Genomic DNA, 72089 nt, shown 5'->3' with positions numbered 1-72089 from the left:
TCAGGCAACTTGGGTTCAAATCTTGGCTTTATTGCTTTGTAACCATGTGACTTCAGACAAGGCATTTAACTTTTCCTCTGCTGGAAAGTGGGGGTGTGTTAATATTAGTACTTACCTATAGTGATCTTGCAAAAATCAAATGGCATTGTGTCTGTAACCACTTAGCATACCGCCTGGTATATGACAAGTGCTCGATGTAGAGTAGCTATCAAATTATTAGACCACCATGACAGATTGCCTCCAGACAGAGAAATAAGACTTCTAAATCAGTCACATCTGGTCTTTTCAACAAAATGCACCTGAAAAAATCTATAGACAGACAAGAAACCAACCTGTCAAAGTGACATGGAGCAGATCTGACCGATATACGTATGTGTTGGCTAAAACTTGGGGGAAATATGTATGTAATGAAAAAGGAGTATACCTTATGGTGCCTAGATATAGCAAATTGAAGAGAAAGCAGACACACTTTGGAGAGATGCATTTATTACCTTTGGGAGGCCAAGCTGAAGTACAGCTGAGCAACCGGTATTTTGACATTTATCTGTTTTCCTGATGCTTTATGGCCTCTATCTAAAACCAGTCTAATGACCTTCCTACCAAGGCTGAACAATTTGCTGATGGAGCTGCAGGTTGCTGTGGGCCTTTTGTGTGTGTGTGTTTGAGTGGCTTTAATTTCATTTCTGGAATAAAGGAAGTGCAAAGACATTAACTCTGAATCCATCAAAGAAAGAACTCTGTGTAATTGCAATTTGGCAGCAAATGTGCTTGTGCTGTGTGCACTCTGAAAGCCAGTGATGATTAATCCTGCATATTTATCAGAGCCCAAGAGCAGACACGCAATCATGATAACCACGGAAAGCAAGAGAAGATTGTGCTTGATCACTACAGCCTTGGGCTGGCTGTGATGGACACAAGTAGCAGCATCCACCAGATCTCAGCCAAGAAATCTAGACCTGCATGTCCACTGTGGTAGCCACCAGCCAGGTGAATTGAGATATGCCGGAAGTATAAAACAGGCACTGGATTTCAAAGACTTAGTATATAACAAAGAATGCAAATATCTTTGTATTGTATATGTTAAAGTAATCATATCTGAGGTATGTTGGGGTAAATCAAATATATTATTTAAATTAATCTCATCCGCTTCTTTGTACTTCTTTAATGTGTCTGCTAGAAATTTTAAATAGCATATGTGGTTTACATTTATGTCTGGCATTCTATTTCTCTTGGACAGTGAGTGCTGCTGTACAGATGAGGCAGACAGCTCTTGGGTTTGCCCCCTGACGCACAATGATCTCCCCTTTTCAGGTGACTACCTGTGTCTTGATCTCAGGATTGAGTGGCCTCCCAGGAGGCCTGGTGCTGTTTTTTGACCAAGGATAGACACCTGACTCAAGTCTGTCAATCAGAGAGCTTCCTGGGAAGCTGGGCTAGGAACTAATGGTTGGAACTGTACCACGTAACATGAGTGGTGGTGGTTTTCTGCCCCATGGGTCAGAAAAGCAGATGGAGCTGATCTTCCAAGAGGAAGATAAGAATGCAGCACATGTATGGGCTAGAGAGGTGGATGAAGCTTGAGGAGCCTGTTGGTGTTTGGGTCTCTGGTTGCAATGCAAGTTTAGCCCAGCTGGATGCTCATCCTTGGGTCCTGTCATCCTGGATTCTCATCACAAATGTCAACTTTTTTCACTCCATCTAACTCAGTGGGTTTCTGACTACCAAAAGAGTCTGAATAAGTTGTACTTCAAATCTACTTTTTCTTAAGATGTAATTTAATTTTATTATTTCTTATTGAAGTATAATTGATTAACAATGTTGTGTTAATTTCTGCTCCACAGCACAGTGATTCAGTTATACATATATATAATTCTTATTGTATATTCTTTTCCATTATGGTTTATTGCAGGATATTGAATATAGTTCCCTGTGCTCTACAGTAGGATTTTGTTGTCTATCTATTCTATATATAACAGTTTGTATCTGCTAATACCAACCCCCAACTCCATCCCCCCCCCCCGCCCCCGGCAACCACATGTCTGTTCTCTATGTGAGTCCATCTCCGTTTCATAGATCAGTTCATTTGTGTCGTATTTTAGATTCCACATGTGATATTATATATTTGTCTTTCTTTTTCTGACTTACTTCACGTAGTATGATAATCTCTAGGTCCATACATGTTGCTGCAAATGGCATTATTTCATTCTTTTTTATGACTGAGCAGTATTCCAGTGTGTATATGTGTCATACCTTCTTTATCCATTCATCTGTCGATGGACATTTTAGGTTGCTTCCATGTCTTTGCTATTGTGAACAGTGCTGCTATGAGCATAGGGCTGCATGTATCTTTTCTAATTAGAGTTTTGTCTGGGTGTTTGCCCAGGAGTGGGATTGCTGGATCATATGGTGACTCTATTTTTAGCTTTTTAAGGAACCTCCATACTGCTTTCCAGAGTGGCTGCACCAATTTACATTCCCACCAACAGTGTAGGAGGGCTCCCTTTTCTCCACACCCTCTCCAGCATTTGTTATTTGTAGCCTTTTTGGGGAGAGGGTGGGGGGCGTGAGGGGGGCGCTTTGCTGTGTGGCCTGCAGGATCTTAGTTCCCTGACCAGGTGTTGAACGCGGGCCACAGCAGTGAAAGAGCCGAATCCTAACCGCTGGACCGCCAGGGAATTCTGCAGATCTTTATTGGAGTACAATTGCTTTGTAGGCTTTTTTAGTGATGGCCATTCTGACTGGTGTGAGGTGGTACCTCATTGTAGTTTTGATTTGCATTTCTCTAATAATTAGCAATTATGAGCATCTTTTCATGTGCCTGTTGGTCATCTGTATGTCTGCTTTGGACAAATGTCTATTTATTTAAGTCTTCTGCCCACTTTTCAATTGAGTTGTTTGTTTTTTTGTTATCAAGTTATCTGAGCTGTTTGTATATTTTAGAAATTAAGACCTTGCCAGTCACATCATTTGCAAATATTTTCTCCCAGTCCATAGGTTGTCTTTTCATTTTGTTTATGGTTTCCTTTGCTGTGCAAAAGCTTGTAAGTTTGATTAGGTCCCATTTCTTTATTTTTGCTTTTATTTCTATTGCCTTGGGAGACTGACCTAAGAAAACATTGGTACAAAAATCTACTTTTCTTTATCACTTCAGGTTTAAACAGAAATAGATTTTCCATGAAGTTCATGAAGCTTAAGCTTTAGAGCCACTCACTTGCAAAGGCCCCATCCAAAGCCCTATTTTGTATTTGTACTTTTGTATTCTTTTTCTTAAAGAGGGGCCCCCAAGTTGTAAGCTTCAGACTGCATAAAATGTGGGTCTGCCCTGCGTTTTCATTCCTCTCTGTGGTTGTAAATGCAAACCTTGGGTGATTACAGGAAGACTCTTCCTCCATAATGTCAGACTCTTTACTACCTTAGGGCTTTTGACAAGCCTCCCTGTGTCTGTTTATGTCCCCCCCCAACCCCAGATCTTTACAGAGTTGGCTCCTTCTTACCCATCAGGTTTTACTTTCAAAATCTTCCTTGTGTACCCCACCCAAGAAGATCTCGTATCTCTGTCACACCATTCTCTTTTATTTTCAGGACAGTTTCTTGTTTGTTTACTGTTTCTCTCCTGCAGCTCCTTCTAAAATAAAGGTACCATAAGAGCAGGAACACGGTCCGTCTTCTTCATTTCTGTATTTCTAAGCATCTGGAACAGTGCCTGGCACATTGTAGGCATTCAGTAAACATTTGTTAGGATTGTATTTATTTATCAAATATTTATAAAATGCTTCTTGTGTGCCAGGCATCATTCTAAGGACTTTACAGATGAACAAATAGATTAAGTTCCTCACTTTCCATTAGGATATCATGTTCTGTGAAAGATTTCCAATTCCTGTTTCCCTCTCACTAGGAAGAAGATTGGAACTCATCAACAAATATTTATTAAGTTATGCCCATGTTTTGTTGCAGAAATCAATCCATCAAGAAACCAAGCACCACACTCGGAGGGTTGGAGAACTCAGGTTTATTAAGCCGGCAGCACCAGACGAGCTAACACTCCAAAGTTCTGGGTCCCGAACTCAGGGTGAGCTTTACTTTTACAGTGCACATGTTTACAGCGCATGGAAGTTTCCAAATAGAAACTTACAAGAGCAGGTGCAGAACATTCCATTTTTTAGCAAAACATCTTAAAGTTACATTGGATTGTTAAGTCATCCTGTTTTTCTGTTTTTCTTGGTGCAGCAAGCATATTTCACAAAAGCAAAACAAGTATGGAGTTATTTTTAGCTGAGTGTAAGTTTCTAACTTTCCTCTTCAGTTTCAGGCACTGGGCTAAGTACTTGACAAATATTATCTTATTTGACTTCTCATAGTAACCCTATAAGTATATTTGCTTGGCATTACATTTGGTTGCATGTAACTGAATCCTGACAACAGTGGCTTAACACACTAAAGATTTGTTTTTCTTATGCAACATGAAATCTGGAGTATGTCGTCCAGGATTTAGACAGCATCTCCATGAAGTCATCAAGGACCTGGTTTCTTCTGCTTTCCCACTCTGTCATTCTTAGTGTGTGGCTCTTATAGTTACAGAGATGACTGCTGCTCCTCTAAATGTCATTTTCTTGCTTCAGGAGGGAACAGGCAGAAGATTTAAGCGCAGAGAATATGTATCAGATGAGTGTCTCCCTTTTGATCAGGTATATGCCAATTTTCTTGGAAGCTCCTTGTAATATATAAGAAATATATAAGTACTGCTTATATCTCATTGATCAAACTGGGTCACGCAGCTACCCCTAACTGCAAGGAAGTCTGGGAAGTGAGCATTTTTGATTGGGCACTTTGCTGCCCTGCATAAAATCCAAGTTCTGTTGGTAAAGAGAAAGGGAAGTAGATATTATGCAGGGAGTTAGTTGTGTTGGCATGACTAGGTTCTATTATTGTATCCAGGGCCCTAGAGAGTGACAGAGTCACAAGTACTCTAGGTATTCTGTGCGTTCAAGGTTAACAGGAAACACCAAATGCTCTGAAGGTTACGTAGGATTTGGGTGATAGGATAAGGGGGAAAGCATTGTATTTTACAGATAGAGAAACTGAGGCTATAAGTGATGAAGTGTTTTGCTTAAGACATACCATCTAAAAAGAATGAGAGGGAAAAAAGAGACATAGAACTGAGATTTAAACCCAGGACTATCTGATTCCAAAGCCTAATTTCTTAAAAATTGGGCTTTCTGAGACTTAAATATAGTTAAATTGTGATTTTCTGGAATTGAATGAGCCATCTTTTCAAGACAGCTCTTCACAGTAATAACATCTACCATTGATTAAACACCTATTGTATGTGATTTTTTTATATGCATCATCTCATTTTGGATATGGCTTTATGTTTTTCATAAATATCATTCCTAATCATTGTTTAAAAAAATAAAACAAACAACAACAAAAACCCCCACCAAATCTTAAATCCCCACAACAAAGAAGCTGAAGCAATATGGAAAAAAATGAAGGAAAAAAATCTTAAGAAATCCCATCCCCAGAGAAAACCAAGGTTAGCATTTTGGTAAACACCTTCCCAGACATCTCTCTTTGCAGATTCACATATTAGATACGTGTTTAAATACACGAGTGGGAGCATACCATGTGTTTTCTTATAGACATAAATTGTCCCAGCTGATCATCCCAACAACCCTATGGGGTAGGTATTATTATCTCCATTTTGTAGACTTAGGATGGTTAGGTGACGCGCGCCAGGACACACAGTTAACAAGTGGTAAAATGATGCTAGTTTCAATTTTACTGGAACTGATCACCCCAAATCCCTGGCAGAATTAGAATTGGACAAAGCAAAGGTCTCTTTCCCTGGAGAATTTAAAAAATATATAGATAGATGATTGATAGATAGATCGATCGATCGATCGATCTACTATCAAGGCACCTTGGTGACAGGAAAGCACGGCTGGCTCGGTGTACTCAGCAGCTGTATTAAGTAACCCATTATGAATAAAATAAAGCATTTTCAGTGTCAGAAGGCTTCTGAGACATTGTGAATCTGAAGTCTGTGTGCAGCAATGCTGTATTGATGTCACCCAGAGCAGTACCACCTGTCCCCATCATGTGACCGAGTCTTCCAGGACTGTCAATGTTTACTGCTTATGATCTTTGCAAGTGATCTTCACTCTGGTGCATTACAAACAGCTTTTTTCATACCACTTCCCCACCCCCAATTCTGCTGATGCTTTGCTTTGTAGTTCTATTTGCCAGATGTTCTGTACCAAGCTGAATAATCTTTGGAGCTAAAGGAGTTTGAGTGAATAAATGAAGTAGGGGTCTCACCTCTCTTTTTAATGAATAGCATATCAACTGTCAAGGGGCCCACTGAAGTCTTTAAGAGATGTTTTGCCATTAATAGGGTACTGATTAAATTATGACACATCCGTATGTTGGAAAACCATATGCTAATAAAATGAATGAAATGAATCAGGAAAGAATGCCAAGATGTGTTATTTAGTAAGAAGGAAAGAACAAAACAAAACAAGGTACAGAACATAATGTAGAGCATTATCTCTCTCCCTTTTTTGGTACATTTTTTTTAATGTGTATATACATACATACACTTTTTCTGGAAAGACTCATAAAAATTATTAATAAATAATAGTCATTACTATTAGAAAGGGCAGGAACAGAAGTTATCACTTGTTATTCTATACTTTATTCTATATTTTCATACTTTTATATTATTTTATACTTTAATGTTTAAAATTTCAAATCTTATACATATATTACTATTCTAACATTATAATAATTATCTAATATCAACAGGAGTGATCTGGGCAGTGAGAACAGGGGCCATTAAATGTTTTCTCCCCTGTACTTCTCCATGCTTAAAAAATATTCAAACTTATTTTTTTAATCTCTTTTTTTATATAAATTTATTTATTTAATTTATTTATTGGCTGCGTTGGGTCTTCGTTGCTGCACACAGGCTTTCTCTAGTTGCTGTGGGCGGGGGCTACTCTTCATTGTGGTGCGCGGGCTCCTCATTGTAGTGGCTTCTCTTGTTTCAGAGCAGGGGCTCAATAGTTGTGGCTCATGGGCTTAGTTGCTCCATGACATGTGGAATTTTCCCAGAACAGGGATCGAACCCGTGTTCTCTGCACTGGCAGGCAGATTCTTAACAACTGCGCCACCTAGGAAGTCCAGAAACTTATTTTTAAAAGATGTTTTCAGAGAGATTTCCTTCTTCCTTGAAAGAACAAGGGGCCCCTCTCACCTTACAGACTTTGGTGATGGGAAAATATATGAAACAGTGCAAAAGAACACGATCTGAGCAACAGTGTAACCGAATTCAGTTTGGGAGACAGATTTATTTTTCCTTTTCCAATTATTGTAATAAATCAAGCAGGACTGCCAAACAGTGCCAATTAAGTTCAATGGTGGTGGCTGCCTCGAGTGCTATGGGAAAGAACCCAGAGGCTGTTTCTGGACTTGACTGTGATTGGTGAGCCGAGGATACCCTGGGGGGTGAGGATGGGAGTCAGAAAAGCAAGCTTCCCATGAGTGGGTGTCACGGAGGGACAAGGTCTCCTCAAGTTAGTTCCAGCCTCTTCCCAACCCCCAGCATGCCAGCCCATCACAGTGTGCTCCTCACAATGTGCCAACATCCCAGGGGGGGATTCTAGGTTTAATGGAAACATGAGAGAACACGAAACCTGATGGTGCATGAAATTAGCAGTGAACACTGGGAAGCATAAGTCACAGCTCTGTTTGTTCTGGGACAGGGGGAAAATCACTATTATTTCATCTGATAGGAGCTAAAGCCAAAGAAAAACTGAGTACCAACTAATCAAAAGGGCCACCACCCCTCTTTCAGATGGTGCCCCTGCTCCCCCTCACCCTTAGGGAGCTTCTGTGGCTGAGATGGAGACAGAACTAGGGTGCTGAGCGGGCTGATACCAGCGATTTCATCTCTAGGGTCTCAAGGTCTGTGTGAGGTACCAGGGTAGCCCTGTCTGAGGAGGTGACATCTGAACTGATTGCCAAGTAGTACAAAGGAGCCAGTCACTGGCACATTGTGACTGTTGTTTCAAGTCTGAGCACTGTGGGATTTTTCAGGCACTCCCAGATAGACATGTCACCTCTGGCCTGGCATGTCTGCCAGGGTTTCATTAACAAGGGGCAAAGAGTCATTTTCCCAAAAGGGACTTTTTGGGCTTCCCTGCAACTTGTCTTCAGTGTGTCTGACGGGGTACATGGCTGTCTGAGCCACGAATGTTCTTCTTGCACTGTCTGCTGCCGGCATTGACTAACCGGACTTGGTGCTGCGCTGCTTAAAATAGCATCATTGAACAGTCTGTTTATTCTGTTTCTCCCAGAGCTGCAATTAGCCGGCACTGAGGGGTCAGGGAGCTCTGGGAGGAGGGTTGGGGGCTTACAATGCTAGGTCTGTTCACCTCCACAGGCACCTTTGGGATTTGGTCAGATCGATTTGATTTAGTATTTGAAGTCTTTTTCGTTTGCTTTTGTTTTTGTTTTTCAGTACAAACTGCAAAGGATAAAAAAAAAATCCCTCTCCTTTCAAAACTGGCAGATAAAGGATATGACCGAACAGGACTGCTTGGTTTTCAGCTGTGGACGTCCCCTCCCTTCCCCCAAATCCTAAAGGCAGTCTTCCAAGTCCCCTGCCTCGGATAGACCATGACTTGTCCCTTAGAACTGGGTGAAACCAGGGTCTCCAGGGGAGCATAAACAACAGGGTAGGAGTAGCTGAGTGCGGCAAAGGCTAGAAATCTGATTCTGAACACACCTTCCCTCATTCTTTCATTTAACAAATACAGTACATTTAAGGTGCTCCCACCACAATGATGTAGGCCTTGTTTTTAAGAACTTAGAGTCTAGTGGGGGAGTTAAGTCTATTAAAAAACTGTGTCTGCCTTTGTCTTGCTTCTTTGATTTCTTTCACTGAACCTTTCTGTGGCAGTCCTGCTCACGGCAGGGTTAATGGGCAAAACCTATTAAATGTTTAAGCTAGTTTAAAATTTGAACCTCTAGTACATAAATAAATGAACGAAGTTACCTGGATCCTATGCCTGCAAAGAAGAGAACTTAAAAGGGGTAGTGTTAGTGAGTCTGTACACTGTATTTCAGCACCACCCCCATCTTTACCACCAGATCCTTTTGAACACCCACCTAGCTGTGTCCTTCACCAGACTGCAGTTTTCTTAATTAATTTTTTAATTTACTTTACTTAGTGATCATTCAAATTAGCATGGATGGACAGGATCAAGGCCTCCACAAATGAAAAAACATTTGGCTTTAAAGAACAAGTCTAGGGACTTCCCCGGCAGTCCAGTGGTTAAGACTCTGTGCTTCCACTGCAAGGGGCTCAGGTTTGATTTTGATCCCTGATCAGGGAACTAAGATCCTGCAAGCCACTCAGTGCAGAAGAAAGAAAGAAAGAGAGAGAGAGAGAAAGGAAAGAAAGGGAGAGAGAGAGGGGGAGGGAGGGATGAAGGAAGGAAGAAAGGAAGAGGGAAAGAAAAAAAGAAACAAGGCTAGGAGGAAATAAACTTTTTGATATCCTGAGAAGATGGCTCACAGGACTGGTATTGCAAGCAAGTATATGACTTTACACAAAAGATAATGCTCCTTTTAAAGGAACTGCAGAGTTTACACAAAAACATGAATGTTCATAGCAACATTATTCATAATAGCCAAAAAGTAGAGATGACCAGAATGTCCATCAACGGATGATTGGATAAGCCAAGTGTGATATATCCATACCATGGGATATTCAATAACAAGAAAAGAAGTATGGATACACATGCTATAATATGGATGAACTTTGAAAACATTATGCTAAGTGAAAGAAGCCAGTCACAAAAGGTCACATATCGTATGATTCTATTTCTATGAAATGTCCAGACTAGGCAAATCCAGAAAGTTGATCAGTGGTTGCCAGAGGCTGTGGGGGAAGGGGGAGAAGTGAGGAGTGACTGCTTAATGAGAGCAGAGTTTCCTTTTGGGGTGATGAAAATGTTTTGGAACTGGATAGAGGTGATGGTTGCACAACATAATGAAGTTACTAAATGTACATTTTAAAAGAGTTAATTTCATGTTATGTAAATCGTATCTCCATTTATGAGAAAGAAATCAAGTACAGACACGTGCTAAAATATGCATGAACTTTGTTTGTTTTTTTTTCTCTTTTGGCACACAGGCTTAGTTGCTCCGCAGCATGTGGGATCTTCCTGGAGCTGGGATTGAACCCATGACCTCTGCATTGGCAGGCAGATTCTTAACCACTGCACCACCTAGGAAGCCCTATATGGATGAACTTTGAAAACATAATACTAAGTGAAAGATACCAGACACAAAGGGCCACATATTGTATGATTCCATTTGTAATGAAATATCCAGAATAGGCAAATCCATAGAGACAGAAAATAGATAATGGTTGCATAGAACTGGAGGTCTGGGGGAATGGGGAGTGACTGCTAATGGATACAGGATTTCTTTGGGGGGTGGGGTGATGAAAATGTTCTGAAATTGCTCCACACTGCAAAAATACTGAAAACCACTGAATTGTACATATTAAAGGATGAATTTTATGGTATGAGAGTTGTATGTCAATAAAGCTGTTATTATACAAAAGAAGATATGTATACATTTAAGCTTTTAAAACATTAAATCATTTCAGGGGTGGTTAGGGTAGTTTGTTATCTGTAACCTGAAGAATCCTATCTCCTTAGTTTATCTAATTTGTATTCTGAGGAGTTTGTGAATTGAGTTTTCTAAAACCCAGGACTCACAATAAACATATGAACAGATGACTGAAAAAACAATCAGGGATTCAGAAGTAAATACATGTATATGAGGGGATTTTGTATATGATAAAGAAGACTGTTAAAATGATTTTTCAGTAAATAGTATGAGATCTAGCTAGCCATTAAAAAAAGAAACTGGATTCCTACCATAATTCTTGTCCCCAAATAAATTGAACTGGATCAAATATGTCCATGTAAAAAAGAAAAGCATAAAAGTACTGGAAGAAAATATAGGCGAATGTTTTCATGATGTTGGGTTAGAAAGATCTTCCTAAATTAAAGCAAGAAGTAAAAAAAAAAAAAAAGGAGGCATAGATTTGACTACATTTTTTTTTTAATGCAAAAAACTTCAATACAGCAAATAGCCTTCCTCTCTCTTCTTTTCTATTTACTCACTCAACTTGAATTTGCTCATTCCTTCAGGATAGAGCTAAAATTGCCCTTCCCTGTGGCATCTTTCCCAACCATTCCAGCACATATGATCATTTCTTCCTTTCCTGAACTTCTGTTGAACTTGGTCAAAAATACAGGGATGGAAAGAAGAGGTGGATGGATTGCATTTTACTTGCCAACTGCAGACAACTGGCAGTGGTGACTCAGAGCACTGTGTTGAGAAGGATTCTGAGCTGCATTGACCTCGGTGGGAGTGTTGTGATTTGTTATTGGTATCTGTCTGGGGCCTGGGATACGTGGCATGAGTCACATGCATTTCCTCTGCCCTTGGGCATCCCATTCTAAGTACCTAAAGCCCAGGGACCACAACTTACACTTCTTGTTCTTAATGATATATCTTTGTGTTGCTACTGTTATTATTGCTTTTATATTCCCTCAGAATCTCTCGTGGAGCAATGTACAAGAGTGCCCAATAAATACTGTAATAATGCTGTAAAAAATACTATAAAAAGAGTACGATGGCATTCTGAAACTAGTGCTTTCCAGGAGCCGAATGGTTCCCAAACACAGAAAATATCCCAAAGTGACCTCTAGTTTATGGTGTGGGGCCAGGAGGGTGGCAGGGACTGGGTGTACTGGAAAGATGCACATCTTTACTTTTTTATTTAAACAAAACCTGTTTACCTTCAAACTATATTCACTGCATGTAGGCTTTATATGTGGGCAGAAAATGGCAGGGTTTGTTGAAACAGAGAAAGCTGCCCATGGAGTAAGAATTAACAATCTATTTACTGAATGAATGAATACATGAATAAAATAAAAGAACTGAAAACAGCTCTAACATGACAAGGTGTTCCATGGAGCTGAAGCATCACATGCCCCTGACAAGAAGCTAGCAAACAGGTCTTTGTATTAAGACCAACTCCAGGTTAACATAGCAGCAGAGACTCAGTTGGGAGGTCCGCCCATGGCTAAACAAGGCTCTCTCCCTGTCTCCTCAATTCTGCTGGCTGCTGGAAATTCATTCCTGCTCATTCTAGCACTCTGCACCCCATTTTAGCTGGCATCAGCCCAGCCTCAGGACTGCTTTTTGCAGTGGTCCTAATCTCATCTCAGCACATAAGGAGTTACCCACGGAAAGCCCAGGCCACAAAAACTCCCTGAGTCTCTGTGGCTGGAAAATCTGTGTCACCAGAGGTATCGCTAAAGAAGTCATCCCTTCCGCTCGGTGAAATTGTGAAGATGCAGGGAACACAGGCAGAGGCACGTGATAGTTCCTGGTATTTGCAGTTTACAAAGTACTTTTACATCCATTAGCCGTTTTGGTTGATCTTCAGGAGGTAAAAGACTAAGCCAGAGATCCACACCTTTTTCCTTGAAATCTATCTGCTTTAGAAGAGCAGTTTTTTGCCAAAATTTATATGAAAGGTGTTTTTTTTCCTGCTGGCAAGAGACTCTTCCTTCCCCAATAAGGGAAGTCTAGACTCCAGGTGGGAGAAAGGCTTATCTTTAGGCACCTGCTGGGTTAGTTAGGAAGGGCTACACCCCGGGCAGTGATGTCTGTGTTTTAGAAGGGAGAAGGGGGTGACATTTTTAGGCTGCAAGCCTCTTCTGGGAGAGCTGAGGACAGATCTATTTTTGGAAGCATTCTCTGCCACCCACAAAGAACTCAAAAGGTAACCAAGCACCTGGCGGGTTTCCTGTGGGGAAAGTTGTTAAGGGCTGGAGAGCTTCTGCGTATTCTGAGTCATGTAGTTTGACTTCATCATCAGTCTGATGCAGAGAGAGCACAAAACGCCCCCACCCCCACCCCGCCCCCAGACTTGTTTTGAATCCTGTTTGAATCATGTTTGGTTGCATGATGACAGCACACTTGGGGATGGCATGAATCTTCAAATCATAAAATATTGGGTCTCAGACTCACAGAGACAAGGCCAGGGTGATGTGTGTTAACCCAAAATGGAAGATGGTATAGTTCCAAGATGGAAGGAAACTTGCATTGACTATCAGCTCTGCCACTTCCTGGCTGTGTGATTGTGGGCACATGACTTAACCTCTCTGAGCTCACTTTCCTCATCTGTAAAGTGAAGGATCAAATCAAATGATTTCTAAAGTCCTTTTAGCCTCAATCTTCTATGACACACACACAGAGGCAACTTGTTTATGCAAATTTCATGCAACTTATTTCCTCATCAATAGAACAGAGCTAGAAATAGACTCTACCTCATGTATTTACTGTGAATGGTAAAAAAGATAATAAATGTAAACTGCTTGGCACAGTCCCCAGCATAAAGTAAGTGCTCAATATATGTGAGTTATTAAAACAATGTTCATGGGGCCAGTGACATCAGAGGCAGCTTTGTTAGGGGAGCAGACAATACAAAGTGTGCCTTAAGGGACTTCCCTGGTGGTCCAGTGGTTGACAGACCTCCTTCCAATACAGGGTATGTGGGTTTGATCCCCAGTCAGTGAACTAAGATCCCACATGCTGCGGGGCAATTAAACCTGTGTGCTCTAGAGCCCACCTGCCACAATAGAGAGCCTGCATGCTGTAATAACGGAGCCCATGGGCTCTGGAGTCCGTGTGCCACAACTAGAGAGAAGCCCACACACTGCAAGAAAGATCCCGTGTGCTGCAACTAAGACCAAATAAATAAATAAATATTAAATCAATATTTTAAAAAAATATGGCCCAGAAATTTTTTTTAAAAGTGTGCCTTAAAACTTTTTATTTTGATGAACATCAGTGGGAATTTAAGCTGGTATTCTGGGTGACCTACAGATGAGTATGCTGACGATGTTTACCTAAAGGAATGATGAGGCAAGAAGATGTCTGGTGTTTCAAGAGCCAACAGCACAGCTTCCATTCTATTACCAAGCAGGTAGCCAATTATACCATTTGAAATTGAAATCTGAGGTTTTGTGACCTGTTTTGTCACAATCAGCTCTGGAAATGCTGTGTTCCCGGGGTGCCATCCCACCTTGTACCACTACCCTATTAGAGCACTGCTGACTCAAGGCGAGGAATTTGGCATATAAGGGGTTTGCTTTCTTCCATCTATGGGCTTTAGTTACTGAAGATGTGGTGATGAGGGTGAGACCCACCCATGAATAATGTTAGAGAGGGGTTCCTGAATAATTTGGCCAGGATGTCAACACTGCTTAAAAACTAAAGTATTATTTCCAGGTCTGTATGTAATCTCAATTATTTTATTTATTTTTTTTATTTTTAAAATAAATTTATTTATTTAATTTATTTATTGGCTGTGTTGGGTCTTCATTGCTGCACACGGGCTTTCTCTAGATGCTGAGAGCGGAGGCTACTCTTCATTGTGGTGCGCGGGCTCCTCATTGTAGTGGCTTCTCTTGTTGTGGAGCCACGGGCTCTAGAGCACAGGCTCAATAGTTGTGGTGCACGGGCTTAGTTGCTCTGTGGCATGTGGAGTCTTCCCAGAGCAGGGCTCAAACCTGTGTCCCCTGCACTGGCAGGCAGTTTCTTAACCACCACACCACCTAGGAAGTCCTGTAATCTCATGTAGAACTCCAGTTCTCTCTTGTACTTTGCCTGCGGCCTCACCTGGGAAGAGTTCCCTGAAGACCTATAGGAACCAGTGTGCATGCCCACAAGCTGCTGCTGAGGTTAAGCTAACATCAGCTTCTTCCACTGGGGGCCCCCTGCGGGTCGATTCTCTTTTGTGTCATAATTAGCGCACATCGCTTCTCCCCTGGCACACCACAGGCATAAATATGAGCTTTAGTATTTCCCTTGTGTAATTGCGTTTCTTATGATACTCCCTAAACACAGTGAGAAAACTACCAGCCTGGGAAATGTGAGAAACCCTTTCCGTACCCTTCCAATCACCTGAGGGTTGGAGATTTAAGCATTTCCCTAATTGCCTTGTTCTTTTTTTTCAAGGAACTAGTTAATACAATTGGTTGGTACATTGTGTCCAAAGATGGGGATCAGTCACAATTCCTTGTGGATGCTTTGTTGTTCCTCATTCCTTTGCCACCCACAACGTCTATAAATAAATTGGAAGCCACTTGTCAGAGGAGGGATCACTCAAAGATTTTGTGGGGTCACCTCCTATGGTTGCACAGATTGTATATTGCCCAAATGCAGGGTGGGGGTGTCATTTGCATAGACTACAATGGGTTGGCCATTCCTGGAGTGGGGCAATGCACAATTTGCACAATCAAATATGGCAGTAAACACACGGACCAGCTGTGGCATCAGTCCTGGCAGGGAGGATTCCCAAAACTTAAAGCATATATTCTGTTCAGGACAGAGGGCCAGTTTAGCATCTTTATAATTAAATGTTAGTGAAGACCCTTGGAAGAAACTTCTCCATTGGTTTTGGTACCATTCTTGTTTTATTTAGCTCAGGTTCACTATCAATTGTATAACCAATGAAGTCTTCACTATAATTGGATGCCAAATTTATGGTGCACCTGTAATATGTATAACTTCATTTTTGTGTTAACCTCATTCCTGATGTTATTTCAACCTTATAAGGGCCTACTATGTGTCAGGCTTTGTTCAATAGAGAGACAACAGTGAACAAGAAAGCAAAGTCTATTTCATGTTGCTACTCTTGTTTTGCTTTTTCTCATCTACTCTAATCTATGATTTCTTGCTATGCTGTAACCACTTAAATCCTTTTTGGAGCAAGACAGTGTAAAAAAATAAGTAAACACTATAAATATATATGTACCTAACAATAAAGCACTAAAATATATGAAGCAAAACTGACACAACTGAAAAGAGAAATAAACAATTCAGCAATAATAGCTAGAGTCTTCAATGATCCACTTTCAATAACGGCTAGAACAGCTAGGCAGAAGGTTAACAGAGAAACAGAGGATCTGAATTAACTATAAGCCAAGTAGATCTAACAAGGCACCTGTAGAACACTCCAGCCAACAACAGCAGAATATACATTCTTTTCAAATAAACATGGATCATTCTCCAGGATATACCTTATGCTAGAGCATAAAGCAAACCTCAGTAAATTTAAAAGGATTGAAATAATGCAAAGTATGTTCTTCAACTGCAATGGAATGAAATAAGCAATCAGTAACAAAAAGAAATTTGGGAAATGCACATATATAAGAAAATTAAACCACACACTGCTAAATAACCAATGAGTCCAAGAAATCACAAAGGAAATTAGAAAATCCTTAGAGATGAATGAAAATAAAGCCATAATATACCAAAACTTATGATCCGTTAACTAAGTAAATAACCATTCAGCATGTCCTAATTTCATTTTGGAGAATAAATGAGAAACTATTCTTTTATGGTTTCAGGTTCTAGGCAGAAAGCCTCAGTACTTGCCCATATTGGTGCTAAATTAATCTTTGTTGAATGAACGAATCAGTTGCATTCCAGTGGCATGAAGGTAAACCAAGGAATCAGGAGTCTTATGTTGGATTCCTACTTGACTAATCCTTTTCCTCTTACTTTTTTGCACGAGCCATTTATGTTTTAAGAGCTTTTATAGATTCCCAATCTCTTCACTATTTCCCCTTCATCTCCATTAGGCCTTCTGCGTTACTCTGTGGTTTAACCTCAAGCTCTTAGCACGTAAATTTTTTTTGTTCCGCTGTGAAGCCAGGGGTTGGCAAACTACTGCCTGGGGGCCAAACCCAGCCTACTACCTGTTTTTGTATGACCTGCATTAAGAATAGTTTTTACATTTAAAAATAGGTGAAAAAAATCAAAAGAAGAATAATATTTTGTATTTCATGTGAAAATGATAGGAAATTCAAATTTCACTGTTCATAAATAAAGCTTTATTGGAGCACGGCCACACCAATTTGTCTAGTATTATCTATGGCCATGTTCATGATACAATGGCAAAGCAGAGTAGCTGTGACAGAAAGCTAGTCACAAAGCTTTTGTGGTCCACAAGCCCCAAATATTTACTATCTATCGCTTTATGTAAAAGTTTGTGGACTCTTGTTCTAAGCTTTTGTACAAGCATATTCACGACTTGCTCTTCCCATCATGACTAAGCCTTATTCTCCTTCAAAATCCTTTCTCCTTAATCCTTACCTGATTATCACACCTGGTCACCTAATTCTCTTCACCACCTCTTGCTGTTATTTAATATAGGCAAACACAAATATAATTAACTTGCAATTTTTATATTAAAAAATATGTCTTGAATATGTTTCCTATCTTCTCTATTTCATTGTGAAGACTCCATGGTCCTTCTATGTCCTGTATTTCCCTCCACACACACAGCAGTGCCCAAGTTTTGTTGTCAGACAGATTTGCATTGTGGTTCCACCACTCATTAGCTGAGCAAGTGATATACATTTCCTGAATCTCTTCATCTGCAGAAGGGTTTTGTTATGCAGAATAAGGAGATGATTATGAAAGAGTCCAAGATCCAGGAGGTGCTCCACAAACACTAGTAATTACCAGTGGATAATTTCTTTATTTGCAATAGCAAGACATTACCTTTGCCTTTGATGAGACTCACAGTGATGTAGTGAGAATTAAAAGAAGTAGTAAGTCAGTAGAAATGGAAATGCATGGTTTAGCTAGAGCCCTGTAAAGATTAGCTGGAGAGGGACTTCCCTGGCAGCACAATGGTTAAGAATCCACCTGCCAATGCAGGGGATACGGGTTCGAGCCCTGGTCTGGGAAGATCCCACATGCCACGGAGAAACTAAGCCTGTGTGCCACAACTACTGAGCCTGCACTCTAGAGCCTGTGAGCCACAAATACCAAGCCCACATGCCACAACTACTGAAGCCCATGCACCTAGAGTCCGTTCTCCGCAACAAGAGAAGCCACTGCAATGAGAAGCCCACGTACTGCAATAAAGAGTAGCCCCTGCTCGCCTCAACTAGAGAAAGCCCGCACGCAGCAACGAAGACCCAACACAACCAATAAATAAATTTATTAAAAGAACAAATAAAAAGAAACAGGTTAAGAAACTGATTACAAAAAAAAAAGATTAGCTGGAGACATTCAAGGCCTGAAATCAGATATTAGACCAATGAGACTTTGTTTAAAATTTAACAAACCCTTCTTGGTTACTTATTGAGCTCAGTACTGCCTCGGACAGGCCTCAGGTGATATGAAAGATGGAAGACCACACCTATCATGGAGGAGATTCTTGTTTAAATTGCGGTAGGGGTGAGGAAACAGACATGAGTTCTGTTCTTACTTGTCCATAATCTTTCTCTTCTCTCGCAGGATGGATGATTCAGAGCCAGCAGTTCACATAAAAAGTACTGCACATGGAAAGTATTACTGCTATTCTGTGGGGAAATAAGCTTCTAAGTGCAGCAATCTGAAATTAATAACTTTCTCTGTGGAAACTCTCTTGACAACATCTCAAGATGAAGCCAAAGAGTGCAATTTTTACAGCCTTGAATTATCTTCTCTGTCTGCTTGGCTTGCAGCAAGCATGGATACGTGAGTCAGAAATCCAGAGTTTTTCCCTTCACTGTACAGTTTGCTTGCCAACTGGAGACTTTATACAGCGGTGACTCAATTTCCCAATTCCCCAGTTCACCCAGCCATTGAATCAACACCGATCATCTCAATATACTTATAAAAAGCTTTTTCTTTTCTTGTTTTGTTTTTGTTTTTGTTTTTTTTGCCACACCTTGTGGCTAATGGGATTTTAGTTCGCCAACCAGGGATGAAACCCAGGTCCTTGGTAGTGAGAGTGTGGAGTCCTAACCACTGGACCGCGAGGGAATTCCCAATTTACTTACACAAGTCTTTGGGGGAACTCAGAGAGGAAAAACAAAAGGCTTCACCGTTAACACAAAACATATTGGTTCAGGACATCAGAAAATGAGTAGGAAAGGGAGATTAGAAGCTGGAGAGCAACTATTTTTTTTTTCCTTTTGAGAGAAAATATTCCTGTGAGGAAGCCCAGTATTTATATTATGATAGATATGTATGTCCACATGCAGGGAGTATATAGTTAATGAGGGAGAAAGTAATTTAGGAAAGAAGTAGATGGGAAGGAGAGCAACTTCTTTCCACAGAAGCCACAGAAGTGCTGCAGACATGCATGAAGATGGCAGCTGTTCCTCCAAAAGGCATATGTTTCAGCACAGACATCTTTTTTTATTCCTTTCTACACGTAAATTTAGAATATTTGGGCAAAGAAGTCTGGGTTTCTACTTTCCACTGATGAGTTTTTTTTTTTTAATTTCAAATTGGACTTTTTTCCCCTTATATAAGACCACAAGGTAGGATGTTTGGAATGACTCACTGTACATCATTACATTTGAAGTTTGTTTTTCCAGATTAAAAAGAACAATTGTGGGACAGACTTAGGAGCAGACCACTTAGAAACTCTCAGACTGGCATGTTGCTGGATTTGTTCACTCTCCCATGGTGGAAATATGTGAGGCCAGTGCTTGGAAATAGGGACAGACATGTTGGAGTTTGGATACTGGTAGAGAACTTGAAGTGAGGAAGAGATATAGAATTGGTATATTACAATTGATTACAATTGGCTCCTACATACAGAGACCTCAGGGTAGGTTCAAAACACACAGCTGAGCTTTAAAATATGTAGTTAACTAAACTTGAAAATTGGAAGATAAAGCAATAATGGTATTAGTGCCAACTCTAGACTACCAACTTGGAAAGGCAATCAAGAAGAAATGGGAATGGTAACAAGCTTCAGAGATCAAATGTTTTTCTGTGTTGGACATGTGGGTACAAGCAATTCCAGATGGCTGGGTATGATAGAAACAGCAGACCTCAAATGCCTGCTCCAGTATAGATAGCTATACTGTGGTAGATGCTATGGGAGATATCAAAATATTTAAAAGACAAATAGTTTCATCTTCATAGAGTTTCTGATTTAGTTGCATGACAATGGTTAAGTCAACTTGATGAGTTGACAGTTCATCAAGTTGACAGCCATTTGACTTTACCCCTTACCAGCTCTGTGTTCTTGGGCAAAATACTTAATCTCTTTAGGCATTTGTCCCTCATCTGTGAAACATCAATATGTGTATCTCTTATATGGCAGTTATGCTGCCTTCCTTCTGTTCGTCCACAAGGCAAACTTTCACTTCCTTCACCCTCTTTGCATATATGTTCCAGTTACCTGGAAAGCTCTTAGCATGGCTACATCTTTGAAGCCTTTCATGTCACCTCCTTAGAGAGCTTTGGTTCAGAAAATATCGGGTCTATATCCACGGATGAGGCTGTTAAAACACTAAAAGGACTACAGAAAAATGCGGTGCTATTATTATCACCCACCGAAACAGGCTTTGAGAATCAAGGAGTTCTCCGGGATTTAGGGTCAGCAAATTTTTCTCTAAAGGGCTAGATAGCAAGTCATTTAGGATTTGCAGGTCATACTAAACAAATGGGAGAGGTTGTGTTCCAAATAAAACAATTTATGGGCACAAAAAATTGAATTTCACATGCTTCCCACAGTCACTGAACCGGATTTGGCCTCTGCCATGTAGTGGATTGACTCCTAGTCTACGAGGATGGCAGACAAGAAGGAAGTGGATAAGAACCGAGATTCTGTGGCCAGATATTAGGGATCAGACGGCTGTGTGAGACTGTCAACCTCCCTGGGCGCCAACGACCTCTAAAAATGGGGCTGTGGCCCCTGTCTGGGGTGTGTGCTGAGGGTTAGAAGTGACACGCAGGGGAAGCTCGGTGCTTGGAACAAGGCGCCCATCACCAGCGTCGCCCTCTCTGCGGTGACCTGGGAGCAACCGGGTTTGGGGAGGTTTGCTCGGCCTCCGGGCGCGGGAGGAGGGGCGAGGCCCGGGCGGCTGCACCGCGGGGCGAGGCCGGGCCGGGCGGGCCGGGCGGCGCGAGTCGGGGGCGGGGCGGCGGCGCAGCGTCGTCGTCGTCGTCGTCGTCCCCGCCTCCTCCCCAGGGGCCGCGTCGGAACCTCCGCAGCGGCGGCGCTCACAGCCCGAGGAGAGCGGCTGGCCTGGCAGCGGCGGCGGCCACCGAGACCTACCCGAGGCGCGTCCCCGTCGGCCTCCCCGCGCCCACAGGCCGCAGCGTCCGCGCCCCTTCAGCTCGCTCGCTCGCCCTCCTTCCCTGCGGCCGGCTGCGCCATGGCGTTGGCGTTGGCGGCGCTGGCGGCGGTGGAGCCGGCCTGCGGCAGCCGGTACCAGCAGGTGAGCAGCGCCCAGTGTCTCCCCGCACCCCGGCCCTGCCCTCCCCGCTGGCCGCTTCCGTCCTTCTTTCCGGCCCCGCCTGTGGCCAACTCGACGCCGCGGCTTGGCAGGCCGCGCTGGGCCTGGGCCGGGAGGGCCCCGGGCTCGGATTCGAGGCGGCCGCGGGCCGGGCCAGTACCTCCGCGACCCCGGGGCGGGACTCGGGCGGTGGAAAAACCTCCGCCCCGCAGGGTTTCCCGCATTTCCCACGGCAGGCGGGTCCCCGGGTCCGAACCCGCGACCCTCCGGAGGCGTCGACCAGGAGGCATTCAGTTTTCCTTTTTCCACCTTGAATTTGATGTCATTGGAAATTGGAAAAACAAAAACAAAGAAAAAAAAAAAAACATGAAATGGAAGAGGAAAGTAGGTGGAGAGAAAAGATTAAAATCGTTGCTACTGCTGCCGGCAGCTCTCCGCAGCGAGATGCGATTACTCAGGGTTTCGGAGCCTGATCTGCCCGTCGAAACCCATCCCCCCGCTTGCGTTTTAAGACAAAAGTCAGATGAGACGAGGGACTAGTGCGCAGTTCGCCATAGATTTGGAAAAGGCGATTGTTTAACTGGTGATACTCCTGAAATGTCGAGCTCCGTTGCAGGCTGCAGGGCGTATGCCTGAGTGTGTGTTTTCAGAGCTTGAAAATGACGTTTAAAGAGATTGAAGAGCATAGCTGGGGAGAAAATGTATAGGGGATGATCGGATTATTATCTCGGGTATGATTTCTAAATTGAGGTCCTAGGTAAAAGCGCAGCTTGTTTTGCTCGCCTGTCTGTAGCTGGGTTTCCCTCGGAAATTGGGGAAGACATTTTGCAGGGTTTTTAGAGGTCTTTAATCTAAGACATTGTAGTTGTGGGAATTGAGCCAGGTGGTAACTGATGTTGATTGGAACCGCAGGTAACTGCTTGCATTTTGTTTCAAATACTTTCAGTATAATTTGCATACAAATGGCAATCGTGCTTTTATGACACTAAGGGTCCAGTCATAGATGATCTACAGTTTTATATTTTAGAAGTGAGGAAAACCAATATGATTAAAACATGTAGATTAACTCTGGTGGGGCCAGTTACTAGGTTATTTTGCTGTCGTCAGCCCTGTATTGTAATTTCCTCCCTCCTACAGCCCGACTCCTGATATGACTGATTTTAAGAATTTAGGTTTTTTGGTTTCATAAGCATGCCCAAATTGTGGCAAGGCAATCTAATCTAGTGCTTAGATCTCTCACAGCCTGGGATACATGGTTTTTTGTATGACCTTGGGCCAGGCCCTGGGTTCTACCTTGCTTTAGTAAAATACGATTGACAGGTGTCATTTAACTGTCACCAAGGTGTTCGCAAATCGCATGTACCCGTAGTGTGATTTAATTCATTCTTTTTATCCTGTCTTGGATAAGGCAAACAAGCAAAAAGCTGTGGCTTTTCTTTGTACTGCCATCTTCTTGCGCTATTAGGTAATGCTGACATACTGCTAGAATACAGAAAATTTGGTGGAGTATCAAAATTACGTATTTCTCAGTGCAGTATTTAATAGCTTTAAACATGCAGAATTGAGGTATGTTAAGGACAGGCCATCTTTTTTATTTTTAAAAATCATCATTATTTTGAAGAAATCTTTTTAAAAAATGAAAAAAAGAACTAGTCTTCCTAGAAAAATTGCAAAATATGAAAGCCAAAAAAAAAAAAAAAAAAGCCAACCTCCAAACCAAAACTCCACACCAAAAACCTATCACTGATAGATAGCCAAAGTCAATATTTTGTGTATCCTTGTGGACTTATAGCTGTGTAAATATACATGAGTGTAGATCAGCGTACATGTACAGATAAGGAAAGTTAATATTGATTGAGCATTTACTATGCGCCAGTCATGCTACTAAGTGCTTTACATCCATTATTTCACTTAATCCTCAGAAAACCCCTTTGAGGCAGGGTTTGGTATGGAATAGGTGAAGAAGTCAAGACTCCCTAGAGGCTCAGTAACTTTCTCAAGGTCACAGCTTCTAAGTAGTGATTACAAGGATAAATACACACTCACCTACTTAAAACACAGGCTTATGGCCCAAATATAAGCATATGCATTAGCAGATATATACATGTGCATATGTATTCTCTTATGCACCCATACATACATATACAGGCACATCTTTGTACATACATGCAGTGCCACAGGCCCCTGATTATACTTGCACACACTGTGCATATGTGCACATGTGCACATGTATGTTTACATACCCACATGTTCTCAAACACATGTGCATTCACAAATTTGCATGTGTGTAAGGTGCACATATGTGTACAAAGGCACACAGTATAGCTATATAATAAGATGGGTTCGTATTTTAATGTCTGCATAGCATGCAATTGTTTGGCTGAACCATAATTTAATCAGTTGCTTATTGTTGGTCTCTAAGGGTGTTTATAATTTTTTTCAGTCACTGAAGTTTCTTTTATATACCTCTTCAACTATTTCGTTAGTATAAATTTCTAGGTGTGGAAATACTTGGTCAGAGAAAATACATATTTAAAAGGCTTTTGAATTATGGAATGTTGGTGAATTGTCCAGGCAACTTGATAGGAGCGTGATACTCTTTGGTTGTCGCAGAGGGCTCTTCTGACTCCTATTTGATCTGATTAGTCAAATTGAGCTGGTCCTCTAGGGAGGTAAGTGTAATGGAAAACTGTATGATTCATTCAGAAATGCAAACAGTGGTTTTGCCTTTATGGTCTTTTGATTGGTAGAGCAGTATGTGCACAATTTAGCATCACCACAGACTATACAGATAGGCTGGGCTAATTTCCTATGCCTTTATTATTATTTTTCTCTCTTTTTGCATTTTGAAACTGAGATTGTGTGTCCAAACATTCTGAAGCACTGTTTCAGAAAGTTCTGGGTAGGCCCAGTGTTGAGAAACCTGTTGTGTGTTACTGTCTCTGAGGACGTTTACCCTGTTTGTCCATTCCACGTCTTCTTTGCCTCACCTTAATAGATCCTAGGCTGTATCGTGCATTTTGCCAGATACTTCCTGAAATGTTTTGAGATATTTGCATTTAAATTCAATGAAAGTAAGCAATGATGACACTGCCATATAGGCTTAAAACTTGACTGCAGAATATTTAGTTTTAGATCTGACTCCCTGCCTGCTAAAGAAGTTGATCGCTTTGGTGGTCATAACCAACAAGTTTCTGTTGTACTCTGATGACGTTGTAAAGCAGCTTTGGGTAAGTTCTTTCAGGATTGTGAAGGAAGGTTTTATAGATGAGGGAAAGAATTTCATCTCTGGCAGGCCAAACCTTTTTCATGTTCAAGTGTTAGGTGGCATCATGATCCTAGAGGAAGGAGCCAATGGTGCCCGTGTGGTTTTATATTTTAGTTTCAGAAGACATTATGATTATATCGTGGAATGTCTCTTAGGTTGTCGTGTCAAAATTTTGAGATTATTTGGTGTATTTGTGGCCTATATTGCCAATGATCAAAGAGAACTTTTATAAAAATATTGAGAAGATGGGTAGAATTATTTCTTAGAAGAATTTTTTTAGTTGTGGTAAAATATATATGAAGTTTACTATTTCAGTTTTTTTTAAATGTACAGTTAGTTCGGTGGTATTAAGTACATTCACATTGTTGGGCAGTCTTCCAGAAACTCCATACCCCTTAAACAATAACTCTCTATTTCCACCTCCCCAAGCCCCAGACAGCCACTATTCTGCTTTCTGTCAGTGAATTTGGTTACTCTAAGCACCTCATCTGAGTGGAATCATATAGCATTTGTTCCTTCTGACTGGTTTATGTCACTTAGCATAATGTCCTCAAGGTGCGTCCATGTTGTGGCATGTGTCAGAATTTCCTTCCATTTTAAGTCTGAATAATATTCCATTTTATGTGTGTACCATATTTTGTTTACCTACTTTTTGGCCATTGTGAATAATGCTGCTGTGAATATGGGTGAACAAGTATCAGAAAAGTTCCAGCTTTCAATTCTTTTGGATATATACCCAGAAGTGGAATTGTTGGTTCATATGGAATTGCTATTTTTAATTGTTTGAGAAGCTGCCATACTGTTTTCCATAGCAGTGCACCATTTTATATTCCCACCAGCAGTGCAGAAGGATTCCAGTTTTGTCACATCCTCATCAACACTTGTTATTTTCTGTTTGTGTTTTGTTTTTGTTTCTGATAATACCATCTTAGTGGGTATGAAGTGACATCTCATAATGGTTTTGGTTTCCATTTCCCTAATGATTAATGATATTGAGCATTTTTTTATGTTCTCGTTGGCCATTTGTATATTGTTGGAGAAATGTATTGGCAAGTTCAAAAATTGGGCAAATTCAAAATTTCAAATTTTTGAATTGTTTGCTTTTTATTGTTCAGTTGTAGGCATAATTTCTTTTTTTAATTGAAGTATAGTTGATTTACAATATTGTGTTTCAGGTGTACAGCATAGCGACTCAGTATTTTCATAGATTATATTCCATTATAGGTTATTACAAGATAATGGGTACAATTCCCTGTATATGTATATTCTTGTTGCTTATCTATTTTGTATTTGGTGGTTTGTATCTGTTAATCTCATACCTCTAGTTTGTCCCTCTCTCCTTCCCTCTCCCCTTTGGTAACCACAAGTTTGTTTTCTGTATCAGAGTCTTTTTGTTTTGCATATACATTCATTTGTATTATTTTTTAGATTCCACATGTAAGTGATATCATACAGTATTTGTCTTTGTCTGATTTCTATCACTAAGCATAATATTCTCTAGATCCACCCACTTGCTGCAGATGGCAATATTTCATTATTTTTTGTGGTTGAGTAATATTCCATTGTATGTATATATTAAGCAGGGGTGTGTGTGTGTGTGTGTGTGTGTGTGTGTATCTCACATCTTCTTAATCCAGCCATCTGTTGATGGGCACTTAGGTTACTTCTAGGAGTAATTTCTTAATATTTACTTACTTACATTCAGCTTTTAACTATGAAAATTTCAAACATATACAAAAATTTAGTGTAATAAGCCTTATGCACCTATGACTCATCTTCAACGATTATCAACAAATGGCTAATCTTTTTCATATATACTCTCTACTATTATTTTGGAGCAAATCCTACAAATCATGTCATTTCATCTATAAATATTTCTGTGTGTAACTCTAAAAGGTAATGGTATGAGGTTTTAGGCAGACATTATCACACAAGGAAATATGTCATGAAAGCACTTTTGTGATTTGTTATGAATGTGGAACCAGGATTTGTGAGTGTCAGGAGCTGCAGATCTGCAACTATACGTTGTATTTGACTTGTTCTCAGTGAGGTGCTCTAGGAAATCCTGGCATCACCTAAACTGATGCCACCCACTGGTTTGCCTGCACATAACTTGAAATTACTTTATCTTGGACACCAACTATATTACATTACTCTAATTAAAGTAGATTATAAAGTAAATCCTACCATGAGAGTAATTTTGTATTTTTTTAATTAAAAAAAAAAAAGAAAGACTTGAAGAAATTCAAGTGACATTCTCTGATTTACTTGTTCTTAGGGCTTTAAAATAATTACTTTGGTTTCTTAATAATTTATTCTTACGTTATCTTTGAAGAAGTACAACTGTTTAGGGGAACCATATTCTTGTAGTAGTGGATAATGCTCATTTAGATAAAGCAACTTTTAGCACTTTAATTAGAGATTAATGCTGTGAATCAACTTGGTGAGCTCATCTTTATTCTCAAGTCGTTTTTGCCAGTATGCCAGGCAGTTGGTGAATATCATGTATTGAATCATCTGAATTTTACACGCTCCAGTTGTAATTGCTTCTCATGGCTGTCTAGATAGAAGTACAGTGTATGTCGTTGCTTTCACCAAGTGTGGTAATAAAGTGAGTGTTATCAGACATCACTTTGCACATCCGGCTGTTACAATTAGGCTGACTTCATTTTTTCTGAATACCACAATTTATATTAAAAGTTCTAAATACCAGCTCTAAATATTGATCAAATTTAAGAATGTTTCTAGTGAAATATTTTTTTACTGATTAAAGCGGTTTCTTTCACATGTATTACATTTATTTCTTCTCCCCTAACAATTTAGTATAATCTTTTACAGTTTTTCTTTTAAATTCATGTATTGCAATAATATCAGTTAGTAGTTAATCAGAGGCTTGAATGATTTGGAAGTCTTTCTGGAGATTGGATAGTTTATGAATAGAAATACAAAGGGTTAGGGAGTGGTTTCTGTTTAATAACAGTTTCATTTTATTTGTCATTCAGTGCTTAAATGTGGCATTAAATGTTAAACATTTCTTGTTAGAAAATAGTACATAGATACATTCTTCATATACTAGAGTTAAACAGTAACTTGTAAAGGAAAACTTGACTTCCCTTCCCATCTCTCCCCAGGGGTGTAACTGCTTCTCAGATTTGGTGTGCATTCTTCAGGCTTTTTTCCTTTCTTAACAAAAAAAAAAAAAAAAGAAAAAGTTTAAAATGTTAAATATTTAAATATAAACTTTACTTTTTGTAGTGTTTTTCGATTTTTAGAAACACTGAAGTTAGTACAGTTTCTGTACAGCCCAGACCCAGTTTCCCCTTTAACATCTTATATTAGTATGGTACGTTTGTGACAATTAATGAACCAGTATTGATATATTATTATTAACTAGAGTCCATACTTTATTCAGATTTTCAGTTTTTATCTGTGTCTTTTTTTCTGTTCCAGGATCCTGTGCAGGTTCCACATTACATTTGGTCATCATATCTCCACGGGCTCCTCTTGGCTGTGACAGTTTCTCAAGTTTTCGGTGACCTTGACAGTTTTGAGGAATGTTAGTCAGTTATTTGTAGGATGTCCCTTAGTCGGGGTTTGTCGGATGCTTTTCTCATGACTAGACTGGGGTTGTGGGCTTGAGGGAGGAAGACCACAGAGGTAAAGTGCCATTTTCATCACATCATATCAAGAATGCATACTGTCAACATGACTTATCACTGTTGGTATTGACCTTGATCATCTGGCTGAAGTAGTGTTTGTCAGATCTCTCTACATAAAAAGACTGCTCCCCCCCCCCCACCCCCCGTACTGTGCTCTTTGGAAGGAAGTCACTGTGGTTACTGTACAGCCTATACATAAGGATTAGGGAGTTAAGTTCCACCACCTCATTGGGGGGCACTATGTCTATGTAAATTATTTGGAATTTTTCTGCATGGGACATTTGTCTCTTCTCCATTAATCTGTTTATTCAGTGATACTAGTATGAACTCATTAATTTTATAAGCCAGCACTGTTATGTTGCTCAGTGCCCAGCTTTGGCCATTGGGATCTCTTTCAGTTGGCATTTGTATCCCTTTGACAGAGCTCCATCTTTGTGGTTTTTTTAAAGCACTTCCTTACTTTTTGGCACTAGGCTCACCATGTAAATTCTCTGTGCCATCCTTGAATCAGCCATTTCTGCAAGGAACCCTGATTGTTTTTATTGGAGAACAATGTTAGAAACTAAGATCTGTACTCATTGCTGCTGGTGTGTCATTGCTTCCAGGCCTTCTAGACTGACATAGTAAAGAAACGTGTGTATGTCCGTCCTTAAACATTTCATATGTAACCATCTGTATCTGTGTTAAACTAGCTGACTCAAATCCATTACTACATGGATCGCTCTAGCTTCCTCTCCTCTCTTGTCTTTAAACGTCTACTCCAACAATGAGAGACCTGGCTCTTCCCACATGCTATCCATTTACTTAACTTCTGTTCTAATATACCTGTGTAGCAGTATCAGAATTGTTAATTCACATCCCTGTGGGAAACTTTTATCAGCCAGAGGACAGGGCATAATGTACAGTTTCTTTTGCCTTTAGTCTTACAGACAACTCATTTCCAAAGTTACTTAGGATGAAAATGGCACTTTACCTCTGTGGTCTTCCTCCCTCAAGCCCACAACCCCAGTCTAGTCATGAGAAAAGCATCCGACAAACCCCAACTAAGGGACATCCTACAAATAACTGACTAACATTCCTCAAAACTGTCAAGGTCACCGAAAACTTGAGAAACTGTCACAGCCAAGAGGAGCCCGTGGAGATATGATGACCAAATGTAATGTGGAACCTGCACAGGATCCTGGAACAGAAAAAAAGACACAGATAAAAACTGAAAATCTGAATAAAGTATGGACTCTAGTTAATAATAATATATCAATACTGGTTCATTAATTGTCACAAACGTACCATACTAATATAAGATGTTAAAGGGGAAACTGGGTCTGGGCTGTACAGAAACTGTACTAACTTCAGTGTTTCTAAAAATCGAAAAACACTACAAAAAGTAAAGTTTATATTTAAATATTTAACATTTTAAACTTTTTCTTTTTTTTTTTTTTTTTGTTAAGAAAGGAAAAAAGCCTGAAGAATGCACACCAAATCTGAGAAGCAGTTACACCCCTGGGGAGAGATGGGAAGGGAAGTCAAGTTTTCCTTTACAAGTTACTGTTTAACTCTAGTATATGAAGAATGTATCTATGTACTATTTTCTAACAAGAAATGTTTAACATTTAATGCCACATTTAAGCACTGAATGACAAATAAAATGAAACTGTTATTAAACAGAAACCACTCCCTAACCCTTTGTATTTCTATTCATAAACTATCCAATCTCCAGAAAGACTTCCAAATCACATTCAAGCCTCTGATTAATTACTAACTGAAAATGTCAGCACCTTTTCTTCTCACCCTTTTTAATGAGGTTATTTCATGAATTTATAATACAGTTAAATTGTTCTGTCATATTCTGCATACCATCCTGGAAACCACCAACCACCTAAATTTTTTTTTTATTAATTTCACGTACATTAAAGTTTACCCTTTGTGCTGTAAAGTTCTATAGATTTAGATAAATATAGGTTTTGACAAATGCATAGTGTTTTTGGTTTTTGTTTTTCTAACAGTACTTTTATTTTATTTTAAATTTAATTTTGACTCTGTTGGGTCTTCTTTGCTGCACGCGGGCTTCAGTAGTTGTGGCACACTGGTGCAGTAGTTGTGACTCGAGGGCTCTAGAATGCATGCTCAGTAGTTGTGGCCCATGGGCTTAAAGTTGCTCCATGGCATGTGGGATCTTCCCAGACCAGGGATGGAACTTGTGTCTCCCTCATTGGCAGGCAGATTCTTAACCACTGCGTAATAATATTTTAAAAGGAAGAAAATGTCAATTTAAAAAGCTTTTTTAAAAGAAATTGACTCAATTTCTAGTATTCTTATTCACTGCTTTTAGTAGTTGCATTTTCAGCAGTTTGGAAAATCTGTTCATGCTATTATAGAAACAGCATAAGAAGTATGATTTGAGGGTTATCTGCAGCCTTGAGGATCTTATATATGATTATTGGTTGATAGGAGATTCTTTTCAACACTTTTGTCCTTGTGAAGCTGAATTGCGTTTTCAGATATAATAGTATTTTAGAGTGTACATACTTAAAATTGGTTCTACTAAGTCATGCAGGTGAGGGTGTGCAGCATTAATGCTCTTAAACGTACTGGTCCAATTTCATTTTAGGTGAGAGAGTTAATTGAGGTGATCACAGTTATGTGATGGTGTAAGCTTTACAGCCATCTTGTCACCATTCAGCTCTGGCCAGAATGACTAGCTGAGTCGAGGGGCAGAAAAGGCAAGTTATGCTGGGCGTGAAAGGTAATCATTGGCTTATTATATTAGCTTCACCATTATTTGGAAGGTTGAAATATCTTTTATTTTCTATGTATCAGTTAGGTTTAATGTAATCCAAATGCCATTTTAAGTTTACTTCATATTTTAGTGAAAATATTTAGTGAGAATCTGTAATTGTGGTTGAAAGGATCTCAGCAATTTCCAGGGTATATCTTCTAACAGTGATTTTGCATTTCTCTTAGCAGATTGCTTTACTTATTATTTAGCTGTACTAGTTAATGCTGTAGTTATTTCTAAGAAGTGAACTTTTTTCCCCTGTAAAAAATATAGACTGACTTTCAAATACTACAGTGGTATTACAAAAGAATATTTAATAATGAAGGAAAATTCCACCATGTAGTGAGTGAAAAAGGTTATGATTTGTATTCCCCCAGAAGGCTGGAAGGATATCTGAGAGATGAGATTGTGGTGGTTTTTTTTTATTCTCTGTATTTTTGTCAAGTTTTCTGCTTGTGAACTTAGGAATTTTGAAATCAAGAAGAAAAAAATTAAAAAAAAAATCCCTCTATACTGTTTATTATCATGAAAATGTTACTTTTATGCTTGTCTTAGAATATGTATATAGAATACTTTTTTCCCTCAAAATTTGTATCTTGATTTTTAAAATGTCAAGTTTCCATCCATCAAAGACTTTTCATCTTATGAGCCATTTGCAATTTAATGAATGAGGCATTTATGAAGTGCTGACTTGTACATTTAAATATTATGGAATGCAGAAGAATGTACTACGGGTCTTCCTAATTAAAAGTTTACTAAGCACCTGTAGACTGCTGCTGTGTTTGTTCTCTTTCCTTCCATTTTCCCTTTCTTTTCTTTTTTCACTTACTTTTGGTACCCAGCACAATTTTATGCATATAGTAATTATTCACTAAATACCTGTTGAGTGACTTCAATCCATGAGAATGTATTATGGTATTGATATAATATTAATTATATTAATTCAGAGAATGAGATAGTAGGTAAAAGGCATCATTTTGAGATAGAAGGCATCACCTGCTTCCAGAGACTTCTAGGAAGCTTCTGAGAAGATGAAACTTGAGCCTGGCCTTGAAGGACAGGTAAGAGGTAGATGGGGGAGACCAGGGCTTGGAAGAAGGGGTGGAGATGAACTCTCATGGTTTGTTGTTTCCCAGGGGAACTTGTTTTGCTTCCTAGAATACATCACCTTCTCTGGCCAGGAGGCCTCCTCTTGGTCTACTTCCTCTACCTGCAATGGAGCCTTCTTCTCAGTGCCCCTCTCAGTTTAGGTAGTCTGTCCTAAGGGGAGTTTGAGTACCTCCCCTCTCCCCCAGTTTGGTTAGTTTCCTGTGAATACAAGATTCCCCTTTCATAACACATTTTGTTATCACATTTTAATCTTTTTTCCTTTTTATTTAGTTTTCGTATCTTACATAATAGTTATATGTACATATAGGTTAGAGTTAGATAGATCTTACAGGCTTATTACCAAAAACAGCAGTCTCCTGCTTACTTGCCTACTTTTTAGCTCTTTATTTTGCTGTTTCACTGTTACCTGTGAAGGTAAAAAACACAGGGTGTTACTTCTTGATTTTTCAGTTTGCAACGTTTTAAAAATTGATTTACCACTAGGGGATTTAAGGATTTAGCTCTCTTTTACCACCCTCCCACAACTGCATATACTCCCATTTCCTGTCTCTCCATTTTTCTAGTATAGTCATATCCATGATGTAGTTAAATCAATAATCCAGTATTTACAATAATATGTTGTGTGCTGTGGTTACTTTTCCTTGCCTGACAGTACCTTATTTTCCCTAAAGTTAACAACAAATTTTTTTATTTGCCTAATTTTTTCTTTTTTTTTTTATAAATTTATTTATTTTATTGGCTGCATTGGGTCTTTGTTGCTGCTTTCTGTAGTTGCTGCGAGCCGGGGCTACTCTTCATTGCGGTGCATGGGCTCCTCATTGCAGTGCCTTCTCTTGTTGTGGAGCATGGGCTCTAGGCGCGTGGGCTTCAATAGTTGTGGCACACAGGCTCAGTAGTTGTCGCTCACGGGCTCTAGAGCATAGGCTCAATAGTTGTGGCACACGGGCTTAGTTGCTCCGAGGCATGTGTGCTCTTCCTGGAGCAGGGATCAAACCTGTGTCCCCTGCACTGGCAGGTGGATTCTTAACCACTGTGCCACCTAGGAAGTCCCTTGCCTAATTTTCTGTGTATCATAAATTGCTTGCTTATAAGCATGAATTCATCCTTAGACTCTCACTTAATAATCTTGGTAATTTTTTGATATATTCAAATACATGAGATATTTTATCGATTTCATTGTTGTGTAGGGTGTGTGTAGCTCTTTCCTGGTTTTTTTTGACTTGTTTCGGAGGCTGCTCTCAAGGTCTGCTGTTTAGTTGTCACACTAGGGATTTCCTTTTCTGATTTTTTTAATTGAAGCCCCTTTCCTTGATTCATATCTTTTTTTTTCTTTTTCTTTCTTGGTTTATTGTTTCATTTCCATGGAACACATGCTCCAGTATCTTTCTGAGGAAGAATGCGTGAGGGTTAAACTTTTTTTTTTTTTTTTTGGAGACTTTGAACATCTAAGACTTTTTTTTTTTTTTTTTTTTAATCTTCATCCTTACTTTGACTTCTGGGTTGGAAACTTGTTCCTTTAGAATTTTGAAGCTGGGTTCCACTATTAGGAAGACTGAAGCTAGTTTGACGTCTGATTCTTTAAATGTGGCCTACTTTCTCTGTTTCTCTGGAAGCCTTTAGGAGCTTCTTTTTGTCCCCAGCGTTGTTAAATTTCACACTGTGTTGTACCTTGGTTTAGATCTGTTTACATCCTTTGTGCTAGGCACTCATTGGGCCCTTTCGGTCTAGAAGCTCATGTCCATCAGTTCTGGGAAATTTTTAAAAGTATTTGTTTAATTTTTGTTCTCTGCTTTAATTTTTTTTTCCCTTCTCCCTTTGGATCTTGAATCTTTTGTACTGATTCTTAAAATTTTTTTAAACTCTTCTTGTGTTTTCACCTCTTTTTTCTCTTTCTATGAGATATTCTCTATTTTATAGTCTAACCTTTTTTTTAAGGTTTTTTATTTATTTATTTTTGGCTGCATTGGGTCTTCCTTGTTGTAAGCAGGCTTTCTCTAGTTATGGCAAGAGGGGGCTTCTCTTTGTTGCGGTGCGCAGGCTTCTCATTGCTGTGGCTTCTCTTGTTGTGGAGCATGGGCTCTAGGCACATGGGCTTCAGTAGTTGTGGCACACGGGCTTAGTTGCTCCACGGCATGTGGAATCTTCCGGGACCAGAGCTTGATCTCGTGTCCCCTGCATTGGCAGGTGGATTGTTAACCACGGTGCTTCCAGGGGAGTCCTATATTCTAACTCTTTGACAAAATTTTACTATCTGTTATTTTTAATTTTCAAAAACTCTTTAATTGTCCCCCCCCTTTTTTAGTAGCACACTGTTTTATGGTTTTAATTTTTTTCTCTTATTTCTCTGAGATTATTGAATTTTTTTTCTTTCTTTTTAAAGTTTATGCCTTCCTGCATAGTTCTTTCCTCCATGTTGCATTTATTCTCTTTGCTTTGGTCTTTTATGCCCTTTTAATTAGAAGTACGTGATGATCTTTGCTTGCTTGGTTAAGCGTGCACAATCAGTAAAGCAGTTTGGAAGCTCAGTATGCTTGATGGAGCTTCTTGCCGGGGCCTCTTGCTTTGTAATCTAACTAGGCTGTTCCTCTGAGTGACAATGTTTTTTTAGGTCTTTCTTCTTTTTTTTTTTAATTATTATTATTTTTGGAGGGGTACACCAAGTTCAATCAACTGTTTTTATACACATATCCCCGTAGGTCTTTCTTCTTGTGCTGGTCAGTTTCCCCAGAGAATAGGCCTGGCTGCTACTATTCTGGGAGCTGATTGTCAGAGGAAGACTGGGAGACCTCAAAGTTTAGTATGTAAATCTCTCACTTAATCACTCTTTTCTGGTATGCTGTTCTTTCTCCTAAATTCTGGTGTCTTCAGTCCAGACCTGTCCATCTCACTCTCTCCAGAGAGTAAACTTGCAGTCTTCTAATGGGGATTCTGGGAGCTGTGTATGGGTCTCCAACGTCTCTTTCTGTTTTTAAATCTTACTTTCACTCTTATTTCCGCTGGTACCTACTACCACCTGTTCTTGAGCCTTTGGAGGGTATAGTCCAGGACAGGTTGCTTTTCTGCTTTCTGGTTTAGGATTCAGATTTCTTGGGTCTGGTGTGTGAGTTGTCACCTGTCATCCTGCTTTTTACTTGCAGGATTTTATTGCTGCTTCCTCTCCTGTTTTCGAAATTTTTTTTTGGCTCAAATTTAATAAAACTTTACTAACGTTTACATTTGAGAGGTTTTTGGAAGGAATAAGAGGCAAATGTGTGTGTTTAATCTTTAACTGGAACATTATGATTGAATTACTTCTTTTGATTGTCTTTTCTTTGATAAGCTTTAGACTTAATGAGGTAAAAAAAAAACATCAATCATGGCCTGACATGTTCTTTGAGTGGTATTAATTATAAAATGCAAGCAATTATTCGCTTGCATATTGGAGCTTTCTGTGATAGGGTGAAGGGAAAGATATGAAATGTTTAATGCGTCTCCTTGGTTCTCGTTGTTCTTGCAGGAGAAGGGGACCTCATGAGCAGGCCTAAATTAAGGCAGAATCTTTTTTTTTTTTTTACCCACTAAGTTTATTTATTTATTTTTAAGAACTTTTATTGAGATACAATTGACATACAATAAACCGATTTTTTTTCTTGTTAGTAGTGTATATATGGCAATCCCAATCTCCTAATTCATCCCACACCAACCCCCCTCCCCCCGCCCGCCCACCCTGCTTTCCCCACTTGGTGTCTGTATATGTGTTTTCTACATCTGTGTCTCTGTTTCTGCCTTGCAAACCAGTTGATTTGTAGCATTTTTCTATATTCCACATATATGTGTTAATATACGATATTTGTTTTTCTCTTAAGGCAGACTCTTGAGTAGAATACCTTTTCCCATCCATAATCTCTGCCCCAGTACACTCTTCTCCACGCATTGTCCTCGTCCTCGTCGTCGTCAGCTGATAATAAACAGGTATAGCTGAGAGAGCTCTGCTAGCTCATGGGGCTAGCAGAGCCAAGCAGGCTGCAGTCAGCATGAGTCTCTGGATTCTAAGCATGTTTGTCACTTTCAGGAGCTGTACATTTGAATATACTATCTTCTTAATGTAGAATATTCCATTTTTTTGATATGCCAGTTGGTAATTTTTAGAAGGGAAACTTTCTAGGAATTACAGTGTGATCAATCAGAATACCAGTTTTCCTTCATATGTACCACAAACATTTATTGAGTACCTATTTGCACCCAGTAAACTGTTGAATGTTTTATTTCCAAAGAGCTGAAGGTTGGAGAGGTCTGTTTCTCCTTTGTGTTTCTTCTACTTTTGTTACTGTGTCTTTTTAAAAGTGATAACTCTGGGGATTTCCCTGGTGGCAGAGTGGTTAAGAATATGCCTGCCAGTGCAAGGGACACGAGTTCGAACCCTGGTGCGGGAAGATCCCACATGTCACATAGTAGCTAAGCCCGCGAGCAACAGCTACTGAAGCCTGCATGCCTAGAGTCTGTGCTCCGCAACACGAGAAGCCACCGCACTAAGAAGCCCACGCACCGCAACAGAGAGGAGCCCCCACTCTCCGCAACTAGAGAAAGCCTGCCTGCACGCAGCAATGAAGACCCAGCACAGCCAGTAAATAAATAAATGTTACCTCTTTAAAAAACTTAATAAATAAAATTGGTAACTCTGGAACCATAGTGTCCGTACATGTAAGGCATATGTACTTTATGAAGCATGAAATAGTGATGGGGATGCCACCTGCTGTTGATCACTCATGGAACCATCATCACTGTCCCTTCCACAGATAGAGCAAGTCATCTGCATGTGATTCCACACCTAGCCTTATATTTATTTGGTGATTTGTAAAGTAATATGAATACTTTAGATAAATGTGAACTAGTTAGTTAAGATGGCATTAAGATTAGCTGCCATTTCTTCAGGTAGATTTCTGTTAAAGCTGCACCTCAGTACGGGGATATGTGTATAAAAACAGATGATTGAACTTGGTGTACCCCCCCAAAAATAATAAAATAAATAAATAAAAAGCTGCACCTCCACGCCTGCTTTAGTCAACATATGCTAATAAGGTATCCATGATATGCCACTCACTGTTAATTACTGGGTGAATACAGCAGTGAACCATGCGAAGGTCCCAATCTGCAGAGGGCTCGTAGTCTACACTGTTAACCAAGCGAGGGCTCGTGTGCCTGTGGTGCAGAAAGCCATACTGACAGCGACAGTGGGTGTTTGCAGCAAAGTAAGGGTTTATTTGCAGGTGCCAAGCTAGGAGAACCAGGCAGCTCATGTTTCTGTTGGGAGAGTGAAATTGCTGGGTCATAGAGTATGTATGAATTCATCTTTAGTAAGTATTGCTAAACAGTTTTCTAAGGTGGTTCTGCAAATTTACATTCCCAGTTTGAGAGTTCTGGTTGTTATGTACCCTCAACAACATTTGGTATCTTATGCTTTTTATTTTAACCATTATCTGTGGTTTTAAGTTGCATTTCTGTGATGATTAATGAAAGGCAGCACTTTTTTATGTTTATCAGCCATTTGGATGTCTTCTTTTGTGAAGTGTCTGTTCAAGACTGTTGCCCATTTTTCAGTTGGGTGGTTCCCTTTTTCTTATGGCTTTTGTAGAAGTTTTTTTGTATATTCTGGATAGGAGTCCTTTGTCCAAAAAATATATCTTCTATTCTGGGTTGTCTTTTCATTCTCTTAGTAGCATGTTTTGAATGAATAAAAGTTCTTAATTTGAGAAGCACATGTGGGTGAACATCTTCATGTCCTTGTGCACAAAAAAGCTAATGATGAAGAAATTGAGTTCACTTTTGAAGAACTGTAAGATAGATATGTACTACTTCCGCGGGAAATTACTGATAAAGATATGCTATCCCTTGTGATGACCCAAACACTAAGCTGACCACAGGGTAGAAAATACCGACATATGAAAAACAAGTAGAGGGACTTCCCTGGTGGTACAGTGGTTAAGAATCCACCCGCCAGTGCAGGGGACACAGGTTCGAACCCTGGGCTGGGAAGATCCCACAAGTTGCAGAGCAGCTAAGCTCGTGTGCCACAACTACTGAGCCCATGTGCCACAAGTACTGAAGCCCATGCGCCTAGAGCCCTTGCTCTGCAACAAGAGAAGCCACTGCAGTGAGAAGCCCTTGCACCGCAAGGAAGAGTAGCCCCCGCTCACCGCAACTACAGAAAGCCCGTGTTCAGCAACGAATACCCAACACAGCCAATAAATAAATAAATTTATTTAAAAAAAAGAAAAACAAGTAGAGCCCAGAAGAAACCAGTTACTGTACCTAAGAAGGAATTTCCTTTGAAATTTTATTATTATAATGGTATATAGGAATCGTGCTTCTGTCAGTAGATTTAATGAAAAAGTTATTTTGTCCATGTTGACAAATGTTCATCTTAATTGTACATAAAGCATCATTTAACAAATTCCATCAGATTAACTTTTTTTTTAAAGAACTTTCATTGAGATACAGTTAACAGACAGTAAACTGCATATATTTAGAGTGTACAATTTAGTATCCCAATCTCCCAGTTCATTCCCCCCCAACCCTCCCCACTTTCCCCACTTGGTGTCCATATGTTTGTTCTCTACATCTGTGTCTCTGTTTCTGCCTTGCAAACCAGTTGATTTGTACCATTTTTCTATAGTCCACATATATGTAGACTAACTTTTTAATTTCCCAAATTATCAGCCTAAATAATACTATTATAGTCTAAAATAGCAACCAATCTTTCTAGTAAATTAATGAAAAAATGGAAGTGTTCTTTCAGGAACATTAAGGGGAAAAGAATCAAATTGGTGTGAACCTGGCATGTAATAGTGCCTGGTAAGATTTCATGGAATTAAATCATTCAAATTTCTAATTATCCATGAGGAAGGCTTTTGTGGGCTATTGCAGAAGAAAAGACAATGGAGAGAATGGAAAGCATGAAGCACAACATATTTACATCTAATTCTACTCCTGTAGGTTATGTATCTACATTAATAGCATTTACATTTTGAGTACCCTTTCTGCATTACAGCTGTTTTTCAGAAAAGTTGTACAAATCAAACTAATATAAATGTATTGCTAGATAGGCATGTAGTTTGATGATAACCTTGCATTGGACTGATTTAAAAGTGTTGACTTCTTTTGTAATTTTAATGTTGTATTATGTAATTGTTTACCAGTCAGGATTTTAGGAGGGACATATATATGTATGTATGCTATATATGTATCTAAAATATATGTACCTTTATATATATATATATCTTTATGTATATGTGTGTGTTAGTGTGTATATAAAATCTTAATGGAGACTAGAAATGTTCTGTATGACAAGTGCAGAATCCTTTCTTCTGTTGTGAGTTTATAAATAGGAACAAATAATTTTAAAAAATTGTTCTTGAAATCTAAAAGAATCTTTGAATAGATGCCAGTTGTAGTCCATATTCTTTTGGGACAATTTTTTTTCATAAAGCGTTGCTTAATGTATCATTTTAAATGGTAAATAATTAGGAATTCGTTTTTGCTTTCATGATGATATTTTAGAGCTTTAACGTGTCTTGGAAGAAGACAACATGTAGGGTTTTGTTTTTTGTTTTTTTATTTGGCTGCTTTGGGTCTTAGTTGCAGCACGTGGGCTCTTCGTTGTGGCGCTCAGGGTTCTCTCTAGTTGTAGCACATGGGCTCCAGAGTGTGCAGGCTCAGCACTGGCAGTGCGTGGGCTCTCTAGTTGTGGCGCATTGGCTCTAGAGCATGTGGGCTCAGTAGTTGTGGTGCTCGGGCTTAGTTGACCCGCGGCATGTGGGATCTTAGTTCCCCGACCAGGAGTTGAACCCATGTCCCCTGCATTGGAAGGCAGATTCTTAACCACTGGACCAACAGGGAAGTCCCCAACATGTAGGGTTTTAAAAACATGAACAGTGTTTACCACTCATGTGGACTAGATTTTATATGAATTATTTTAAAATGAGTCTGGTCTGGCTCCTATTTTCATATTGTTTATTCTGTAAACAAAAGATGAACTACCCTGTCAAAGACAAGGGGAACAAGCCTGGTGCTTAGTCTCCAGTTCAGCTTGTCTTTGCTGGGACTTTTAATTCCATCTCCAAGTAGACTCTGGAACTCTGAACTAAGAACTGAGTTTTCTTATGGAAGCAAAAAGTGGAAAAGAGGTAAGGCTTAAGACATGAATTGGTTAGTCCATAGTTGGATGCTACTTCTTAAAAGATCTTATGTTCAGGAGCAGAGAGACTTACCTATTTGAAAACTATGTGATTGTTCCTTATTTCCCCAATCTTTATAAAATCATGAAGCATGGCAAGAGGTGGGGTGCACTTATTAACTTGGAAGGCCCTTGGCTGTAGATTTTGCTGAAGCTAGGTGACAGAAAACACTGGGCACCATTTACTTGACAGTGTCTTGGTGAAGCCATCAGTGAAAATACTTGAATGTAAGATGTGGATCGCAGGGGCTGACAGATTGATGGCAGTTTTCTGGTGCCACCAAAAAAATCTCACAATGCTGCTATCATAGCCATGTAGTTGGCTAGTTTAGTGCCTTCTTGTATGAGGAGTTATTTCTCCTAGTGCCTTGGCTTCTTAAGAAAGTTGAAGTTTGGGACTTCCTAGGTGGCACAGTGGTTAAGAGTCCACTTGCCAATGCAGGGGACATGGGTTTGATCCCTGTGCCAGGAAGATCCCACATGCCGAGGAGCAACTAAGCCTGTGCGCCACAACTGTTGAGCCTGTGTGCCACAACTACTGAAGCCCACACTCCTAGAGCCTGTGTTCCACAACAAGAGAAGCCACTGCAATGAGGAGCCCGTGCACTACAATGAGGAGTAGCCCCTGCTCTCTGCAACTAGAGAAAGCTCGTGTGAAGCAACGAAGACCCAATGCAGCCAATAAATAAATAAATTAATTATTTTTAAGAAAAGAAAGTTGAAGTTGGAGATGAGTGGCTACTATCTTGCCTTCCTCTTTTCTGTCTGGATGGTATGCCTTCAGTTGTTACTTGGACCTCAGGTGAAAAAAAGAAGAAAAACCATCAAATTGGTGATCATAGTTTGTAGCGTTTGCTCTCATTTCTAAGGACTGACATAAATACTGAGTTATAATATTTTCTCTCCTTCCAAACTAAATTGTTTTCATCAGTTGTATTTATAAATGTTAATGATGATAACCACAAAAATCTTTAAATAAAAAGCTTTACAAACTGATGGCCTTTCTAAGGAAATTTACTGTGGTATAGTTTTCATCTGTTATTGCCATTGTCTTTTTAAAGCATTCTAATTACTTTGCTTTTCCTTTGCTTTGGTGAATTTTGATTTTTAATTGTGTTTTCATTTTGCTATTAAGAGGATTTGCATTTATCTTTTCCCTCTGCCATGAGAGATGTTGTTGAAGATAGTCTAAATCTGGTAGTTGTTTGTTTTTAAAGTTATCTTTAGGTAAACAAAGAAAAAAAAACGATGTTTATTCTTAGCTCATAAAATGGATTGTTAGTTAAACTGTCTTTTAATTTCTTGATCCTAATGTTTTTCTCTTCAGGAAAGGAGAATTTTAAGGAATTTTTAAAAACCATGATTAGTTTGAAATTCGATATGTTATTTTTCTTTATTATTTTTATCCAGTCACATATGTGTGTTCTGTGTTAAGCTCTGGAAATATTAGTGGGATCAGGACCCACCCCCTCCCATTAAGGGACATAGACATTGATTTAGCAAGGAAATATTGATTTGGAATAGTCAGTTTTCAGTGTTATTTTAAATAAAATGTACATTATATAGGTTTGCAGTTTTTAAATTAGAAAATACTCTTACTTTTTTTGCAATGTAATCCTCATACCATAAAATTCATCTTTTTAAAGTGTACAATTCAGTGATTTTTACTATAATCACAAGGTTTTGCAACCACTGCCACTGTCTAATTCCAGAACATTTGAATCACCCCCAAAAGAAGTATGGTCCCGTTAGCAGTCAGTCACTCCCTGTTCTCTTCCCCAGCACCTGGCAACCACCAGTCTATTTTCTGTCTCTATTGTGTTTGCCTTTTCTGGAGACATTATACGTATGAAATCACACAATATGAGGTGTTTTGCGATCGATTCCTTTTGCTTAGCATAATGTTTTCAAGGTTCACCCAGGTTTTAGCATGTATCAGTATTTCATCTTTTTGTTTTTGTTTTGTTGGGTTAGTTTATTCCTATCCATCCTATTGTATGGATATACCATATTTTGTTTATCCAGTCATATTTGATGAGCAACTTGACTATTACAAATAATGCTGCTGTGAACATTCATATACAAGTTTTTCTGTGAAAATATGTTTTTAGTTCTCTTGAGTATATGTCTAGGAGTGGAATTGCTGGATCCTTTTATAACTCTGTTTTCCACAGTGGCTGTATGTACCAACTTGACATTCCTACCAGCAGTGTATGGGGGTTCTAATTGCTCCACATATTCAACAACACTTGATTTTTTTCCTTTTTTCCTTTTTTTTTTATGGCTGTATTCGTCTTGTGGTATTGATTTGCATTTCCTGATGACTAATGATGTTGAGCATCTCATCATATACTGGCCATTTTTATATCTTCTTTGGAGAAATGTCTGTTAAAATTAAATTGTCTTTTTATTGTTGAATTTCTCTTTGTCAAAATTACCTTTTGTAAATGTCATCCCGTAATTAATAGTAATTTAGTAGAGAACTATTCTTGAATGTAAAGAATTTGGTGGTGATAGAATAATTTATAGTCAGTATAGTATATACAGTTAAAGATCTACAAACTGGTGGTTGCCAGAGGGGAGGTGGGTTGGGGGGACAGGTGAAATAGGTGAAGGAGATTAAAGGATACAGAGTTCCAGTTTTAAAATATAATAAATAAGTCATAGGGATACGATATACAGCATAGGGAATACAGTCAGTATTTTAACAACTTTGTATGGTGACAGATGGTAACTAGATATCATGGTGATCATTTTGAAATGTATGTGAATATTGAATTTCTATAATGTACACCCAAAACTAATATGATATTGAATGTCAATTATAGTTCAATTACGAAAAAAAAAACTACAGTCTATATACAACAGAAAATTTATAGTCCTCACAAACTTTGGCTGTTTCTGAACAACAGAGTAAAATAGCATAGTCAGTTATTTACCTAAAGAAATGTGCTTGTTTACTTTCTGGTAATTATACTGTCTCATTTGGTGGGATTTAAAGAGTACACAGAAATAGTGGGTTGGTAATGAGAGGTTTAAAAAATTGCATTTTAAGGTAAAAATTTTAGAAATTAACTCTAAAATTAGAAGTGGTAAATAGCATTTAAAGCTAAAGTTTAGGATTTTCTGAGACTAATTGTTACTAACTTAAAGAAGGAATTTAAAACTTAGCAGAATTTTCTTGCTGTTTAAATAGGAGTCACCCAAGAAAAAAGACGAGTGGTAAAAATACTTTTAACTTTATGGATTTATTGGATAAGTTCAGCATTATTGTCCACATACTTGTTTGCTTGTATGAATTATGAGGCATATTTTGATACCTCTTCTCATAGATTTATGAGTTCTTGATTTCTTTTTCTCTTTGTTGTTTAGTAGGGTTTTTTTGTTGTTCTCCCATTCTTAGTAAATAGAATCCAAGAATGACTTTTACGTGCCTTTAGATACCGCCATCCTGTACAGTGGTAAATATGACCTTTACTTAGGCCTAATCCTAGCCTTCACTCTTCTATTGCTTAAAAACAGCTTGTTTCTAAATTGAAGATCATCTTTAGAACTGCTTATGGGAGGGTAGTAAGGAAGCCTTCTTACTGGGGTGGGAGCTCAAATAAAAATTTAAACCTGTAGGGTGTAAGGGTCTTTAAACTTGTTAATTCAAATTTGCTTCTATTAGAACTGGAGCTATGTATGATTTTTATGTGGGATATTCTGTTTCCAACAAAAACACCATATATTTATTTCTAATAGCAACAGTGCGGATAGGATATAGAGAAAGGTAGTAAGAAGGAAGAGCATCTTTTGTTTTCTTTTATTTTTTTGGCTACATTGGGTTGTTATTGCTATGCATGGGCTCTCTCTAGTTGTGGCAAGTGGGGGCTACTCTTTGTTGCAGTATGCGGGCTTCTCAGTGCGGTGGCCTCTCTTGTTGTGGAGCACGGGCTCTAGGCTCATGGGCTTCAGTAGTTGTGGCACATGGGCTCAGTAGTTGTGGCACACGGGCTTAGTTGCTCCGCAGCATGTGGGATCTTCCCGGACCACGGATCAAACCTGTGTCCCCTGAATTGGCAGGGAGATTCTTTTTTTTTTTTTTTTTCATATTTAAATACATGTATTCAGTTAAATAGTATTTTGGAAAAGAAATCTTCAGACCCTTGAAACATAATCCTTGAAATATAACTTTCAAAAATAACACAATGACGTGCTTACAGTGATGATAAAACCAGCTGTAAACGCATGTGTGAGCCTAAAAGCTGCGATTCTGGTCTCAAGCTGGCAGGTCGGGAGCCCAGGAGGGGAGGCTTTGCTGCGGCTGTGGTCAGGTCTGGCTGCAGCTCGCTTTCTGCCCGCAAGTCCGGGGACGTCCATCCCCTGCTCTCCTCGGCAGGTAGATTCTTAACCACTGTGCCACCGGGGAAGTCCCCAAAACATCCTTTATTTTAGATGTGCTGCATTTCACAGGCTAAATCTAGAGGATAAAACATTTTAGCACCTATTTGTAGGTACTTTTTTTTTTTTTTTTAACCGAGGGTGATCAGGGCTAAGAGTACCGTAGGAGATTGTGACATATATATAAAATGGGAATGTGGACGAGTTCTAGGGTTCTTTTGTGGAGCCATAACAGAGTCTGCTCAGAGTATAAAGAGGAGTGCAGGTAATCAGGAAAGTAGGAGTAAGGGCACTGTCTGCGATGTGGCAAAGAGAAAGACCATCTGAATTTTCACATGATCGAATTATTCTTTGTTAGCAATGAAGACATAGTTTTGTCTAAACTCAGTACTTTATATGGGATGTGTAGGTAATTGTATAATTCTATTTGGAAAAACCAGTTTAAATCTTATTTAGAGATAAGTAAAATTGATGAGAATTGTTTAAAAAATTATGTGACAGAAGAATCCAGAGCCCCAAGGGTATTTATTATCTGCCACAATTACACAATCAAAAGACCTCCCCCTCCTCCCCCGCGCGCGCACACACACACACACACACACACGCGCACACACACACACACACACACACACACACACACACACACACACAGTAGCATCGTGCAGGGAGAGAGTAGAAAGTCCAAAGTCCCACCACTTTTCAAACTTGTCTCTCAGTATCCCCTACAACCAGGAAATCTCTAACAGGTAGGTTGTACTCAGGCTTCCACTGACCCAGTTGCTGGAAGAGACTGGGCATCTTTCCAGTGCCAGCCCCACATTGACAATGACACTTATTCTCTTAGCCTTGAGAGAGCCTGAGGATCCCTGAACCCCAGGGATAAGGCAGGGAGAGCTGCACAGGAAAGGTTCCCAAGGACAGGAAAGGAGAACCTTAAAAATACATTTTGGAACCAAGTTACCAATATCATAGCCTTATAGATAAGGCCCAGTCTAGTTCTAGTTCTTGCCCACCCACCCCCGCCCCCGCCTCTGTCAGTGAGTGCCTGGCTTGATTGGCTAGCAGAGCCAAATTAATGTCAGTAGATGCCCCCAAAGTGTAAAAAGATGTATATTGAGGGATTCTGTTGTATAAGTTACTATTCGTGCAGATGGTGGTCACTTCTTGAAGGTGATTACCTCTTTCCTTCCCACATTGTAGTGTTTTATTTTAAACACCTTTCTTGATGGAGCCTAAATTTATCGCCAGCATTATAGCAAACAAGTCAGAGTTGGGAACCCAGTACAGTGAGATCCTGGGATCATCACAGTATGTGGAGCCTCCGTAATCATAGTGCGTGTTTTTTGTTGGTTATGTTTTTTCAGTTAAAAATAATATTAGTATAATTAATTACTAATAATTAATCATATGATTCTGAAGTGGTGAATTTTAATGGAGTAAAAAATTTCACCTGGAAATGTTTCTTTTTTCCTCATCAAAGAGAAAATGGCAGTTTCTAAGCCAATTGAAATTTCTTTGCTGTTATCTGTTACCCTGGTGTGGGATGATCAAATTTCACATTTCCAGGTTGCTAGGAGACAGGCAACCTGTCTTGTAGATACAGGCATTAAAACTCCTTTATGCTTTATTTCTTAGAATTCTGTATTTCTTAGAATTGTCATGCTTTCTAAAACCTAAATTATGCAGAGGTAACATGATTATTTGACCAAGCTCAGGAAATAGAAAAAATATCAAATCAGAAATATCAAGCTAGGTTTAAATAAAGAACATGACTGGCTACATTAAATTAAGGCAACATTCTTGGAAGTCTGTATTTGCCTCTGCTTTTGCTGCTTTTTGCAACTTTCTTTTTGCTGCTTTTTTGCACTTTTTGCAGTGCACAAGAATGGTTAGGTGGGAGTAGGCTGAGAACATCCTGTCTAGAGAGCTGCAGATAATGTTAAAAGTATTCCAAGTGAACTTGACTCCAGGAACTCTAAATAATTTACTGATTTGGTCTCCCAGGAACATTTGGATTTACTGTAGCTATTTTGCCCAGATGCCTTCTTTTATTTTTTATTTTATTTTATTTTATTTTTTTGTTTTTTTAAGAAGTTTTATTGAGATATAATTGACATACAGTAAACTGCATATATTTAAGGTGTACAATTTGATTTTTTTTCTTATTAGTAATGTATATGAGGCAATCCCAGTCTCCCAATTCATCCCACCCCAAACCACCCCCCCTTTCCTCACTTGCTGTCCATATGTTTGTTCTCTACATCTGTGTCTCTATTTCTGCCTTGCAAACCGGTTGATCTGTACTATTTTTCTAGATTCCACATATATGTGTTAATATGCTATGTTTGTTTTTCTCTTTCTGACTTACCTCACCCTGTATGACAATCTCTAGGTCCAGCCACATCTCTACAAATGTCCCAATTTCATTCCTTTTTACAGCTGAGTAATATTCCATTATATATATGTACCACATCTTCTTTATCCATTCATCTGTTGATGGACATTTAGGTTGCTTCCATGACCTGGCTATTGTAAATAGTGCTGCAGTGAACATTGGAGTGCATGTGTCTTTTTGAATTATGGTTTTCTCTGGACATATGCCAAGTAGTGGGATTGCTGGGTCATATGGTAATTCTAGTTTTAGTTTTGCAAGGAACCTCCATACTGTTCTCCATAGTGGCTGTATTAATTTACATTCCCACAAACAGTGCAAGAGCATTCCCTTTTCTCCACACCCTCTGCAAGATTTACTATTTGTAGATTTTCTGATGATGCCCATTCTAACTGGTGTGAGGTGATACCTCATTGTAGTTTTGATTTGCATTTCTCTAATAATTAGTGATGTTGAACAGCTTTTCATGTGCCTCTTGGCCATCTGTATATCTTCTTTGGAGAAATGCCTATTTAGATCTTCTGCCCATTTTTAAATTGGGCTGTTTTTTTCATATTGAGCTGGATGAACTGTTTATATATTTTGGAGATTAACCCTTTGTCTGTTGATTCATTTGCAAATATTTTCTCCCATTCTGAGAGTTGTCTTTTTGTCTTGTTTATGGTTTCCTTTGTCGTGCAAAAGCTTTTAAGTTTCATGAGGTCCCACTTATTTATTTTGTTTTTATTTTCATTACTCTAGGAGGTGGGTCAAAAAAGATATGTCAAAGAGTATTCTTCCTATGTTTTCCTCTAAGAGTTTTATAGTGTCTGGCCTTAGATGTAGGTCTTTAATCCATTTTGAGTTTATTTTTGTGTATGGTGTTAGGGAGTGTTCTAATTTCATTCTTTTACACGTAGCTGTGCAGTTTTCCCAGCACCACTTTTTTTTTTGGCACATGGGCTTAGTTGCTCTGTGGCATGTGGGATCTTCCTGGAGCAGGGATCGAACCTGTGCCCCCTGCATTGGCAGGCAGATTCGTAACCACTCTGCCACCTAGGAAGCCCTCCCAGCACCACTTATTGAAGAGGCTGTCTTTACTCCATTGTATATCCTTGCTTCCTTTGTCATAGATTAGTTGACCATAGTTTATCTCTGGGCTTTCTATCCTGTTCCATTGATCTATATTTCTGTGTTTGTGCCAGTATCATATTGTCTTTTTAAATTTTTATTTATTTATTTATTTATTTATTTATTTATTTATTTATTTGGCTGTGTTGGGTCTTTTTTGCTGTGCGCGGGCTTTCTTTTTAGTTGTTGTGAGTGGGGGCTACTCTTCGTTGTGGTGCACAGGCTCCTCATTGCCGTGGAAAAGGAAAATTCATTTTATGTTACAATGCAGTTATTTTGGAAATGCCTTAAGTTTAACGTTAGATAACTAGGGTTCCAAAAAATGTGCCCAGATGGTACATGTTGATGAAAATTTGGCAGAAGAATTCTTTTGAAATTGAATGCTTTGCAGTATTAATCAGAAAGGTTTTGTTGGCTTCCAGTATTGAATAGCATAGAGAATGGAGACAGAGGTGGTTTAAGTTTAATATCTACTTCATGTTAGGACAGGTCGGGGTGTCTCTGACCTTTTTATTCTGTTTCATTTCAGGATAGAGTTCTCTGCAGCAGTTGGTTTAGAGGCGTTTGTATTTCACAATTGGCTTGGTTAGCTCTATATATCTTGATGGTACACAGCTGGGACCCACACCCCCAAGTCGGTTACACTGATAATTACTCTTTTAGAACTTTACAGATTGACTCCCATTCTCAGCCACTTCAGTTTTTTTAAGTGTTTTTAATTTTTTCTTTAAAATTATTTTGTAAAATATAGACTCATAAAGCTGCATAAATCATATATATTTATATAACATTTACTAAATATTAATGAAGTTGACATCCACAAAAGCAACACCCAGATCAGGAAACAATACTTGCATCACCTCTGAAGCATATTCCCATCTGCCCACCGATAGACTGTCAGCCAGTTCATCTTTTAAATGAGCTGTAGTCTGTTGTCACAGTGGAAAAATTAAATCACATGTCTTTGTTTATGAAGATGAGTTGGGTAGACTATCTAGACTGGCAGTGGCAGGAAGATACTTTCAGTGTCAGGTATCTAAAGTAACTGGAGCTTTAGATTTGACCAGTGAGAAAGTTACTGAGATACGTAGGAGGAGGGTGTATTGACAGAGGTTATGTGTAGAATTAGGTAAAATTTTATGTTTTTGTAAATATCTTAATTATTTAGGATATAATTTCTATGCACAAACTGAATATAATGGTAAACGTTGGTTTTACTGTGATTTGTCTTTGTCTTAACAGATTGTTATTATTAGATTATTTTTCTAACTGAAAAAATTATACAGGTGATAAACATTCATTACAAAAAATTAGAACATAGGTATACACAAGGGAAAAAAACCCCTCTGATCGCATCTCCTGAGATAACCAGTGTAAACTGTAGATGTCTATCATTATAGACCTGCTTTCCATCACATATCTGTCTTTCAAAACCAAATTATATGATTCATATGGTTTGGTAAACTTAGCTTTTTTCCATGTAACAATACAGCACAAGTACCTGTTCAAGTCATCGAATTTTCTTCATTTCCATTTTTGTGGATACTTAGTAATCCTTTGTGAGATGAACTGTAATTTATTTAATAAGTCCCTTATGATTGGTATTTAGGTTGTTCCTAATTTTTGCTGTAATAGCATTTATAGCTACCTTTTTTGCCTCTGATTATTTCCTTAGGATAAATTCCTGGGAGTAGAATACTTCATAAAGGATTTGCACATTTTAAGGCTTTTGAAAAACATTGCCAAATAGCTTTCCAGAAAGGCTAGTTCAGTTTTCAGGGTTTTCTCTGTTTAATTGGCTTTATGCTTGCATTAAATGTGAAATTTTTATCTAGTTGCAGAATGAAGAAGAGCCTGGAGAGCCGGAACAGGCAGCAGGGGACGCTCCTCCACCTTACAGCAGCATCTCTGCGGAGAGTGCAGGTAGGTAATGGGGAGAGGTGACTGCTGAGCTCTTGAAATGCATTAGCCTATAAAAAGGGATGAGATGGAGCTATATGTAATGAGGTGGATAGACCTAGAGTCTGTCATACAGAGTGAAGTAAGTCAGAAAGAGAAAGACAAATATTGTACGCTAACTCACATATACGGAATCTAAAAATGGTACTGATGAACTCAGTGACAAGAACAAGGACGCAGGTGCAGAGAATGGACTGGAGAACTCGAGGTTTGGGAGGGGGCAGGGGGTGAAGGGGAAGCTGAGACGAAGCGAGAGAGTAGCACAGACATATATATACTACCAACTGTAAAGTAGATAGCCAGTGGGAAGTTGTTGTATAACAAAGGGAGTTCAACTCGAGGATGGAAGATGCCTTAGAGGACTGGGACGGGGAGGGTGGGGAGGACTCGAGGGAGGGTGGAGGGGGAGTCAAGGAAGGGAGGGAATACGGGGATATGTGTATAAAAACAGATGATTGAACTTGGTGTACCCCCCCAAAAATAATAAATAAATAAATAAAATTAAAAAAAGAAAAAAAGAAATGCATTAGCCAGAGACTTTTGTCTGCTATGTGTTTGTTGGTATTTGTGTTTGCTTCAGCTTTCCTTAAGAAGTCTTTGACATTATTTTTAGTTTGTAGCCTGAGGTGAAAAAAACTCATGTTACTGTTCTGCAAAACAGATAAAATCCCATTCCAGTGTAGCTTTTTTTATGGAGCTCAATTTCATTCCTTCAGCTCTTAATATGAAGGAGGTAGAATTCAGGAACCAGGTGATCACCTGTTTTTCCTGTTGTTCTTTTTGTAGTTTACTCATTAGTTGTTTTGCTCTTTGATTCTAGTACGTATGACCTGGAATATAGTATGTAATATTTTTATGTTAATAAATTCTTAATAAAAAAAAAAACTAGAAGTCTCCCAACTATTTCTTTTGTTTCTCATCATGTAAACCCTCCTTAATTAACCTTTTGTCTTTCCATTTTATGCCAGATTATAATTTTCACATGCATGTTTCAAAGGGATGGGGGAGAAGAAAGAAAGTTGCAATAGTTTAGGACTTTTCGTAATTGGATCTTTGTGATAATCATTTCTGCTCTAATTGCTGAAAATTTTGATGGAACCTCTTTCATATTCTCTGAAGCAGAACTATGGCAGAGTGGCAAGTACGTGGCCGATGGTTAGAAATAGAGTAGTACACAGATGTTGGTAGGGGAAAAAAGGCACAAATCACTATTTTGTATACTCACTTTACCTATTTTAACTTGTGGTATATAAATTTGAATATTCTAACAAATATTGGATTTTGTTTTGAATGTACTAAATAAACTAGAAAAGATTGTCATTAAACTTTTCATGGAAACTTAAAATTATGTGAGGTGTCTGTATTGATGGATCCCATTTTTTAAAGATCCTTTGAAATAGGGAAATAAAAATGTTCTTGATTTTCCTCAACTTAAGGTAGTAAGGGGAGTTCCCCGGTGGCCTAGTGGTTAGGATTCTGGGCTTTCACTGCCATGGCCTGGGTTCAATCCCTGGTCGGGGAACTGAGATCTCAGAAGCTGTGTGGTGCAGCCAAAAACAAAAAAAGTTTCCTTAAGGTAGTAGGTATAAGTTTGTTCATGTATTGAGAATTACTATGGGTGAATTCAGATTGTACCTTTCACTTTGTAATAGGACTTTTAATATGATTTGATTAAAAGTAAAAAGAAATTTTTAAGGAAATTATATATGCAGTGTTTTATAATATATACACATACATGCATGTGTCTGTGTACGTAAAATAGTTATTTTGACAAAGAGGAAAATGAGTTTCTTGAATTGGATTAGGTGGCAACTTTCAGTTTCAATAACACATTTTCCTAATTTTCTTCTAAAAGTTTTGATGTTTTATTTTTCCCATTTAGATAGATCTGCGTTTCATCTGGAATTGTTTTTTCTGTATAATGTGAGGTAGTGGTCAAGATTGTTTTTCCATATGGATGTCTACTTGGCCCCACACCATTTATAGAAAAGACCATTCTTCTTCCACTGTACTGCAGTGTCACCTTTGTCATAAATCAAATGACCGTGTGTGTGCACGCGCATGTGTGTATCTGTTTTCTGGACTCAATATTCTGTTCTTTGGTCTATTTATTCATCTTTGTGCCTGTATTTCACTGTCTTAATTCCAGACGTTTATAATCTTGATATCTGGTAATTAAGTCCTTTAGCCTTTTTGTTTTTCAAGACTTCTTTGGTACTTCTTGGCTTTTTGTATTTTCATTTACATTTTAGAATCAGCTTGCCAATTTCCATAAAATGGGGTGAAACAAACAAAAACTCTGCTGGAAATTTAGTTGGGATTGCACTGAATCTGTGCATCAATTTGAAGATAATTAACATCTTTATAATATTGCATCTTCTGGTCTAGGTTAAATCCCTCCCATATATTAAGATCATCTTTAATTTCTCTCAGTAATATCTTATGAGCTTCAGTATAGAGATAATTAGATTTATTCCTAGGTATTTGGTGTGTTTTGGTGCTGTTGTAAATGGTCCATGTATCATTTTATTTTCTGCTTGTTGCTGGCATATGAAAATACAATTGATGGTTTATATTAACTATATGTCCAGAGACTTTCCTAAATTCATATATTAATTCTAACAGTTTGCCTGTAGATACTCTTGGGTTTTCTACGTATGTAATTATGTCATCCATGATTAAGGATAGAATTCTTTTCCAGTCCTTATGTCTTATATTTTCTTTTCTTGCCATATTACATCAACTAGTAGTACCCCTCAGATAATGTTTGATTAGAAGTGATATTAGTTGGCCATTTTTGTCTGATTCTCTAACCTTAGGGGAGAAGGCTTTTAATAATTTACCATTAATTATATTTACTCTAGATTTTTCATAGAAATTTGTGAAAAGATTAAGGAATCATACTCTTCTTTTACAGTATTCCTGATTTGCTAAGTGTTTTTGTTATTACTAGGTATTTTATTAATGCTTTTTCTGCCCATGTGAAGACAATAGAATTTTCTCCTTTTTTCTCTTAATGAGGTGAATTCTGTTGATTTATAATTTCAGTAATAAACTACAGTAAAATTGGAAGTTAATTACAATTAACCAAAGAGGAAAAAAGAGAAAATGTTAATCTTGATAAAGTATAGGAATTTTTTCAAAATTCTTAAGTTCTTTAAAAAATTGTGTAGAAATTTAATCCATTTGTAAATAGATCTTTTTTAATAATACATATTGAATCTTTTATTATAGGAGTCAATGAGAATGAAGATGCAACATTAAAAAGAAGGAATGTAAGATTTCATACAAATAAATAATGGTTCTGTAACTGAACCTGTAATTACCTTAGGCATGTCACAGAAAACAATGCATGGTAAAAATAATATGAAAGAATAAAAGTGCCAAAATCTGTGAGAAATGAATTTTAACTTTTTTTCAAGTTTATTTTCATGTTTATAAATGAAAGGAAACCATGGTACAGATTTCCAAACACACACAGATGACTTATTTTTAGCTTAAATTTTACCTTGTGCCATTATTAATATTACATGACTTTTGTGAACACACCACATAAACAACCAAAAAAAGTGTTCAAGAGCACTTGGAAGGGAGGGCAAAGTGAATCTGGAATTTAAATAATTGAAAAGTGGATAAATTTAAAAATCATTCCCAGTTTCATGTTCATCTTTAAACATCTTTTGATTCGATTATTCTATATGTACTGTTAGAGGAATGGCTGCTTTTTGTATGCCAGAGTTAGCGGAAATCCTCTTTTTCCTCATTTCAACTAATCAGATAATTGTGACTTCCTTTTTATTCTGCAGCATATTTTGACTACAAAGATGAGTCTGGGTTTCCAAAGCCTCCATCTTACAATGTGGCTACCACACTGCCAAGTTATGATGAAGCTGAGAGAACCAAAGCTGAAGCTACTATCCCTTTGGTTCCTGGAAGAGTAAGTCCAACTTACCATGCTACTTGGTGCTGGTTTTTGGGAATGCAGGTTCTTTGCATTATCCACTTTGTGATATTACTTATGATTAAATTGACTAGTAAAAGTACAGCTTGTCTTTAAAAGCAGATATATTTTCTTTTGGGGTAGTAAACTCATTTCCTAGAAATGATGAGGTAAAAGATACAAATGAGCAGAAAAATCACTAGTCAAACCAGCTTATTTTCCCTGTATCTCTGCTACTACCATCACTTTGTCAAGTTCCTTGGCATGGCTGAAACATCTTGGAGCAGGAGCTGCAAACCAACTTTGCCTTGCTTGATTCTGCACACTTAATATTTTGGTGTTAGGTAGATAGCTGCTAGGGTGTCTATTGAGAGAATAAATAAGTGGGACCTCATAAAATTAAACTCGGAAGGGCTCTAACAGTCATCTAGATGAACCGCACGCCACCAGCAGTCCAGATCATGCCGTCTGTGGAGGCACAGTGAATTCAGATTCCATCTGGCCCGATGTTAATTCGCAGGAGTCAGGGTGGGGTGTGATGAAAGCCAGTGGAGAATTTTGGACACTCTTCATTCATGATGTCAGACTTTAAGTGATACAGTTGTGGTTTCATAAATATTCATCCAGGTTGAAGCTGATGCAGTGGGGACCTGGGGTCAGATATTGAGAGAAAGGAGAGCAGGATCCAGTCCCCAGAAATGTGGGGCAATCAGGGCTCCAGACTCTAGGCCTGGCAGGGAACTGGAGTAAAAGATAAGAACAAGAACAGAAGTTCAGTCTGGACAGCAATGACACAAGCCCCAGAAGTTCAGGCTTTAGGATAGTACTGCTTGCAGATCACATCTGTTGTGAGGTGTGAAACTCCTAAAACCACTGCTTGGCAGAAGTAATAGTTTATAAGCCTAGTCTAGGCTGATTCTACATGGTGACATACATTCACTTCTTATGGTGCTATGGTGCTAGAGAGAAACTAAGAACCCTCATGGAGCTCATTGTCTAAAGACAAAACAGTCTTAATATAGTTACCATATGTTGGAAGCAAACAACATGGTTGATACTGTGCTTGGTGCTTATATATATTTTGTATATTGTTTCCAGTCCTCACAATAACCTTGCAAGGTAGAGGTTATATAATCCCCATTTTACAGATGCAAAAATTGAGGCCTAGAGAGAATAAATAATTTGCCCAAAGTCATATAGCTGATAAGTAGTGAAGGTGAGTCAAACCCAGATATTCTAGACTTCAGAGTCCTTATAGGTACTCTCTAGACCTCTTAGATTATGGTCACTGTCCCATGGAAATAGACCAGGAGATTAACTCTGATTAATCACAGAACCCTTTAGAATACTTTTATTCAACACGTATACACGTTTAAGAACTTCTTGTCAAAGCCACAATGAGGTATTACCTCACACCAGTCAGAATGGCCATCATCAAAAAATCTAAAGACAATAAATGTTGGAGGGTGTGGAGAAAAGGGAACTCTCCTGCACTGTTGGTGGGAATATAAGTTGGTATAGCCACTATGGAAAACAGTTTGGAGGTCCCTTAAAAAACTAAAAATAGAACTACTTTATGATCCAGTAATCCCACTACTGGGCATATACCCAGAGAAAACCATAATCCAAAAAGAAACATGTACCATAATGTTTATTGCAGCACTATTTACAACAGCCAGGACATGGAAGCGACCTAAATGCCCATCAACAGATGAATGGATAAAGAAGATGTGGCACATATATACAATGGAATATTACTCAGCCATAAAAAGGAATGAAATGGAGCTATATGTCATGAGGTGGATAGACCTAGAGTCTGTCATACAGAGTGAAGTAAGCCAGAAAGAGAAAAACAAATACTGTATGCTAACTCATATATATGGAATCTAAAAAAAAAAATGGTACTGATGAACCCAGTGACAGGGCAAGAATAAGGATTCAGAGAATGGACTGGAGGACACGGGGTGGAGGGGGGGGCGAAGGGGAAGCTGGGATGAAGTGAGAGAGTAGCATAGACATATTTACACTAGCAACTGTAAAATAGATAGCTAGTGGGAAGTTGCTGTATAACAAAGGGAGATCAGCTCGATGATGGGTGATGCCTTAGAGGGCCAGGACAGGGAGGGTGGGAGGGAGTCACAGGAGGGAGGGGATATGGGGATATATGTATAAATACAGCTGATTCATCTTGGTGTACCTCAAAAGCTGGTACAAGAGTGTAAAGCAATTATATTCCAATAAAGAGCTTAAAAAAAATTCTTAAGGGGTTCTATTATTCAGCAAACATGTATAGAACACTTTTTTTATATAATGTGCTATGTATTTTGCACTGGATAGGTGGAATGCTTCTGCCGTACAAGAGCTTAAAAATCCAGTTGGGGAAAAGGTCCATAAAGGCCCACAAGGAGCAGCATTAGAGCAGTGAGCGTTAAGAACTGTGATTTTAAGTGATCATGGGGAAGATGGGATTTGAAGTGGGCCCCGAGTTTTGATGGATAAGAACATTCCAGAGGAATAAGCTCAGAAAGCAGATGTGAATCAGCCAGGTGCAGGGTAGATTCTGTGGTTGTAGTAATTGGTTTTGCTTGAGCGAAGAGTTTGTGACCAGAACTGAAGGTTGTAGAATCTTCTGAATGCTAGGCTGAGGTGTTTAGACTTACGTATAGGTCACACACTGAATACTTCAAAGTTTTTAAGCATGGGTATGATAAGACAGGTATGATGTTTTAGAAACATTAACCTAGCAGCAACAATTTGTAGGAGGAATCCTGGTGGTAGAGGTACCAAGGACAGAAAGAGCAGTTAGAAGACATTTGCAGTATTATTAGGCATTACTTCCAGGTATTTTTATAGTATATCTTTGAGTAATTATGCAAGAAACAGAATTACTTCCTAATTTGGCAAAGTCTGTTTATCCTGCTAATGTGAATTCAGAATACTAGCTGTTTTGTATTTTAAAAAATATAAAACAAGCACATTCACATATAAATTTCAAATAATAGAGGAAAGGTGTTACTGCCACTGCGACTTCTTTACTTCCCATTCCCCAGGGGAACCAGTTAATAGCTTGTTTATGGATTTCCCAGTCCCTTTTCTGTGTAGGGCAAGTTTAGGTTCTCCCTAAAGTTTTATTTATTTATTTTTTTCATTTGAGGAACCCTCATTGGACCGTGTTACATCTACCAGTTTTACTTTTAAGCATATATTCATTTATTTTTCAATTTCTCAACACACACCTACAATTAGCTGAAAAGGTAAGCTACATATGTTGGTGTCAGTGTTGGTCAAGATCATGTTCCTTCTAGACTTGCAACACCATGTTTTCAGGTTAGAATGGAAAGAATCCTATCTGCCAATAAGATTGGAAGTGAGATTGTTTCAGACCTGTATCCCAATATAAACAAATGGTTATGCAGCAGTGGGCAGCGCTGTTAGACTCTTCATGTGTGATCCCACGATCTTCCCCCCACCCCCCCAGTCTTGTAAAGCACTTGAGCTATTCAGTGATACGTTCTTAACAGGCCCAGGATTACTAATATTCTGGGCTAAACAGGCCCTAGATTACTGATATTCTAGAATTTAAGCCAAATGTATAAGAAAATTTTCTTCTTTTTCTTTATGTACATTTCTTTTATATATATATATAGAAGAGTGAATAGTTCTTTGTGAACTTTGTAATCTTGAAGTGTATTGTTAAAGAACTTGAGTTATAAAGTGAAAAATTCCTTTCATTCAGAAAAAAAACTATATCTTTTACTTATAAGACAAATGAAAATTTTAACATATACTAAGCCTTAATGCTCATAGTTTTGAATTGAGCAAAAGCAGCAAATTTTTTCCTTGGAACTCACTTTTGTCCCTTTCTCTATTTTTCTTGATGTGTTTCCTTTGCCTTGAAATAATTTATTGTGAATTTACCTTTTCTTTTCATTTAGGATGAGGACTTTGTGGGTCGGGATGATTTTGATGATCCTGACCAGATGAGGATAGGAAACGATGGGATTTTCATGTTAACTTTTTTCAGTAAGTATATACACACAGCAGAGCTACTTCCCACAAACCAGAGTGCTTTGGATTATGAGTGAATATGACTGAATCAAAAGAAGTAGTTGAGCTAATACATTATATTTATTTACATATATTTAATACATTATATTTATTTTAATATATTTTATTTAATATATTACTGAAATGTTCAGAGCTTAGTACACTTTTATCTTAGTATCCTTTCTTTTTATCTTCTGTTTCTGTGACTGTCTATGGAAAATATAATTAAAGCAGTTATGGGGGATGCTACATTTTTACATGAGCTAAACTTCATTTTTCCGATCTTCAAGGCCCCTTAGCATTCATCCTACTCATTCCTGACCTGTAGAATAGGAATTAAATGCCTTTGTCTGACGAATTTTTATGTTGCAAGTTTCTATTTTCTAACATATCAAAGTCAGCCCGATTTTCCCCCTTGATGTTATTTTGCATTTAACTTTCCATATGCCTGACTTGAAAGTGAGGAACCATTTCTTTTATTTGCCATATTAAAAAGATATGGGGGTTTCCCTGGTGGCACAGTGGTTAAGAATCCGCCTGCCAATGCAGGGGACACAGGTTCGATCCCTGGGCTGAGAGGATCCCACATGCTGCAGAGCAACTAAGCCCCTGTGCTACAACTACTAAGCCTGCGCTCTAGAGCCTTTGAGCCACAACTGCTGAGCCCACGGGCCACAACTACTGAAGCCTGCGTGCCTAGAGCCCGTGCTCTGCAACAAGAGAAGCCACCACAATAAGAAGCCTGTGCACTGCAATGGAGAGTAGCCCCCGCTCTCCACAACTACAGAAAGCCCATGCGTAGCAATGAAGACCCAATGCAGCCAATAAATAAAATAAATTCTTTAAAAAAATTAAAAAAAAAAAGATATGAAGGAGTTGCAGTGCTTTTAGAGGTGGCGTGTTATGTAACCTGTCAAAATTCACAGAAGCAGGAGGATGAATGACTTCAGTCAGATTATTTGGGGGCACTGATTTGATGTTCAGATAATGTTTATTTACTCAGGTGTGACACATACAGTAAAGGGCACAAGTCGTAAGTATGCAGTTTGGTGATATTAAGGCATTTTTGAAAGTGTATAGCAGTAGGTGTAGTAAGATAACACCTGATATTCAGAGACTGTGTTTTCTTGTTCACTTTGGGGAGGAAAACAGGATGGATGTTTTAGGGAAGTAGTGTAAGGGTTGTGGAGGGTGGGCTAAGCTCTTTATTTTTTTAATGTTTAAAATATATCTCTTCTTTTTTCTTTAAGAACTTTTATTGAGATACAGTGACATACAATAAACTGCATATATTTAAAGCATACAATTTGGTATTTTTTTTCTTATTAGTAATGTATATATGGCAATCCCAATCTCCCAGTTCATTCCACCCCAACCCTCCCTGATGGGCTAAGCTCTTTTATCCTTGGGAAAGCCATTTAAGCAGAAGCAAGTGCAGAGGGCACCCTTGGGGCACTCTTACTGCTTGGGTAACAGGACACATCTGACCTCTTTTTTTTCTCTTGGCTTTTACAGTGGCATTCCTCTTTAACTGGATTGGGTTTTTCCTGTCTTTTTGCCTGACCACTTCAGCTGCAGGAAGGTATGGGGCCATTTCAGGATTTGGTCTCTCTCTAATTAAGTGGATCCTGATTGTCAGGGTAAGTTGTGCACCAGCAATGATAATGCGTAGAGAAGCAATAAGTAGAATAATTTTGAATATTTGACTTTTTTTCGTTTGCTTTTTTGGAATTGTCTCAACATTTAAAATGACTTTTGGTTTGTCTTTGTTCTGGTCTCATGGAATTGAACCTAGATCGGTTTCAGTTGGTTCATGAACACAAGTTTTGTAGTCAAATCTAGTGAATATTGGTGGTCCAAGGGCATCTATCCTTGTTCTCCAGCTGCTTTCTCTGTTTTTAATGTTTATAATGTGATAATACATGTATTTGTTCTGAAATTAGTTGTTTTTATAATAAAAGACCCTTATCACCTCTCTGGTATCTCATCAAAAGCAGACATTTCTCTCATTAATGCTACTGAAGTTTTAGTCTTTCTTCTCCCTTCCCTCTCTTCTTTTCTCCCTCCTTCCTGCCTCCCATCCTTCCTCCCTCCCAGGATTGGTTATCAGTAGCATCATTGGTTATGCCAAAATGTTTGGAGAGCCAAAACTGTTTAACAAGCCCTACTCCATTAGGGGCCCTTATCTCTAAAGTAAATTAGAGGGAGATCTTCAGTGATGTAGGAGTTACCAATTTTAGAATTGCATGAAGTAATTTAAAGTTGTAAAAGATCCATCTCTTAAAGGGTCCTCTGATTTCAGACAAGTTTACTGCCATTGTTAACTTTATATATAAAACCAATGTGTTTATCATAAATTGACATTATTAACAAATTAAAGGGTGTTGACTGAGCACTAGAGTTTTTCAGTTATTTATTCTAAAGCAGTTGTTAACATTTTTATAATTCCAAGTTCCTTTGAGAATCTGATAAAAAATTAAGGACTTTTCTCCTAGACAACTAATATATACTCACCTGAAACATGGACTGTAGGTTAAGAACTCAAGCCCTAAAGAGGTTTTTCATTCCTTCTCTAAACATTGTTATTTTATTAAGAAATAAAATACTGTATTTTAATGCTCAAACTGTGCTAAAGTCCAAACTGTTAAAGCCTGCAATAGAAAACAAGATCAAATTACCAATCTTTTTATTTTTTACTAAATTTTTAACTAAATTTTTAACTAAATTAAATGAATCAGCTTATATTAGGATGGCTTTGTGAGTAACAGAAAACCTAGTTCAAATGGCTTAGAAAACAATGGGGAAATTTTATTTCCGGTGAAAATAAGTCTTGACATGGAGGTTTAGTCAGATGTGTCACTGACATCATCAAGGACAGCCGACAGTCTGCTCAGCATGTTGGTGTAGCTGCTCCTCGCTCAGGGTTAAGATGGCCAAGGCAGTCTTAGGTATCACATCAGAAATACAACAGGTTCAACAGAAGAAAAGGAACTATTTCTTCTCCTCCTTTTCTTTTCAAGCGCTAGGAAACCGGCTCAGCAGCCCTCAGTTCCCATTGGCCAGAATAACATCATGTGCTAGTCCCCGGCAGAAGAAAGTGGTTATCATGATGTATGTGATAAAGCTTCCAAGGTCAAGGCATGGCTGGAGGACTAGGAACAAAATCAGGGATCATTAGAGAGGAGGTCAAATAGTTGGGTTTGTCACTGGAAAAGTAGCATCAAGACATATTTCTAGAAGGGAAAATAACATGTGGGCAAAAGAAAAAAAAAAAAAAGAATTTTAAAAAAACCAAACAGGTTTGAGCACTTTCAAAACAAGGCATGTGTAAAGCCGGAAGTTATCATATTTCAAGATTGCTTATCCATGAAAGGGAATATATTTGTGTATATCGTAATCATTTCACATCTGTACTATATAGAATACTTTCACTAATTTTTTAGAAATTTTTGTAAGAGCTAAATGAACAGCATTCGTATGTGAGATAAAATCTTGTCTTTTGTCAAGCTAAAATGTGAAATTATGTCTGCTGAGGTGCTCTAAAGTGTTTTGCTTTATTTTCCAGTTTTCCACTTACTTCCCTGGATATTTTGATGGTCAGTACTGGCTCTGGTGGGTGTTCCTGGTTTTAGGTAAGTACTTTTAACAAAGACAAAGGAAAGAAAAGATTATGTTGAATTTCAGAAGTAAAATTACTTTAGTAAACCGTCATCTCACTTACTATACAGTAATATATTAGCAATAAGTATAAGTTTTAAAATATTTCAAAGGTTAGGCTGTTGTCACCATCAGAGTAACTTACATGTTCATAGAATGTCTCTTAGTGGTGATAAATTTTTCCTAACCCATGCATATACACTTCTCACATTTCCCATGTGGCCAGAGAGGCAACACTGATAAGATCGACTTTTTATAATCCATAGATCCTTTTTCCCTTTGTGAGTTATTGCCACAGAGAGGGTTCACAAGCTCAACCCTAAATTGCTTATAGGTATATTGTAACCAATTGAACTACTCATGAGTGTATGTGGCCTATCTTCAGTTGGATCTGTCAGTAGAAAACAGAAAATGTATAGCCTTACTAGACATAACTTCTGGAAGAACTGTCATTGGGTTTACAGAATTCTGTAGTTTGCTGTTGGTGAGAATAAGAATTATTTTGTGATGAGAGGGAGGAATTTTTTTTTTTACTATACCAGCCATTTCAGGTTGTTAGTCTTAAGATTATACTTATTAGTCTAAATTTTTATTTTAAAATCTTTTCTTCCAAGACATCTTCAAGCAAAGAAATGAGCAGTGTAGTGAATTCTGTTGGCTGCTTCATTCTTTGTAGAGAAAAATATATATGATTCAATAATAGACCATCATTACTGCTGTCATTTCTACAAAATAACAATAGGGACATCTTGTCGCTGTTAAAGATGGTATAATGCTTCACTCTGCTTCTGTGACATTGTTTTCTCCCATCCTAACATTTCTCCTGTTTCAGGCCTTTTTGTTGTCTCCTTGAGTAGAATCCTTGGTTCCAGGGCTGCTAATGGGTCTGGCTAGCACAGTGCAGGACCCTTGCCCAACAGGTGCTTAATATATTAAGGACTTTACCTAGGGTAACAGAGCCACGCATTGCTGACCCTACATTTTACTTAGAAAATACGTTACCCGTGATGCCATCTCCCACCTCCCCAGTAGCATCATTTACTTTACTATTAGTCATTGGCATTCCAAGGAAAGAGACACAGTGATTTTTACCCCTTCCCTTGATTATTGAGAAACTTGGTAATTTAAACAATGACCTACAAGAGAGTTACTTCAGAGGTGTAGTTCCTTGACTTGCCTATTCTCTAAACTGTATCTTTAAGAGAAAGTCTGGCTTCTCATCTTCCACCAAGGCTAAAGTCCAAGCAAATCCTGAATAGACCAAAAAAGAGCCATTAAGCATAATTTTAGGTTGATTGTTGACAGAATAGATAATTTAAAGAAATTTAATGGGCTGATTTCCTTCATATAGTACAGTTTCATGGGAGATGAATTTATAATACATTGTAATTGATCATTCTTCCTATCTTACTGCTTACTGGTAAGCAAAAAATGGTGACTTTGGATGTACTTAGTTTATTTGGATCCAGTGTTTGGATCATTTTTGAAACTTCTTGCAGAGAGAACCTTTTCTTTTCTTTTTTTTTTTTTTGAGTTTTTCCTGCAAAGACCAGGTCTATACATAGTTCTCAAGCTGGCAGCTCACAAGCTGCATCTAGCCTGTAGTTGTGGTTTATATGTTCCACGGTTATTTTCAGAGGTTTTTTTTTTTATTAGTTATTGTATGAAAACCAAGAACTTTCATATAAAATATCTGAATTTTTTTAACTTTTCAAAATTGAAATATCTAGCAAAAGTGACCTGTATTCCCACATGGCACCCATCTTTTGACTGGAGCTGGGTTGTGTAGTCATTTGTTGATTTTGGTGTTCACTGTGCTCAATGCTGATGACTCCTGGTTACTGCCAAAAAATCATTTCTGTATGAGTGCAGAGTCGTCCACTACTTGCGTATATTTTTAAATGTGTATCCAAAAGAAGGTGATTGCTTAGAGCTGGGGAGGGGGAGATGGAAGGAGGGTAGGAAATGGGGGAGTGGCTGCTTAATGGGTACAAGATATTTCTGGGGGCAATAAAGAATTCTAAAATTGGATTATAGTTTTAGCTCTACTAAAAGCCAGAGAATTGTACACATTAAATGAGTAAACTTCATGGTATTTAAGTTATATTTCGATAAAGGTGTTTAAAAAAATGTGTCTAAGGCTCAGGGACCATCACTGGAGGAGGAGGGCCAGGAGTGTGTGAGCTACCATTGGAGGGGCCTCATCACCTTCCCCGCTGACTCTTAAATTAAGAATAGAGAAATAGAGTTCAGAGTTGAGAAGTTGAGAATTGCTGTAAAGGTAAGGGGAGCCTGACATCTAGTGGACAACGTTATGTACTGTCGACGGAAAAAAAAAAGAAACCCATGACAAGAAAGGATGGAATTTTTTTTTTTTTTTTTGAGAAAAGCACAGTTTATAACCTCTCTATTTTTAGACTTAATTATCTTGGAATCCTTTTTTGGAACTCAGAAGGTGGATTTTGGGAATTGCCTGGCCATCCAGTGGTTAGGACTCCAGAGTTGGGGGCGGGGAAAATGGGGGTAGAGAAGGTAGGTTTTGATAATGCATCTGAATGAAACTTCGAAATGTAAATGTTTGGCCCCATCTTATGTCTTCTTTCCTTTTTAGACCAATTAGATTCTCAGTGTGCAAAAGAGACTTTGGCTCTTGAGATTATGTGTTCTCGTTGAGAAATGGAAAATTTGGTGTGGAAATCCTTTGGAAATTTTAGAGGAAATTGTGTTTTGATAGCTTTTAGCAGAAAAATGATGAAGTATTGATATCGGAGGGATATTTCTGGGGAGTGGATTTAATATGGGAATTATAAACTCATTTTGACTTTTCTTTTTTTAATTAGGCTTTCTCCTGTTTCTCAGAGGATTTATCAATTATGCAAAAGTTCGGAAGATGCCAGAAACTTTCTCAAATCTCCCCAGGACCAGAGTTCTCTTTATTTATTAAAGGTATTAAAGAAAAATAAACTTTATTCTAGTCCCAGTGTAATCATGTGATGCATTGCAGATTACTATTCAGGTTTAGAGTAGCGTATACACCCTGTAGTACAGGATATAGAGAAGGTAAGGAAGCCACAGTCCTTGCCTTTTCGTTTCTAGTTTAGTAAGGGGTGTCGCTTTAAAAACAAATATGTATTAAAAAAGGCAAGTTAGAAAAACTATTAAAAAAGGCCAAAGGAAAAAATATTATCTCATATTCAGACAATGCAGAAGAGGCTCGACTGGGACTCAAGGTCCTAGATCGTAGAATCGTGAATCCTGGAACCACTGCTGTGGTTGTAGCAGTTTCAGTTGACAGTGCTAAGAAGGAGCCTTTCAGGCCTAGTCACTCAGCTCAGTTATGTGTCAGGCCTGCTGTCCCTAAATCAGAGTTGGGAGGCACCACGAGTGCTTTAGAACTCCTTTTGCCTGGCTACTGACAAGCCCACCAAGGCTTCCATCTTTTAAAATTAGTCAGGGAGGCTTTCCTGGTCCCTTTCTTCAGATTCACTTCCTGATATCACCATTCAGCTGAGAGGGTCAAACCCAAGGAAAGGAAGGGAAGAAAAGGGCCTTTTCCCCTGTCTAGAATAAGAGGACTAAGTCTTGTCAAAGCTCTTTGGTTCTCCTGTGGTTTTCGCCAGAGGCTGACTCCATCTTACATCACCAGCTGCAAAAAGGAGGAGATAGGGAATCTTGGGAAAGAGTACACCAGAGAGAGGTCTCTGGTAACAAAATCTAATGGGTCTTCTTGGAATTGACTCTTTGTTCCTTAAGACTGTTGAGGGCAGGTGGGGCCAGACTGGTTGAAGGCCTGGGGCAAGGATTTGTGAAGGTTGTTGCAGTTGAGATAAACCTTAGATGATAGGTAGAAAGTGCAAATGATAGTGGAAACTGTTGGGTGGGGAAGCATTTCAGAGTCACCTGAGGCCAAGTGTTGAACAGGAATAGAAGCAGGGAAGTATGGAGCTGGCTTAAGGGACAGCAGTTTGATTGTAGCATAAAGGAGTGTTAAGGATTAAGGCTGGAAAGCCAGGCTGAGACAGTCTTCTCAGATGTCTTGAGCACTAAAAGCCCATATGCAGTGGAACTGTCGAACTCACAGAGCAGCCCTTTAAACCCAGTGATGTGTTGGCCCAACACAAGGCCGACTCCACATGAGCATCAGTTTGTTCAATATTTGCTGTTGGGTCATCATAGTTGAGTAGCGTTCTCAATTTTGAAGATTTGTGGTGGTCTCAGAATATATGCTTCTAGAAAAGAAAGTATCTGTCATATTTAATTTGCCAGGTGGTGAGATAGTATTGAAAGTTTTTAAGCAATAGAATAGTATGATGAGAACTTCTTAAATGAAACAAAAAATTTTTCAAGCAGGGTGTAATAGTAATAACTATATTTGTCAACTTTTCTATATATCAGATACTGTAATAAGCATTTTACATGTATAATTAAATGTACTTACATAAGTAACAAAGGTTGTAGTGACAGATAAGCTCAGATACATGCATGGTAGTGTATATTCATAAGGCATTTCTTATTTCTTATTAAAGCATGGAAAGAACTTAGGTTCTGTTGGTTAAAGTCAGTTTCTTTAAAGGAATGTGTACTTTTATTTAAGGGAAAATTTTAGCCATTAAGAGTACCACTTGTGTTTATGACTTTTTTTTGTTGTTGAAGAAAGGGAATATTTTTATTACATGTTTAAAATGTCCTGAGTGGTATGTCCTGAATTTGAATTCATTTACACAGTCTGGGCACACATGGACATACACCACTGGCCTAGGCCCTAATGCCTATGATGTGTCTGTGTTTATGTCTAGAACATCCTAACTTTAAGAGGCTTGTCAGATATTTTGTGTGGTTTTATGCAGTTACCATTGTCATCTTTTTTCTTCCCCTGCATGTCTGATTATAATTTATAGTTACTTCTGAGCCTTAGGTTTAACTCTTACCTACCATAGATTCAAAAGTTAATTCTTTGGGTTGCCACAGTTCTCCATATGATGAATACTCAAAATCACCTACAGATTTCCCCGCATCCATTGGTGCCCAGAATATCCTGAGGGGACAGATTCCTCCCTCCCTCCCTCCCTCCCTCCCTTCCTTCCTTCCTTCCTTCTGTGGGTCTAGTCTAATGGTAGCTTTGAATTTCTAAATGGACTGAGGTCACACCTCTGTCTGTTCTCTTCATTCTTCAGTTAGAAGGCAATTTCAGGCTTTATTAGGAGTTGCATACATTCTTCATCTTGCTTCTGATACGTGACAGGTTGACATGACAATACAGGTTAAGAGAAAGCCTGAACTTCTCAGTTTTCCTGTATTGTTAGAGATTTTGAGGGTTTTTTTGGTTTATTTGTTTATAAAATTTGTTGTTTATTGTTTTGATTTTCTAAAACTTCTGAAATGTTTTATGGGTATATTCTAAATGTAAAACAAAGCATCTTAAGGGTTATGATTTGAAGTAGCCCTTAGTTAAGTAATAATGCTATTGGAGCTGTGAAGAAATATTATAGACCTGGTATTCTCTGTATTTTGGAGTCAGAAGCCTTACAGTGCTTTAGGAGTTGTCAGAAACTTAGAGGTACATGAGAGTCCCCCATTGGAGGTCTTAGTAGGGTTTCTTTGCTTTCCTGTCTGACTTTGATATCCTCGTTGATTTCAAATTGTCCCAGACATGCCCAGAGGATTCAGAGCTCTAAATTAGGGGTTTAGGGACTTAGAGCAGCATTTAGAATTTTAATGACTTCCTTACCAATTTTCAGTATCCCCAGAGGGAACCCAAAAAGCTGTAATATCCCATGGGACTGAATTTCCTTTGTCCATTTGACAGAGGTAAGAAGTGTCCATCCAGATTCAAAAGTAGAATGTTTTCTTTCTCTAGCTCAGAGGAAATTTAGTTTAACTTAATTTGAAGATGTAATGGAAAACCATCATGATGATGTTCTTTTCTTTCACTGAGACCTCTTACTTTCTTTACTGGAGGTATCACTAGTTAAAAGCTAACCATGGGCTTACTTTTTGCCAGAAAGCCACAGGTAGGGAATTTCTAAAATAACTTTGCCATAGAGAAAAATAACTCAATTCCTATGCTAAGATCTGGCAGTGTACTAGGAAAAAGTATAAGAATAGTGACTTTTCTATTCAGGCTGCCCAAAAGATACACTCATACAAACAAACAAACCTTGAAATGACCTCAAAAGGTCTTCTTTCTAACCAGCCAAAGTAGATATTATAAAAGCTGAACACTAAAGTTCACATACTACCATCATAGGGCAGCTCTAAGGTTCCCTTTCGGAGCTCATTTGAGCTTATAAAGGAAATCTGGTTTCCTGCCTCACAGCAAGAAAAGCCAGAAGGAACTGCTAGAGCTGGGCACAGTGGCGGCAAGAAGTAAGTGACTGTGAGGAAACAGGAAAAACGAAATATTCCTTCTATGTTGTTTAAAAAGAAACAGATACCTTTCAGAAACATCTTTATCAGAAATGGTCACAAATGTAAACTGTGCATACTTTATCTTATTTGCCAGTTAACTAGAAAATAAATTTTTATTGAGTACCACTTCCTCTGATGCTGCCAGGTAATTGAGGAGTTAGCTGTAATAACTGCAAGGTGGTAACACAGTTAACTGATATCTAACACTACTCCAGAGCACTTGTTTATACGAAGTATAATGGATCTTAAATTTGTTGCCTTAACCACATCTGAAATAGGAGGGAAGAAAGTTTGTCAGCCCTGGCGTCATTAATGACATAGGGCCCTTCATAATTAGATAATGATTGCTGTGACCTGGTGAGCTATACATATTAGGCATCAGATATCTTAACTTTTTTCCATATGATGATAAATGTTTTCATTTCTTTTTTCTATAATCTTCCCCCTCCTCCTTAATACGTCTTTATTTTTAATTCACCTCAAGTTAGTTTGACTTATTTGAACTGTGTTATAAAGTAGCAAGGCAGTAGAAAATGTTTCCAGAGAAATTTTTGCTTAAAAAACAAAATCACACAGTGTCCAAGAAAAAATAGTTGTCTTCCTCTTGAAATTAAATGATCTGTAGGCTATTGGATTCCTTTTGTTTCTGAAGTGATCTAAAGTTGACTAATGATATCCACAGTCCCTAAAACCTGTCTCTTTTCCAGTTTGCATTCCATCATTGTTTTTGTAACAACTTGTGAGTCAAGTTGATCTGAAAAGGCCTTCAGGCCTTAAAGAGCAATGAGTGCCTCTCTAGCAATTTTTTTCATTTGGAATTTGTATGGTGATTGAGATCACCCAGTAGTAACCTATCTAGGACCTGTTAATGGAGTATAGTTGATTTACAATGTTGTGTTAGTTTCAGTTGTACAGCAAAGTGATTCAGTTATACATATATACATATATATATATTCTTTTTCAGATTCTTTTCCCATATAGGTTATTACAGAATATTATGTAGAGTTCCCTGTGCTGTGCAGTAGGTAGGGCCTCTTAATAATAATGCTTGTTGGGTGACTCTGACTTTGAGGGATCTATTAAAACTAATTTACCTCTGTGGAAGCAGCATGGACTAAGGAAAGTGGCCAGGTAGGTATCCGGACTATATCTCATATTCTTGCAAAACTCTAGTGTTTTGACCTAGTAGTAATTATTATATTGATTTTTATCTATTGATGGAAGCTGATAAAACTGAATTTACTTAGGCTTGTAATGAGTCTAGCTAGCCTCATTGCAAAAATCTCTATTTGACATCTGTCTGCCAATTTTCTTTTTGGTTCTGTTTGGCCTTCAAGATTCCTTATATTCTTGTGTCTTTTCCCTGCACATTCTGAAATCTCCGTGATAAAGAAAAGTTGCTCTTATGTCAATATCATTGGCTTACTTCAAATCAAAACACTAAGTGAATTTAGGAAATTTAGGAAATATTAACTATTAAAAAAGAACATGTTGATTTCCTCCAGTGTTGTAGCTTCTCTGCATCTTGGCAGCCTTTTAAAGATGTATACAGTAGTCTAATCAAAGAAGATAAAAGAGCTGCTTGTGGCTTTTACAGTAATTTGGAAAGATGGAAAAGTGAGCTAGGGGCCTGTGTATGAGCCCATCCAACACTCACTTGGTATAGGGTACCACAACATAGTTTCTCAATAAATATTTAAGTTGTTAACGTATCTCTTTAAAGGAGAGTACTTTTTTTAGCATTAATATAGGGAGTTATTTGTATTTTTTCCCCATGATTTCCATGAGAATGAAACCAATTTATATACCAGTACAGAAGTGCCTGAAAATATTAGATGAAAACTCCATTTAACAAAATAGATGGATATCATTTTGAGAGTATTTCTTTCAGTCACATATATTGCTTTTTTAAAATTGGCGCTACATACTTCACCCCCCCCACCCCTCCAGAGATACATGCCCCAAAATACAGTCACTTTTTTTTTCTAATTGATTGAGGAAGGTACTTGTGGTACCTATGAGTTTATAGTTGTTTTCTAACTTTGCCCTGCTCAAAGTATAGCAAAACATCACTGGCATCCTTATTGGAAATCTTCCTTGTGTAAGATCTGGCAGAATTGGCATGGTAAACAGCTTCAAGTGTGTTTGGAAAATTACATATGAGTTTAGATTCTACTGTCTCTTTGTCCCCACGTTTCAGTCATTGCTGTTGACGTTAAGTGTAGGATAAAGTGCTACTTGAATTCTCTTTTTTTGTTAGAAGTTTTAGAGAGAGACTCCTGACCTAATGGGTTTTAGAGAAAGCATCCAAGTTCTTTCTAGTTCTAGAGTCCTTGATGAGTTTAAGAACCAAAAATGTAATGTTTATTGAATACTATGATGTCAGTATATAGTAATCTTAAAGTTATGTTAAAATGTACTTCTTGTGTCTCCAAACATCCTGCCTTCTTTTGTGACTACATCCTTCTTTTAGCCAAAATAACAACCTAACCAGAGTTTCAATATTCAATATCCTTCTCTGGCAGATGTTTTCTGGCAGAGGCTTTCCTGCATTTATGAATTCTCTCCTAAGAAGCAAGAGAACATCTGCAGGAAGTGAATCAAGATGCGGAACACAGAGGAATAATCACCTGCTTTAAAAAAATAAAGTACTGTTGACAAAGATCATTTCTCTCTATTTGTTCCTAGGTGTAAAACTTTAATAGTTAATGCAAAATTCTGTAATCATTGAATCATTAGTGGTTAATGTTTGAAAAAGCTCTCGCAATCAAGTCTGTGATGTATTAATAATGCCTTATCTATTGTTTGTAGTCATTTTAAATAGCATGAGCCTTGTCCCTGTAGTCAGTAGGGGGCAGTCTTGCTTTATTCATCCTCCATCTCAAAATGAATTTGAAATTAAATATTTTAGTGTAAGATATGTATAATGCTGGCCATTTAAAAAAGGGGTTTTCTCAAAAGTTGAAACTTTTGTTATGACTGCATTTCTGCACATAATCCATTTTGCTGTTAAAATTAATCTAGAAATTTATTTAATTGTACTGTGAACACCTGGAAGCAAAATCATAGTGCAAAATGCATTTTAAGGTGTGGTCAAGAATATGTTGTTAATTGGTAAATAATAAGCATTAATTTTTTATAGTCTGTATTCTAATTCTGCAGTACCTTATTCTGTGTTGTGTACCTAAGGGATTGTAGAGGTGTTGTCACTGTATAAAATAGAAAGGACAAAGACAGATGCAGCATAATTACTAACAAAATGCAGTTGTTGACACTTTCTGTATGATTAGAATCCTTACCCCTTTTTTTCTTTTTCTTTTGTCTCCTGATGATTAGGCCAGGGGCTAGGAGTAGGGAAGGGATTAGGTACTAGGAGCAAAGAAAGAATTAGCTTGGAACTTTTGAGATGATCCCTAACATACTGTACTACTTGCTTTTACAATGTGTTAGCAGAGACCAATGTGTTATAAATGTAGAGTGATGTGCTTTCTGCCAAGTGGTAATTCACCCTGGTTTGCTATGTTAAAGCTGTAAATACAACAGAACATTAATAAACGTCTCTTGTGTAGCAATTTTTGCTGTGAATTAGTGTTTAATTTCTTGGTTTGCACTTGTTAATTGCTAATGCATTTTTTTCTGATCTTTGTAGATTAATACAGAATCATTCAGTAAATGGGTTAAAATAGGGAGGAATTGTAGAGATCTTAAATCATTCTGGAATTCCCAATCATGCTTCATTTTTTAGACATAATCTTAGATGATTTATTTCCAATATTTTCTGCATGTTTCCTGCCTTTGCCCTTTTCTCA

The 72089-nt window shown here is 38.3% G+C and overlaps 1 protein-coding gene across 1 annotated transcript; it reads left to right on the top strand.

Moving 5' to 3' along the window:
• Positions 1 to 21072: 21072 nt before the first annotated feature.
• NDFIP1 (Nedd4 family interacting protein 1) lies at positions 21073 to 71852 on the top strand. The gene is made up of 8 exons (XM_057732398.1): positions 21073 to 21341; positions 50105 to 50192; positions 54035 to 54165; positions 58104 to 58191; positions 59731 to 59855; positions 61781 to 61847; positions 64713 to 64818; positions 70806 to 71852. The coding sequence occupies exons 1-7, from the start codon at positions 21279 to 21281 to the stop codon at positions 64814 to 64816; spliced, it is 666 nt and encodes a 221-aa protein (XP_057588381.1). The 5' UTR covers positions 21073 to 21278; the 3' UTR covers positions 64817 to 64818; positions 70806 to 71852.
• Positions 71853 to 72089: the final 237 nt, after the last annotated feature.

Source organism: Hippopotamus amphibius, chromosome 1 (genome assembly GCF_030028045.1).
Source record: "Hippopotamus amphibius kiboko isolate mHipAmp2 chromosome 1, mHipAmp2.hap2, whole genome shotgun sequence".
Lineage (NCBI taxonomy): Eukaryota > Metazoa > Chordata > Mammalia > Artiodactyla > Hippopotamidae > Hippopotamus > Hippopotamus amphibius.
This window is presented reverse-complemented; position numbering and strand designations above follow the sequence as displayed.

Bases quoted from the DNA above. Each gene is read 5' to 3' on its own strand.
- NDFIP1 (XM_057732398.1), top strand. From the start codon at position 21,279: ATGGCGTTGGCGTTGGCGGCGCTGGCGGCGGTGGAGCCGGCCTGCGGC. The intron at 50,193-54,034 runs GTAGGTAATGGG...TTTATTCTGCAG, and splicing joins CATCTCTGCGGAGAGTGCAG to CATATTTTGACTACAAAGAT. The intron at 61,848-64,712 runs GTAAGTACTTTT...TTTTTTAATTAG, and splicing joins GTGGGTGTTCCTGGTTTTAG to GCTTTCTCCTGTTTCTCAGA.